Source organism: Lytechinus pictus, chromosome 12, assembly GCF_037042905.1.
Source record: "Lytechinus pictus isolate F3 Inbred chromosome 12, Lp3.0, whole genome shotgun sequence".
Classification (NCBI taxonomy): domain Eukaryota; kingdom Metazoa; phylum Echinodermata; class Echinoidea; order Temnopleuroida; family Toxopneustidae; genus Lytechinus; species Lytechinus pictus.
Window position 1 is genome coordinate 618,586 of NC_087256.1, and position 72,089 is coordinate 690,674.

The 72,089-nt window shown below is 35.4% G+C and overlaps 3 protein-coding genes and 1 long non-coding RNA gene across 5 annotated transcripts in view; all 4 read left to right on the forward strand.

Moving 5' to 3' along the window:
- The first annotated feature begins 2,154 nt into the window (after positions 1-2,154).
- LOC129273135 (EF-hand calcium-binding domain-containing protein 9-like) lies at positions 2,155-5,046 on the forward strand. Its single transcript, XM_064107788.1, has 3 exons — positions 2,155-2,299; positions 2,644-2,820; positions 3,534-5,046. The coding sequence occupies exons 1-3, from the start codon at positions 2,180-2,182 to the stop codon at positions 3,723-3,725; spliced, it is 489 nt and encodes a 162-aa protein (XP_063963858.1). The 5' UTR covers positions 2,155-2,179; the 3' UTR covers positions 3,726-5,046.
- A 1,679-nt stretch (positions 5,047-6,725) lies between these two features.
- LOC129273137 (metal transporter CNNM2-like) lies at positions 6,726-40,673 on the forward strand. The gene is made up of 6 exons (XM_064108057.1): positions 6,726-8,865; positions 13,237-13,380; positions 20,085-20,219; positions 31,860-32,120; positions 32,766-32,890; positions 34,499-40,673. The coding sequence occupies exons 1-6, from the start codon at positions 7,521-7,523 to the stop codon at positions 34,715-34,717; spliced, it is 2,229 nt and encodes a 742-aa protein (XP_063964127.1). The 5' UTR covers positions 6,726-7,520; the 3' UTR covers positions 34,718-40,673.
- A 6,871-nt stretch (positions 40,674-47,544) lies between these two features.
- On the forward strand, positions 47,545-54,390 carry LOC135156139 (uncharacterized). The gene is made up of 2 exons (XR_010295277.1): positions 47,545-48,180; positions 49,714-54,390. It is a non-coding gene; the product is annotated as an uncharacterized LOC135156139 (long non-coding RNA).
- A 12,605-nt stretch (positions 54,391-66,995) lies between these two features.
- Positions 66,996-72,089, forward strand: part of LOC129273311 (uncharacterized) — a 12,653-nt gene continuing 7,559 nt past the window's right edge. Inside the window, exons 1-2 of one of the 2 annotated variants that reach the window (XM_054910327.2) lie at positions 66,996-67,459; positions 71,917-71,979. In XM_054910327.2, coding sequence (XP_054766302.2) covers positions 67,432-67,459; positions 71,917-71,979 — 91 coding nt within the window. In that variant the 5' untranslated portion in view covers positions 66,996-67,431. The remainder of the gene's footprint in view (positions 67,460-71,916; positions 71,980-72,089) is intronic. The other variant, XM_054910328.2, reaches the window with a different exon arrangement.

The window sequence follows — 72,089 nt, forward strand, 5'->3', positions numbered from 1 at the left end:
GTCGAATCATTGAACCAAGTCTGTTGATATAATAGTGGACATAAATTTGTACACAGTACTTTTTCTTTGATAATTGTGTTCATATATTATGGTCTTCTTTGGAGAAGTAAAATTTATAAAAATATTTACATTTGAATAAGAATATATATATTATATATAAATATGATATGTTTGGACATAATAAGGTGATACTTTTATGATGTTTCTTCCAACATTGACATTACATTGTCGTTTCTCAGTCAGTACAATCCTGTTGAAATATGATATTTTGATTTTATATAAAAATAACAAATTAGCCTTAAATTCAAAGCTTTGTCAGAGTTTTCTGTTGTATATTGAAAGAGCCGTCTTCTTCTTCTCCCTCCTCCTTTTACTCCTTTTCCTCTTCCTCCTTAATCTTCTTCTTCTTTTCCTTCTTCTCCTCCTTCTTCTTTTTCTCCTCCTCCTGGATGGATGACATTCATTACTCCAGTGTTAGAGTCCTCCCAAAGTTCGTTATTCCAAAACAGGCGAATTGCATAGGCCCATACGCATGTTTGTTTTTTTTTTTTTGGGGGGGGGGTACAAGTCTAAAAGTGAATGTCTGAACATAATTTTATGTGGTATGTTGCAGGTTCATTAATTTAAAAGAAATTGGGATTTGTTAATCCAATCATTCGTAAGTAGATCTTAAAATGGAATGAGGTTCGTTAATCGGAAGATAAGATAGTCTAAAATGATGGTTCCTTAAAAAAATTAATGAACTATAAAAAAAAAAAAAAAGAGACCCATGGACAGGACTGACTTTTTGATTGCTTTTTGTCTCTTTTCCCCGGCCCCCTTTTTATTGTTAAACTACTTGAGAATCATAGGGCGACCGGGGCGCCTTCTCTCAGGTGCGCCGCCCCAACATCATGAACATGGGGCGCGCTAGATTACCGTGTTCACACTTGATCGGTTTTTGCATCGGCTTTTTCATAGCGTGTAAACGCGATTAACTTGCATCGGCTCGCGGTTCAGAACCGGCAATTTTGCACCACCAAAGTAGTAGGTTCAAAACCGCGAGCCGATGCAGAATCGGCTTTTTTACTATGTGTAAACAGAAAGCCGATTCTGCATTTCATTTACTCTACCATTGTGACGTAATTGTAAGCGCACGGATCTAGCGTTGTCTTTATTATGACGTATATTGTTGGTGTGCGTATCATTTTAGGTGTTTGCATCGGCGCGGCTCGCGGTTCTGAACCGCGAACTGTAACAGCGTGTGAACGCAATGCAAGATAAACCAAAAGCCGATTCTGCATCGGCTTTTGGTTCTGAACCAAAAGCCGATCAAGTGTAAACACGGTAAAAATCGCTTACCTTTTCAAAGCGTAATAATGCGCGATGTTAATTTGCGCTAATTAGGATGCGCGGGCTATGACAATCAAAACATCAAACTGTGACTTATTCACGATACTGAAAATTGTCTTTCGAGCTTTCTAAATTCATCCTGATCTTGTTTTCATGTGGCAATAATGAGGATTAAACCATGTATTTTGCAACATCTCCATCTGGACAGAACCTACAGCATGCTGACAGGGAAAAATGTCCGCACACTGATGGAATATTTCGATCTGATTGACGTTCATGAAGAAGGATCAATAAATGGTAGGAATGGGGGTCCTTCATCTGGACATCTTTACAGTCATGAACACTAACCATGACATGCAATATGAATTTAATTTGAATGATACGAAATTCTAATTTTGGTCAGAATAGGTCTGTCGGAAATAAGTATACCCAGTTGTTGTGTGTCCGGACGATCAATTTTAGAAAGTCATTTGGAAAAATTTACCAGCGAAGTTTCATCAATTTTTAGAACAAAATGTTAGGAAATATTATAGAGAACAAAATAGAAGATGATTAGGGGCCTACAACGATTGAAATCGTATTTTTAGTGTAATCCAAAGAAAAAAAAGAAGGCTTCAAAAATATAAAGTGTCCAGACACCCGACCCCCCATCCTCATAAATCAATTTTCAACCCTTTTCCTTTCCTTTAGGGTCCTAGGTCCTACTTTTTTTTCCTTGGTCGTGAAACTATTGGGGGATCTATGCCCCCCCCCCTCCATCTGTACCGGTACCCCGGTGCATATATTAATTGCTTTAATATTTCTTCTTGTGATTACAGATATCCAGTTTTGTTTGGTTCTTGGAGCCATGACAGATTTGAAAAGGAATCAGATCTACAGTGTCTTTGATATGCTTGATATTGATGGCTCTGGACAAATTGATTTTGACGAATTTTACCTTCTGACTTGCATTCTCATCTCCTTAAAGGTAATACCTGTGAAATGCGTTATTGCGCTTTGTAGCAGAGTAAACAAATTACAAAACGGGATAATTCATTACTTTGTCGAATAATTTTGAATTGTGAGAATTTATAAACATGAAAAATTGTAAGAATATTGAATTTTAAGGAATTTCATCAAACAAAACCACATGTTTAGCCTTTTTTGAGTAATCGAAACGTTCATGTACGGTGACTTATTTCAGTTTCTCAAATAAGACCACTTTCTAGTCAGATTTTTCTCTCGCTATTCTACCCAATAATATGTTGTATATTTTCACTCACAAATTATAAAGTTTTTTTCTTCTTTCAATGTTTGTCAATTTTTTAACAGGACAAAGATGAGAAACAGTTTATTTACCGTCATTCCCGAACCGTCTTCGAACTCCTGGACGAAGATGGATCACAAAGCATTTCAGCTCAAGAGTTCTCTGCCTTTGGGTTCCTCTTCAATTTCTATGGTGATGCCGTCAAACAGATCTTCACCGACTTTGACATATCTGGCGATCAGGTTCATATCATATTTTGAGGATTTCTAGCTTTAGTAAACAATTAAAACAAATCATTGCTTACCTGATAATGATTAGTTTTAGGTATTTCTGGAATGGGGGGGGGGTGGAGGGCTGGGCTATCAGAAGGCTTTTATGGTCTTCGTGTACTTTTTGAAGTATAGGTAATGTTTTTTGTCATGTGCAGTAGTAAACTCATGATGATTATTGTAGATGATATATGGCAATAATTACTGAATGATTAATCTCCGCTTAATTCTCCCACTTTCCTCCGTTTTCTTTTTCTTAGTAATTTTTTGTATCTGTTACTAATTATCACTTTTTTGTTTTGGATGTTGCCGTACTTTTCTCCTTCCTTCTCTACCCATTTTGCTCTTTTTTTTTAAACATCTTACACTGTATGCCCCCTTAGAGGCTTAGTGCCCCTCATAAAATTTTGAAATTAGGTAGGGGCCTATATATATGTGTCACATGAAATTATTTTGGCCGGTAATATTCCTATGAAATTCAAATTGGTAATATCAAAAGGCCGTTGCACTATGGAAACTTCGCCATCCAATGGTAACTACCATGGCAACAATGCCCAACGTCCAATCATAATTGACAGTTTCATGGAACTTTCAAAAGTTGCCATAACTCATTAAATGACGATATATTATGATTTCCTTTTTTTTTCCATTGACTGTATAGTTTTATTTGCTCATTTTTACACCAGGAACTCGACTACAAAGAGTTTAAGATGTTTGCTATGGCCTGCATTGATCGACAGAACGAGATTGATCGTCAAAAACGGGAAGAGCAGGAACGTCAAAAGAGGAGACGAGAAGCAAAGGCTTTAAAACGTCTGGCTCTAGGGGGCGGAACCTGGGCGTATATCCGAACATCTTGTACATGTAATATCTTGTGACTCGACCAAGTTCATGAGCAAGTTATTTAAAGATAGGAGACGCAAACATTGAATAGACCGAATGAGAGCTCCAACGTTATGACTGAGGGAAACCGAACATCGGAAGAAGATTCTATAATGAAGGGTCAAGTCCACCACATGAAAAAACAATGATTTTAAATAATATTAATAAGAAAAAATAAAGAAGCAAATGATTTTTTTTTCAAAATTGGATGCAAAATCAGAAAGATATGACATTTAAAAGTTTCGCTTGTTCTTCAAAAAACAGTTTTGTGCACAAATATGCAAATGAGAGAGTCGATGATGTCACTCACTTGTTCTTTTGTTTTTTATTGTTTTAATTACACGATATTTCAATTTTTACGGATTTGACAATAAGGACCATCTTGATTGAAACACAATCATATATTAAATAATAAAAAGAAAAGAAACAGTGAGTTAATGTCAATGACGATCTCACTTGCATATCACTGAGTTGTGCATAAATAACTTTTTTGTGAAAAGCAAGCGAAGCTTTACAATGTCATAATTTTTATATTTTGCATCCAATATTGATGAAATTTTCAGTGTTCAGCTTAATTTATTTGTTTTCTTTTCGATTAATAATTTTTGTTGGGGTGAACTTTTCCATTTGTATAATTTCCGTGCATAAATTATGATTAAGATTAATAACAACAAAATCGGGATAAACATATAATCTTCCACAAAATTTAATGACAAACATGACCATGAACTCTCGATCTTCTCCTGCCCCTTCTTGTATAACTAGTATTTTGAGTATCCCGTCCCTACTCTGGTATAGTTCATAATTTGCTCAGGTGGGCTGTAACCTGGAAAAACATTGTGGCTTAGGGGGAGGCGGTGCCCCGCTACCCCTTGGAATTTAGAATTCTGTACAGTGGTCTATAAAGGAAATGATTCTTTCGCCCAACCATGTGATAAAAAATCACAAGGAATGGCCTAGCATGCGGAGAAAGATTATGTTTTTTATAATGAATGTGAATGAAATGCGAGAATACCTTAAGTTCTACACATTCACTTAAATTTCGATTAAGATGGGGCACTGAAGTGACAATGGCAACATACTGAGTGAAGTTGAGATACATAATGATAGACAGAAAATGATGAAATTATATAGGAATGATTGTTTCATCGGACATTTTTTATGTGGGTGGGTGCAAAAATACAGTCTGTCATCTTTTATATCGAACGAGGCGGCGTCATGATTCTTTTCATATCCATTATAAGCCTTCAATAGATAACACAGTTTAAGATATTAATCATTGAACAAATACATTAAAACATTGCCTCGACTTCTTTAGGTGGTTGCAAATGGAGACTGTTTAGTCATTTATATTGAAAAAAGGAAAATAATCGGTCCTAATTATAAGGCCGAAGTGGAAAAGATAGTGATATTTAAACACATAAATGATTATGGGAATGGATATATGGATGGATGGATAGATGGATAGATGGATGAATATATGGATGGATATATATGGATGGATATATGGATGGATGGATGAATGAATATATGGATGGATGGATATATGGATGGATGGATGGATGAATGAATGGATGGATATATGGATGGATGGATAATGATGATGATGATATGATGATGATGATGATTATAATAATGATGATGGTGATGATGATGATGATCATGATGATGATGATCATGATCATGATCGTCATCATGATCATCATGATCATCATGATCATCATGATGATCATGATGATGGTGATGATCATGATGATGATGATCATGATGATAATGACGATGATAATAATGATGGTGGTAATGATGATGATCATCATCATCATGATCATGATGATCATGATAGTGATCATGGTGATGATGATGATGATGGTGGTGATGATGATCATCGATCATCATGATGATGATGATCATGATGGTGATGATGATGATGATCGTGATGGTGATGATGATGATGATGGTAATAATGGCGATGTAAATTCTGCTTCTGATGATGTTAGAAAAAGCAAAACGAGCATTTCAATTCAATTCAGGGTTTATCAAAAACATGAGTCGCAACCAAATGGCTGAATTGGTCATGTATACAAAGTAAAAACAATTAAAAGACTCATTACATTTTTCAAACATTAAAAAGCAGTAACCTTTGAGAAATATGTGTATAGGCAAGAATACTTAGGCAATGAAAATTTATATACATGTACATAAGATAATGAGGAGAAGGTAAATTAAGAATAATAAAAAAAAATAAGTAAGCTGTAAAAGATCAATAAAAATATATGGATATTAAATAAAAGAGTTGATTTCCTCATTCATGAAAAAACTTGATATTGCAAGTAGGATGGTATTGCTTTCAAATGAGCAATGGGTTTATTGATTGGGCATGTCTTTATTCAGGAGATCTATGAAATATGGTATGGGGCTATTGCGAAATATATTTGTCTTACATTTTTATTGCTGATATCTAGGAGTATGTCGGAGATTGATTGTTAAGTTTTTTGGAGGAGGTAACCAGGTACTGAATGTTGGATGTTTAGTTAAAGACATTGCGAAATCCAGGCTGAATTTTTCCCTTCTGTATTCCAGAGTAGGAATTTCATCGTCATTATCGAATATGATGGTGATGACGGTGATCATATTCTGTTAATGATGACTTTAATGATGATCTCGATAGTAATGATGACGAGAAACTTATTAATCTTAATGATTGAAATCAAGATTATCATGACGGGATGACGTTGCATCAACATTGGTGACAACATAAATCAAAGTAAAATACAAATGGATACGGGTCACTATTTTCTGCTTATTCCTAAGATTGAGCTTAAGAATCGAAAATTATAATCTACCTATATTTTATTATTTTAATGATGATGATGACGGCGACAATGATGATTATGTTTTTGATAATGATGACGATGATAATGCGGTGATGATGCTGGGGATGATATTCCAATAATGACGATAATGACGATGCCATCATACCGAATCTGATGATGATCGAAATGTAAAATATCCACACGCCCTCACCGGCCAATAACAGTAAACGTCAACAAACAGTGACACGATCAGTGGAAAAGTCTTGGTGAAAACACTAGTTTTTATGTCCAAGTTGATCCAGTTTTCAAACTATAGAGTTACAAGGAGTACTTCTAATAGGTTGAATATTATTATGATCCATTTCCTATTTATCAGAGAAACCGCAGCTTATAGGTGAAGGAGATTCGTTTCTTGTAAGGACGTTCACGTAATCCTGCGGTTTGGTAAGATCGCCTTCCCCGATAGGGCCCCGCCTTCCTTTTGCCGTCTTTACGTACGTGGAATGAACGTAAATGATGACTTGTTCGTGAGCTCACTGTCTGACACAGCACATCACTGCCACTGCCTGTGTGACACTCGTGGCATGAGATTGGAAGTAGATATGTGTGCGACTTGTGAGGATTGATTGGGAAAATTTGACATGGACATTGATTTTGATTGTAAGTTAGAGTGACACTGAATTTCGTCAATGACAATGCCAATTTCAGCTTCTCCATTATAAAATATATTGGCATTATTCGATTCAATTGTGATTTTGTGATCATCGTTGTCTTCGACTTGGCCGGACGTGGGTGTGGATGTGGGATCATTTATTTAGACATTCAGCAGCAAAATAGAGAATATCACATTCAAATCAAGGATACTTAAAAAATAGAAGAAGACTGCATACTAATTCGTCACAACAATTAACAGTTAGACCGATACGTATTACCGCTAATGATTTACTAAACAATATTGTTTAGAAAGGAATTAACAAAATGGCTTTTCATTTCAGGACGTTTCAATATTTTGCTATAGTGTTTATTATTATGATTAGCAATTCTGTAGTCCGTTGTCTTGGTGAAATTTCATCATTGAATGCGTTGGTTAGAGGGAGTGGTGTAATCGTAGGGGAGGGAGGAAGGATTGAAATTATACAGGGCACACCTGGATCTGTGATACTAGTTGGAAGCCATTTCGATGACCATACCATGGTATGGCTAACTAGAGAAGAAGCTGTCAGGGGAACGGTCTGTGATGAATCTTTCCAGCGTGAAGACACTGTTCCTGTTGATGAAGTGAGTGGTGGTAGTAATACTACTGGTGCTACAAGCTTGTTGCATACAGGAAGCATAGATATTACATTGGATGGAGTGGATACTGTTTACTACATATGCCTTCAGCAGTCTGATGGGAAATGGTTACATCAAGGTACGGATCAGTGGTTGACGATTGTAACAACAGCTGCCCCGAAGCGATTGCTACCACTATGGCTCCAGATTATTATCATTGTGATCCTGCTTACTTTATCTGGGTTGTTCAGTGGTCTCAACCTTGGTCTGATGGCACTTGATCCTGTGGAACTTCAGATTCTACAAAATGCTGGTTCAAGAAAAGAGAAGAAATATGCAAAGCTTATCACTCCAATCCGGAAGATGGGCAATTATCTCTTATGTTCATTGCTTCTTGGTAATGTCCTTGTCAACACCACTCTTACTGTTCTGCTTGATGATCTTTCATCAGGGATCTGGGCAGTCCTGGGTGCAACAGCAGGCATTGTTATATTTGGTGAGATTATTCCTCAAGCGATTTGTTCCCGTCATGGCTTAGCTGTTGGCGCAAACACAATCTACCTAACTCGCTTCTTCATGGTATTAACTTTCATCGTTTCATATCCGATCAGTAAAATCCTAGACCTGATCTTAGGAAAGGAGATTGGTGCTGTATATGATCGAGTTCGCTTATTAGAACTGCTACGAGTGACAGATGAATACAATGATCTTGCGAAAGAAGAAGTGAACATCATTTCCGGCGCTTTAGAGCTCAGAAAGAAATGTGTCAAGGATGTGATGACTCCACTTAATGACTGCTTTATGCTGGATGAAGAAGCCATATTAGACTTCAATACTGTGACAGCCATTATGCATAAAGGCTTCACTAGGATACCTGTCTATAGTGGAACAAGGGATAACATCATCGCCATTCTGTTTGTCAAAGACCTAGCCTTTGTAGATCCTGATGACTGCACACCTCTCAAAACTGTGATCAAGTTCTACCAGCATCCTATCAACTTTGTTTTTGAAGACACAACTCTGGATCTCATGCTCCAAGAATTCAAGAAAGGTTGGTATAGAATGATTGAGATTTTTTTAGGCAACTTACCCAAGTCTTTGCTATAAAATAAAGTTTTAGCAGGAATCTCGCTATGAAGTCTCCATGCGTCATTTCAGAGCTGAAATCCCACATCCCCCATTGTTTAAATGGGAAGATGAGACAATTGGTGATAAGAGGACGCATGTGGGATTCCTGTGTGAAGACGTGGCTCTAAGTTTTGGTAAGGTGCATTGAAAAGGGGACCATTGTCTCTAGGCATACAGTGTTTATCATTAATCATGCACTACAGTGTATGTTTAACTCTAGGATTATGCTTGACTTAATCTGTTGGAAACAGAAATGTCAAGTGTTTGTAAATCAAATGAGATACTGTACATTTTAACCTCATTTGCAGTTCACTTGCTCAAGATGTAGCTAAATTCCTTTTTGTTTGAAGACAGGGAATCCTCAGTAATCATTTCTATGTTAAGGGGAATAGTATAGAAACCAGAATGGTAAAAGTGTGAAAGAATTCGGAGTGTCCCGATATAAAAAAGATATACTTTACCTTTCATTTTTTAGAGCTACACTCCTTTTAAAAACTACAATTTATTTTTTTTTACAGCATTTTACTGAACCAGTTGTGATATTTTATTCCTACATGTACATGTATATATGACAAAGCAGACATTTTCTATTTTAAAGAAAGATATTACTGTTTTAATAATGGGATCACTAGAAAATCAAATTGGTAATTTGAAGAGTGCATGTACATGTAGGCCTACATGTAGACTGACAAAGACAGATGGTCAGACAACAGGTACAGGTCAGACCAGTAGTTGACCAGTTTTACCTTTTAATAGTCCAACCTCAAATTTAAATCAAATTAATACTACCCCATTCCAAATGAAATGCAATATGATGGTTTACTGGTCATGTCGGGTTAGCAAAGTTGGCCAAACTATAAGAAATTAACTGACTGGGCAGATATTTACTTGTCTGACCTGTGTCGATATTGAGCACTCGGTAAGGACTTCGTTGTACAGACAGTGGTTGTTGCATTGTAGTTTGGAATTAGTTGTATTGTAAATTACTAAATCCCAAAGCAAATTGTAAAGTGCTTACAGAACTATGAATGTAGTACTGATAATAACCATAGGTGGATCCATGGGGAGGGGCCCGGGCCCCCCCCCCCTATTGGCGGAGCAAAAAAAAAAGGGGGGAAAGAAAGAAAAAGAAGGGAAAAGAGAGGAGAAAAAAGAAGGGGAAACATAAGAGGAGGAAGGCGAGGGAATAAAATAAGATGAGGGGAAGACTTGGAAAATAATTTTTAAAATCTTTCATGCCACTGTACAGTATAAAATTTTCGCTCGCGCTTCGCGCTCGCATTGCCTTATAGGTGATTTAAATATCTTGCTCAATATGGAGCTTGAATATAAAATTTTGTAGTCAATATACAAAACATATTTCAGCTCGGATATTCGAACTTTCATTATTTTGTTTCATTTACAGATTGATTTTTAAAAAGTGATCTGTAATAATTTATGTTTTATCTTCTGAATATTAACATTTTCTGCTCGCGCTGTGCGCTCGCAAAATTTGATTTGTCAGGTACCTATTATTTTCCTGTATTCCTATTCCATAAAGTTTTCAAATATCCCTATTCAGGTCAAATTGTCAACGTAATAGCTAGCGCTGCACGCTCGTATTTTGATTGGTGATTTGATATGTATATCTCAATATTAATTCTGTAACAAACTACTAAAAATCCCCATTTCATGACAGTTTATTAAAAATTTCGGCTCGCGATTTGCGCTTGCATTGATTGTTGAAAATGTATTAACTCATGCATCTTATTTTATTATAATTACAAAAGTGCTTGAAATGTCCAGTTTTTCAGGCCATCATAAATTAACAGATTTCGCGCTCTCATTAGGCTTATTAAATCAATAAACAAGATATTAATTTAATGAAGAAAATTACCCCCTTTTTCTGATTGGAATATCTAAAAGTTTTATCTCCCACTTAGGAAGAGAAATAGGAAGATACTGTAGTAAACAAATATATCAGGCTTTGAGAAAGTATAGTGGAATTATTTATCCGAGGCTGGTCTGGCAATTACTATTTTTCCCGAGGAAATATAGCAGTTTTGCCAGTCCAACCGAGGATTAATAATTCCCACTATGCTTTCGAATGAAACGCCTGATATATTTGTTTTATATCCTACTTTTAATAATTTATAACCAAAATCTATGCGCTGAGCTTGCAAATTCCGGTTACTTGCGTTAAATTACCTACTTTTCTCCGAGCCACGCACCGCGCTCAGCGGAACGCAGATTAGTGCCTGCGCCGACGCATCGCTGGACTTGCCTGGGAGAGAGAGCGCGCTATACGCTAGCCAGTGCGCCCGAGAGTTTAGCTAGATATCCAGATTGGAATAACAAATATTTTAAGCTCTAGCTTCGCGCTCGCTTTATTGATTTTCATGATGAAAAAAAAGGTAAATAATGCCCAGATTCTAGGTCAAAATCTGAAACACGCGCACACATGTTTATTCAGATACGCAGCTTGTTCTCTATATATCCAGTTTCAGATCAGAATATCAAAATTTTTCTGCTCACCTTTTGCGCTCGCATTATTGATGTAGGAAGATACTAAGTTATACCCAATTTTTTTCATGATTTACAAAACATGAAGAGAGTGTCCTGTTTTTAGGTTTGAAATCTCATTTTTTCCGCTCGCGCTTCACGCTCGCATCAATTATTTGGTTAATATACTGTTCATTATTACAAAAAGTGCATAGAGCATTAATTTTTTAGGCAAAAAGAAATCTCAGCTCGCGCTTCGTGCTCGCATTATTTAATCATTGAAATATGTATCGTCTTAATGGCTAACTGCATCGACAAGGCCAGAACGCATTTTTAAAAATTTCTGCTCGCGCTTCGTGCTCGCAGTAATTATCTAGTTACATACGCATCTTCTTCAGGTTTACAAACATTGCCCAGAACGTTCAACAGAATTTTCAGGACAAAATATATGAAATTTCAAAATTTTTTAGCTCGCACTTAGCGCTCACACTATTTTAATAGGGCTTAAATTATTACACATTTTATGTTGTTATAAGAATAAAGCTACATGTAAGAAATTACTGTTTGGACATGGGCGTTTTGCCTCCCCCCCCAAAAAAAAAAAAAAAAAAAAAGAAGAAGAAAATATTTCACGATCACGAAAAAAAAAGAGAAAAGGAAACGGAAAAGGGTGAAATATAATATTATTTTCCAAATATTATGTTAAAATCTATCACGAACTTGGATTTTTGTAATAAAAATGTCAAAATTTTTGCTCGCTCGCTCGTAACTTATTAATTTTACGTGATATGCCATTTCGAGCCCCCTCAAATTTTTTGGCTCATTACGTCACTGGGACAACCCCTTCAAAGAAACAAAAAAAAATCGGGCCCCCCCTATTGGCGGAGGCTGGATCCGCCCCTGATAACAGTCATGATGTAATGCTTGATGAATTATAGAATATTATTGTACATGTATGATGAATTGTAATGTACAAAAGCAGGGAGGGTCCTGAGGGATAGGATTTATAATCTTATTTTAGAACTATGTACAATAACATACTTGTGTATGTCTTACTGTACATGTCCATTTTATAGGCTTTTGACTTTGTGACATCACTACGAAGTTTCCAGAGCTTTGATTTCTGAGCCAAGTTGTGACGCAAGAGAAGAATGCATAAAAGAAACCATAATGTTGTCTTCCTAATAAGATTAGAGTGGGAACAAAGAGATTTCAAAATGGCTGTCTGTGAAGAAAATGACATGTCACAGATGATGTGATCTTGTGTCAGTTGACTTCACTAGGAAGTTGACAAGTCAAGAAAAAAAGGAAACCTGTGTACATGTAGGCCAGGGAGACATGGAAACTGGTCTAATAATAGACAGACCTGTTTGATTTTTAAAACACTTGTTTTATTGCCATGGTTTCTGATTAATTTATTGTTGCAGGCTTGACTATATTTTTTATGAAATAACGTTTGAAATGTACATTAAATGAACCTCAATATTAATGTGAGGAAAATCAATGGTTCCAAGTTTAGATGGTGTGATTTTAATATCAAGGCTTTGATTGAATCTGACTTAAATATCTTGAAATTATTTTGAAAAAATATAGAGTTATGAAGATGTTGATTATTCATAAGTCAGATCTCAGAAAACATAGCTCTATGTACATGTACACAAAAGAGTACCGTAAGTGCATTTATTGAAATAAATTTGAATTTTTGACTTTTTTCAATGTTGAATATGTAGTCACAATGGATATTTGTTTGGTATTTCTCGTCTGTAGCTGTATATTTTTTCCTTGATCTTTGATGATTCTATCCTACCTGTAGGTCAAGCCCACATGGCGATTGTAAACCAGGTGAACAGTGAAGGAGAAGGAGACCCATTCTATGAAGTGTTGGGATTGGTTACTTTGGAAGATGTCATAGAAGAAATTATCCAATCAGAGATTGTGGATGAGACAGATATTTATTGTGAGTATTATGTTCAATTCATTTATTTGTCCGTCTTGTTGGCACATCTTAAATGTCCTGAAGGTACTTTATGTTTCACTGTCCAGGGGCCAGAGCACCTTTTCTTGAAACTTTTCACCTATGATGTCATTATTTACTGTTTTGTTTCCATGGTAATATAGCCTAGTGATTCCCAGCCTTTTAATGCCAATTGGTTTTAACTAAAACTGTCAGAGCTCATCAGCTTTTTACATACACGTAGGCCCTACATGTAGTGCTGGCAACTTTATGAAACAGCTACAATACATGTTGTAGTGTCCTACATGTATGAGCTACAAAATATGTGCATGAAATCAGTTCAATGTGTTTTCTCCTAATAAACTGGAAATTTCCTCTCTAAGTTTGTTTATAAGCTTTTCTGCAGTTTGCATTTTCATCAAATACATGTACATGTATGGTACATGTATACATGTATCATACAGGTTTTTATGCTAAGAATATTAATACTTTGTATGCAAAGCCGAAGAGAAAAAAATCCTCTCCTCATCATTCAGTTGATTGTCATTTTTATAGAAACCACTTTTCTGTTAATAAGGAATTGAATATCTAGGAACTTCATAAAAATGTTTAATACACTTGCAAATTACCATTTTTGCAGTTAGCTCACCTACATGTACATCATAACACGTGTACATCATTTTTCTTTTCATATCACTTTTGCAAATCTGCACATAAAAGGAATACAACATACGCCCAGGACACTTCCCTTTAACGAGAAAATGCAGGGTAATAAAATTCAATACAGAAATGATTAAGAGAGAGAAAACAAAAAAAATTGAAAAAAAATATTGCATGGCAAAAATTGGCAGAATGTAATGAATATCATTGCTCTTGAAATTGTGAAAATCAACCAATTACAAAAGACTATTCAACATAGCGAGATCCATCTCTACTTGTAGAGCTCTACATGTATACATGTAATATTTGTTATAAAAGCGAAAACCAAATAAAATGCAATAAACATGAAGAGCAACATGTACATTCCCCCCCTTCCCCCCTGCCAAGTTCCAACCCCTCTCAAATTGTTGGAGATGATACATGCAGGCACATGTGAAATTGAATTAGGCCTCAAAACATTGGCATCGTCCGGGGAAAAGTGACAATTAGTATTCACTGATTTACATTGATGAAATTAACTGCCTGTTCAGAATCCATACACATTTACGTCATAGAGGTCATAATTCATACATGTACGCACACTTTTTTAAAGGAAATTAAGGCCACAGATCTGTATGCATGTATGTGCAGATAAATGTCATACACATTAATGTGTCTACATGTCATGTACTAGTAGTACATACAGTTACAATCACATGTGATGCAGAGTCAGGCCTGCAATTTTTACCCATGGTTAGTACATGTCTGCATGTGTTTTCCAGCTAGTTTGGGCTATTTTCTACAATTTGGGGACTAAATTGGCCTCATATTTTTCTCGCTGACCATTATACAATGTAGTGCTCATTATTAAAGGGAAAATCACCCTGACAAAGTTGGTTTTAAGCAGAAGAATAAAAGAAAAATATATGTCAAGGATGATGGATAATGTATGAATTTTTGAAGTTTTTATTTTGTGTCGTCACACACAAGCAGATTTTCTATTGTGATATATATTTTTATACATGGAATTTCCAAATATATAATTAAAAAATAAAGTAGAGATTATTGTATTTTTGAGGTGAATAGATCAACAGGCACATCATTTCATACCGCCTTCTAATGAGGAAAATATTATCATGTCTTATTAGAAACATGCAATTTGGGGAATTTGATATTACATGTACATCAATGTGACGTCATGTTGAAAATTTTAAAAATTCATACTCATGTAACTCTCTTTATTAAATAGATGGATTTTCATCAAACTTTCACCAATATTTTTTTCTAGTTTTATTCAAACCAACTTGGTCAGGATAAACTTCCCCTTAAAGCTTTTCAGACTTTTATTTCTAATCCTAATACATGTATGACCATTTTATCCTGCATGATTTTAGAATCCTAAGTTACAACATCTACATACTAGTAGTGTAAAAGCTCTGAAGTTCTGACACAGGGTTCATTCAGATCAGGGAAATTCTGGAAAGTCAGGGAATTTATCCATTTCTTCCGGAAGTCAAGGGATTTTTTTTCTTCAAGATATTCTTTAAATTTAAAATAGTTTTTGAATCATCCACCCTTGGTCATTACCATCATTGGAAAGTCAAGGGATTTTTTTTTCAAGATATATTTTAAATTTAAACTAGCATTTGAATCATCCGCTCTTGGTCATTCAGTGCCTGTAGTTGCCATGGAAATCACACCACATACATGTAGTGAAATACATGTATACCAGCTGATGACCCAAAAAGAGATTACATTGCCTGTCAGAATCCTTATGACACCATTCTCACTACCGTCCTAAAAATAGTTTACTGGAAACTAGTTTAATGTGTAATGAGAACGGTTCACAAAACCACCTCACAATGTAGTTTCGAAGATCGCTTTGCCTCGTTGAACTGGTTTTAGCGTAAGTGAGGACACAACCGTTCTTCGGGAAGCGATTTTTGCACATTTCAAGCGCGCTACTCCACACACTGTACGGTATGTGGATTGTGGAATGCTTACGCTGCGGTTTCAAATTTTGTGCGAAACATGTCCCCCGCTGAGAGTGTTCACATAGTAACAAGACCGATTTATGTGAAGTAGTTTTGAAAACTACTTTCGGGTGATCAAATCGGAACACTAGCAAAATGATATTCCAAACTAGTTTCCTGAATCGATTTCCAGTATTACATGTACTGTAACTAGTTTTCATCACAAAAAGAAAATGATAGGAGGCCTTTATACTACATGTATCTGTTTGCCTAGTCTAATTCCAGGCAGCCTAATACTTTTATACTTTAACCCAACTCCTGATATGAACATGTACATGTAGTGGAGGGATGGAACAGATAAATTTAGATCCAAGGTTTTTATTCTCTTCAAACAATGGATTTGACTTTTTTATAGAAGAATAGTATTTTCTTGCCAAGTGTATATTGAAATTGAAGGAGACACCGATAGAAAAAAAAACTGAAGGAAACATGAGTTGATATTTTCTTGACCTGTAATTATGACAGTATTGAAATTGTTTTCTTTAATACATGTACACCATGGACCCCACTATAAAATGCAATGTTTTTAAAATGCAATGTGGATTTTTCTTGTCAATATAAACTACATTTACAGTGCATGTATCCTTATTTGACACCCTTTCTCACTAATGAGGTCAATAAATATTTCATTTCCTTCAATCCTTTTTCCTACATAGGACAGTGAATCACTTCCATACTTGTTTTGTTTCATTAAGATGGCTGCAATCTCTGGATTACCTTCAAGAGGTTCGGAAGGGGGGGTTTTCATGGAAAAGTTTCTTCAGTGATTTTCTCTTGGCCAATTAGATACAAGGATTTATTGCTGGTAAAAATCACAGCCAGAGCTTTCATGAAATGCTCCCCTGTTTGATCTTGAATCTTTTTATGGAATACATGTAGCAATATGACGTTGATCTTTTTGGCCTTTAAAACATGGAGCAAGATACATGTATATTGTAAAATTCCATGTTCACACTGCACTCAATGATATTAAAAAAATTGGTAAATATTCAGTGGAAAATTAACAATACTTGTTACTTGCCTGATCTGTAAAATACAAGCCACTTTAAAGGTATTCTTCCCACTAGAAAGCCAACAGAAAAGAAATATTATTGAATTAATATCGTTATTGAATCAGATATTTGAAAGTTTTTTAAATATCACAAACCTGTGGAACACCAAGTGCAAACTATGAGAGTTCATTTTGTCACATTTTTATTTTTGTTGGTCTACTTGAGTTTAAAGTTGAATCATTCAAACCATGCTTACATTATACAACAGGCGTATATATTAGGAAAAAGAAACATTATTTTGCCCAAAATAGTAGGGGAAGGCGGGGTAAGTTGTGACACTTTTTACATTTTGCATGTTAGAATTGATATGACTAGTAATATTGTAGAGATAAGTACCTTGCCTTTAAATTTTATTCTTGGGAAATATTTTTCACCTATATAAAACTTTCTATCCCCTCACTGAAAATCGTTGTGACCTTTGAAAAAACTGATGTCAAATGGCTCAACTTGCCCCATCTGTGGGGTAAGTTGTGCCACCGTCTGGGGTAAATTGAGCCACAAAAACTATGTGCAAAATGTATGCGGGAGAACCAGGATGTCAATTTTTCATTTAAAGTATATTCACTTGCTAATTCTCTATAAATACCAACATCTTCTAAAAGTAAAAGAACTGTCATGTGAATTTGCTCCTTTCTGCCTGCATATCAATGGCTTTTTATGTTTTTTAATTTTTTTATTATATATTAATATAAGAGTTACCATGGCTCAACTTGCCCCATGTTGGTTGGCTTAAATTAGCCCCGTCCGAACTTTTTGTGATATTTTCACATCCACACATTTCTTATGCATCCATCATGTAAAAGACTATGACAAGAGCGAGAATCCATACCTGGACTAACAATATTGTTCTTATTTCTAAAATATATTTAAAGACGTTTGTGGGTAAAAAGCACTTATCTATTTCACACCCTTTTTTACTTTTTTGGCTGAAATTTGTATTTTTCCCTCTAAAAAAACTACATTTTGTTTCAAAGTTGAAAACAATGTGGTGGGGTTGAGGGTTATGCAATGGGTCATCAATAAATGACACCACCACAATGTCTGACTCATTCATTATTAGCCTGGGGGTGGTGGCTCAACTTGCCCCTATGCTCAACTTACCCCGCCTTCCCCTACTCTTTAAAGGACAAGTCTACCCCATTAAAGAGTGGACTTGAATAAAAAGAGAAAAATCCAACAAGCACAACACTGAATATTTCATCAAAATCAGATATAAAATAAGAAAGTTATGATATTTTAGAGCTTTGATTAATTTCACAAAATAGTTATATGCACATCCCGGTCGGTATGCAAATGAGGGAACTGATGACATCACTCGCTCACTATTTCTTTTGTATTTTATTATATGAAATATTATAATTTTCTCTTCATTGTCCTGTGAAACAAAGTTTTATTTCGCCCTGGACATGTGGAATTGCCATTGTTTAACATTTTATGGTTCAGTCAAGATGATCTTTATTGTCAAATCTGTAAAAATTGACAATATTGTAGATAATTGAAACAATTAAAAAAAACAAAAAAAATAGTGAGTGAAGGACATCATCAATTCTCTTATTTGCATGTGACTAAATTGTGCATATACATGTAACTATTTAGTGAAAAATAAGCAAAACTTTAAAATGTCTTCACTTTCTTATTTCACATCTGATTTTGATGAAATTTTCAGCATTATGCTTTTCTGATTTTTCTCTATTGATTCAAATCAACATTTTTCTGTGGTGGACTTGACCTTTAACTTTTATGTAGGCCTACATGTACAAGAGGGGAACAAGAATAAATTTGTCATGAAGATAAAACAGGAATTCAGTATAACAAATGTATTTAGGGCAGGAGATTTTACCCCTGTAGTGTTTTTAAGATATATGTTAGATTTTAAAAGCTAAAACCATTTTCACTTTTCCCTGCTATATGAATGTGTAGTGATAGGGATATTGGAGAAATAAAGAGGTGATTGGGTTGGATTAGAGACAATGTCAAGTTCAGGATTTGTGGTAGGATTGGTGAGGGGTGTGGTTCAAGGTTACATTTTATGAAGAGATTTCCTAATATGAAACTTGCCTTTGAAGAACTTTAGATTTTTATTTTAGCTCATATTTGATAGTTATGTTTTATGTTTTCTCTCCCTTTTTTTGATTTTGCTTTCAAAATTTTAAGCAAATATTTTTCTAATCGTAAGTTCACCTTCAATAGCAAGTACCCACATGTGTTGTCATACATGTATTTGACTGAAAGTAGATGTTGTAGGCGTACATTGGGCTTGCAATCCCAATCACCTCTAGCTTCGGCTTTGTGAATAGTAGAGTTAGTATCAGATTTGGAATTTGTGTTGGACTTCCCTCCGCAGATTTTATCATATTTTTACCAAAGGTGTTATTTTTCCTGTTTAAATGACTTTTTCTCCCCCCCCCCCTCCCTCTTTAATAGATTCATGTCAATAATCCAATAGTTTTGGTTAAAATGTACAAAACATGAATATATATAGTCACTGTATCAGCTCCAGGCACAAAAAAATCAATTGAAAGTGGTACCAGGCATGTATTTGATTTTAAAAAGAGGTAAAGTGAAAATCTAGAAAAACTATTAGATACATGTATTCACTCATTACCATTTAATTGGACAAAAAATTCAATTCAATTCAATTCAATTTTATCTCTGTACCATAAACCAAACTGAAAGATGTTCTTTCAGAGAGGTATTACATGTATATGTGTCTAGAAAATACTTCATCAACATTTGTCATCTAACAAGTTATCAGATCTGACAACTTTCCTGGGCTTTAATTGGCTGAGAATCACAGCTGTATGCCTCTACTAATATGGTACCTAATTGTCAGATAAAATAGAATATTTCAGACAGAATTCTCTACTATTTGATGCCAATTTACAATGTTTGTCGTAAATACACACCCTTCGCTTTATTACAATGATTCTTTTAGATATAATATGAATATTTTTCTTTTTGTGTCTTTTTTCTGAATGTGCAGTGGATAACAAGACAAAGCAGATAGTTGGTCATACTAACAAACGTGACTACTCCATCTTTGCTCAACAAGGGGAGGATGCTCGGCCTAAGATAACTCCTCAGCTATCTCTTGCTACATTCCAGTTCCTCTCTACATGTAAGTTCTCATCAGACCTATCATTTCCCAGGTTGCTTTTCAAGGGAGACACACATAGTCGCATCAGAGTCTCATAAACACAATAAAAACATGTGTTTCTTGATTTGTCTTAAAGACAAAAATACATGTAGGCATACAGTGTAGGATGGTAATGTACCCCTGTGCTACAGGTATTGCAAAAAGACTTGCAATTGATGCCTTGTTATCGGTTGCAAATTTTAATTGTAGGGGAGACCGGGGTTAGTTGGAACACGGGGTAAGTTGAAACATTGTAATTTTCTTTAATGTCTTTAAATAAATTTCTGCAATACTGCCCTCAATTTATTGTCATTATCAACAGCCATCCACCATATTACAGACAACACATTAGTCCACCTCCTGGACTGTTGTTATTTTGTACGATACGACTACCAAACACATAACACACTACATCCCCATAACACGCATACACACACCCCTGAATAGTCACACGAAACAACATTCGGGGAAAGTGAATCAGTGGGTTAGGTGAATCACTGGGGGTAAGTGAATCAGTGGAGGGCGTGTGTGTGTTGGTTATGTGTGCGCGTGGGGGTATCGGTACGGTCCGATAGGGTTTGCCCCTTAGGATTGCCCAATCAATAAAAACCGTCCAGGACGTGGACTAACAACACATGTGCAACAAGCCTGGTGAAGTTAGAAAGGAATTTTTGTTTTTTGACCTTTTGAGTAATTTTTTTCTCTTTCAGAAATGTTTTATTATTTCAGAGAAGTTTATAGATCAAGTTGGCCAGTTTGGGGGTATGATAGACACTTGTACCAAGCTACAAAACGAGGTTATTAATATGCCATGGTGAAGTCCCTTTTTTGTGCTGTAAGCTTATAAACGTCAAATGGGCCTCCGGGGTTAGCTGGTACAAAATTGAAGGGGCTAGTTGGAACATGTTCCAACTTACCCCAAACATAATTATGAATAAAAATATATAAAGTATTTCACACTCTTCTGAACATGTATTGTATACCATGCTTGTTTTGTTTATCAGTTAGGTCTGAGTGTGCATTTAAGGCCTATTGTAGGCCCCTAATGCAATATTAACCCATTTCAAACTGGGGGGTCAATTTGAGCCCCCCCCCCCCCCTCGAGAAATTTGGTCACTTCGCCGTCGCGCGAAATTTTTTGACTACACTGCTCGCTGAATTTTTACTTTCAAGTCTTGCGCATCATTTGAGACCAAATTTGCGATGCCTGTGTGCGCAGTTTCGATATTACGCGACATTTTGTATGTGCATGTAGGACCCAAAATAGCTCAAAAACGTGATTCCATGTACAAGGTCAATGCAAATTGTGTTTTTCAACCAAAAGTCATAAATGTATGATTATTTTTTACTTTTGTTGGTTCAAATAGATTTATTTTATGCTATTTATGATCGCAAAAGAGTCCCGACAAAGTTCATCAGAAAAAACAAAGGTTTGAAAAAACAAAGAAATACAAATAAAAAAATACATTTTTTTTATAAGAAATTATATTTTTTGCAATTTTTTGTGGATATTTCATATAAATGTGAAAATTGATACTCTCACCAAACATTAGCATACTAATAGCTTAATAAATAGAGTTAAAGGCAAAAACATATAAAAAAAAAAAATTTAGGGAAAATTTCATATGCTTATTTGCATAATTAATTAATGAACAAAATATAAACAATGAAATTGCTGATAGTACACTTAATTGCATATAAAATCAAACGCACCCAAATATGCGGAATTCTATTACACAGTCTGCTTGCATGAGTGGCTGTATAATAGAAAACATGAAGTTCAATAAATCCACACTTAAAAATATTTTGAACTTGAAAAAATAAAGCAAATAGGCTAAAACCATGTAATGTTACAGTTTTAAGTAGTTTTAGTATAATTCGTAATTGACCATGCAGTGTTCCAACTTACCCCGTATTGGGGTAAGTTGGAACGTTTGCGATGGTCTTAATCAAGGTGGATTTTTTCAGTTGCCATAATAGAGTTAAAAATTTTATGGGGTACATTTGAAGCCCTTAGATATATGCTTCAAGCTGATATATTGATTGTTTCTCGAATAAAATCTATTTGGATTTTACAGCCATTTTTGTCAAAAATGTTCCAACTAACCCCAGTCTCCCCTAAAGCAGGGTGCTACATAACTTTTTTGAAGCACTTGCCCAGTCGGGCAAGTAAATTTTCAAATAGTTTGAAAATACTTGCCCGAATATAGATTTCACTTGCCCGAAAAAAATCCTTCAAAACAAAGTTTTATTGCTTCAAAACAAGTTATAGCCTTATAGTTTTACATACCATACCATTGACGGCTTTAAAAAAATACATTTTTCAACATGACTACTGATGTACCTTGCAGTTGTATTTCTTTTTTTTTAATGATTTTTATCTTGAATATCATGACAAAATAAATGGTAACTATGCTCTTTGATTAATTTCCTAATCTCAAATATTTTCCATATATTTTGGAGGGGACTAGGACACACAATAAAAAAAGGGAAAATCACTGAAAATAACCAGAGAAAAAAAATGAAGAGAGGGGGAGAGAATGAAAGAAAAAAAAGTAAGAAGACAGAAAGGACGAAGAAATAAAGGAAGGAAGAAAGAAAAAATAGGAAAAAAAAGAAATAAAGAGAGAGAGAGAATGGCTGCGGGGAAGAGAAAGATGGAAAGAAAGAAAGGAAGAAAGAAGGGAAAGGAGGATGGAAAGATAAAAGAAAAAAAGAAAAAAATAGGGAAAAAAATGAGAGGAAAGAAAGAAGGAAGATAGGAAGAAAGAGAAAGTATAAGGATAGATGGAAGGAAGGAAAAAAAAGAAAAAAAGAAAAGAAAGATACAACGAAAGACAGAAAGAAATGAAGGAAGGCAGAAAGAAAAAATAAGGAAGAAAAGGAAGGATGGATGGAAAAAAAAGAAAAATCAAAAGAACAAAAGACAAAAAAAAGGAAAAATGGAAAAAGGAAAGAACGAAAGACAGAAATAAAGAAAAACAGAAGGAAAGGAAGGAAAAAGAAAGAATGATAGACAAAAAGAAAGGAAGGAATGAAGGAAAGAAATAAAGAAAGAAAAGAAAGAATGAAAGGGATGAAGAAAGTAAGGAAGAAAAAGACAGGAAGAAAAGGTAAATAATGGATGGATGGACGGAAGGAAGGAAGACAGTAAGAAAGAATGAAAGGAAGGGGAAAAAGAAGGAAGGATTAAAGAAAGAGGTAAACAAAGGTTGGATGGAAGGAAAAAAGAAAAAAAGAAAGAAAAAAAAGAATGACAGCTATAGTAACAGAAAAAATGAACAAAAGAAGGAAGGAAATTTAAAGAAATAAAGAGAGATTCAAAAGAAGGAAAGATAGGCAGAAAGAAAGAAAATAGAGAGGAAGAAAGCTCAAACTATCCAGTCATAAATAAAGAAGAAAATTTATCAATTTCCTTGGCTAAAAAAAATAGTTACGAAAGAAACCACGTTTATCAACATACACACAAATGCATATGTGGGACTGTCAAACAATGTATTTCAGTGTGTGCGATACAGACGATCATTCGAAACCCGATCTTTTTTAAACATAACAGAAGTAAAAATTTCTCCTTTTACTGCTTACAAATGACAGAGCTACCCCAATTTTTCGGAAATATGAACATTACAAGAATTTTCATTGGTGAGAAATGTGAATTTTGACAGTTCTGTGGGAGATTCTTCCATAGCAAACTTCGTTCGTGCAACACTGTACACCGTAGAAACTTTACTAAATGCATCGGCTGCGTGGACTAGGCGCTAGGTATGCTAGACTGCCATTGATTCTGTGTGTGTGTGTACGTCTCTGAGCTGTGTGTTTATTGCAGAAAATGGCGCAAATTTTGCAATTCGAATTATAAACTTTTTTGAAAAAAGAAATTAATGATATTGCTTTTTTTTGTCTCTTTTTCTTTTCTATATTTTGATGGTGAAAAATGGGGAATCTCTCTTAAATATAATTTCCATAGGAGAATTTTGCTTGCCCGATTCGGGCAAGCAGTTTTTGTCTTTGCTTCGAAACACTTGCCCGACTCTAACTTTTACTTGCCCCGGGCAATCGGGCAAGCGCTTATGTCGCACCCTGCCTAAAGTTTCAATTGATAAATGGATTTCATGTAAAAGTACCGCAATTTTGTTTATATTGCAATTTTAAAAGTATATCAAGAAAAGTAATTAATTACAAATTCACAGTTAATTGCAGGACTTTTAATCAATTGAAGAAAAAAAAATCAATTGCAAATTAGGAGTTGATTGTACATATGCCTTCTACTTGCAGCTTCAAACATATTGCAAATGGAATGATAGATGTTTAGAGCTCCTTGGAGTAGCATAGACATCAGTTTGCATGAAGAGAGGGGGGGGATAACTGTTATAGTACATGAGATCAGTAATGAACACATGAAAACCGCATGACCAGGGACAGCTTCTTAAAGAGAAGAAGGATGTTCAAATTAATATTCATTATAAACAACACACCGAACAGCAGAGAATCTCTCTGTATAAAACCTGTTGGTCTCTCTCAAGGATGATGGAATTAAAAATAATGATGTGTCACTACGTAGGATGAATTAGTCATTGTTATTCAGGAGATATTAAAGTGTAACTCAATAGAATTCTGGCTGAATAACAATGGAGGCTGAGTGATTATACATGGGAGAGAGTGCTTCGGGAATATTGTTAAACATGAAAATAAAAGCAAGCTCTCATTATTTTTTCCCCAGGGAAGTCTCTTCATGCAAATAGCTGGGGATTGTGAGTTTGCATATATATCCAGGGAGATAGATACAGTACATACAGCAAATATATTACGACCTTATTACGTACACATAGGCATATATATACATGTGTATATGTATTATTTGATTTTGAGTCGGTTTATAGTTTTGCTTTGCAATATTGTAGTATGTTTGTTCAGTCTTTTTTATGAAAGATCAATATATTGAAGGTCGATATTGTTACATTATGATAAACAACATACATTTTACAATCATATGTATTTCAAAATTTATTAGTGTTGTATACAATTTCACATTTTAGAGTTTAGTCAGGGGTCAGATCAGTGACTTATGATAAAAGGGGAGGGGGCATGTGCCCAGGATGCACCAAAATGGTGAAAGTGAAGAACAAATTTTTTACTAGTACTGAGAATCTGTCAAATAAACAAAGATGTTTAATACAGGAATTAAAAGCTGGAAGTATAATTTCAATGCACTTAGCATGCACTTGGCATACATGTACATGTACAGACAGTAGATTGTGTGTACACATACACGTATATCAATAAAATGAAAAGAAAAGCACAAGGGGAATTTGATAAAGCTACTTTTAACTCTTTTGATTTATTTGATAATTCGTAATATTTTGTGAGATTCAAGATTCACGGTGACTTTATTGGTCCATGTTTAATGCAGGAATTACATAGAACATCACAAATTATGCTTCCAATGGCTTTGAAATAATACAAATAAGAAAAAACTAAACAAAAGAAAATCAGTGAACACAAGAACAATACCTAACATTCAAATACTGGTTTACATGTAGGAATGGAAGTTAGCACATTGATCAGTCAATGACGATTTACTTGGTTTTTTTTAGTTTTCTTTACATATTATGTGGTGTTGTGAAAAAAGGGGATGATATAATTTGACATTTGACAATGTGATGTAGCTCTGCAAAACATACATACTATACAAGTATGCCATGCACTGTACATGATGGTGTTATACCTATAATACACATATGTTTGACATGAGTATGTCATTATTCCAGAAATAATGAACAGCCAAACAATCAAACAATGGTCTCTGACACAGAACATGTGCAGCACATGTACTGTATTCACGTTACTATTCCTCATTACATGTGTACATGTATGTGCATGGCTTGTAATTTGGAAGTAGGATGATACGTACACAGTCAGTGTATCAAATATTAACCATACATTCAGGAATGCGGACCGTATTAAGCCATGAAACGTGAGCATTTTCAGTGAAATTCAATGATGATGATGATCATCATCATTATCATCATCGTGATCATCATCCGACATCATACTACATATGATCTTAGCCAAAAGGCAGAGAAGCAATCATCATCATCATCATGACTGTTGTGGTTGTCTTCACCCATCAAATTTTAAACATATAGTTCAAAGGCAGATTCATCAATAATTGTCATTGGAAAAGTTGAAAGATCTTTTCTTCATTTTCATTGGTTTAGAAGCATACAATGTAGATGTCTGAGAGACTATTAACTGTAGTATTAACCCGGGGGGGCCACTTCCATTGACGAGTGGATACCATGCGCGACCAAGGAGTCTCAAAAAGCACCCTAAACACGTATTTTCCATATTCTGAAAATGCACCCCATAACAAGTATTGGCGTCTGAAACCCTACCCTTAACAAGTATTGGAAACAAAACGACACTCTTGGCAAGTATTCCCTGAAATGAACCCCTAAACAAGTACAGCGATATTTTATTGTTAAAACGGTCCGTCGGTCGTCGGTTTTATCTTTACAATTTACACACCATGGCATTTGGTTTAGTACGGCCCCAGCTTCCACACCTCGCGCAAATCGGACTCTAAACACGTAGTGTTGGGGCAAAAAGGACGTCCTTTATAAAACATTTTAATTTTGTTTTATCATCCCCGCAAAGTTGACCCTAAACACGTAGCTTTCCTAGCGAAATAGATACCCTTTTTTCATTATTTTTGTGTTTTTGACACCCTTATCACGTTACGTACGTAACGTGCCCTATTTTGAAAAAGACATCCTTTTTACGTGTTTTTTTGGTCGCGCATGGTATCCACTCGTCAATGTAAGTGGCCCCCCCGGGAGTATTAAAGTAACTGTCAGGGGTAAACTATCTGACTAATCCATTCATGAGAAGCTCCTCTGAATATTTACTATTTTCACCATCAGCACTTTGATCAGGAACTTTGATTGAAGTCCATTCATTTTTTAATATTTTTCATTATTTGCGTGACTTACATGTAATAGATTGTGGTGCACCTGTTCATAAAGTGTGAGAATGATTAAATCAAGCACTAAGTGATCCCTGGCTAGTCATGCCTTGCTACTGCTCAGAAAGCTTTAATAGTAGCTTAAATTGCAGGAAAAAACACGATGAGTCTCATCCCAGGGTCTAATCATGTGACATCAGATAGCCTCGGAGAGAGAGGGAGGGAGAGAGAAAAACGAGGAGAGAGGTGGGGAGAGATATTGGCTGGATCATTGCTTTCAGACCCACTCAAACACCAATAATACATGGAATTCTCTTATTGGGAAATCTGCCTCAATCAAAAATTATAGGGATTTTGGTTCTCTGTACTTTTCGAAAATATGAGAACTTTTGCATATATCTCCAACTTTGGTTGCCCAACTGCTCTCTAGGTGGAGTGGTTTATTTTCATTTGGTCCCAATGCCAATTCGTCAAATTGCCAACTCGTCTACTATCATTTGGTCTACTATCAGTTTGTCCAATATCCACATAGTCTAATTGCCATTTCATCCACTCACCATTATGTCTCATAACCAGTTGGTCCAATAGCCGTCTATTTACCATATCGTCTAATTAGACTTTATAGTGTTAATTGGGCAAAATGAATGAAAATAAATTGAATATTAGACCAACTGGTTATGAGTTGAAATGGGTCACAAACGAGCTGGTGATTAGACGAGGTGATGATTGGACCAAATGGTTGTTAGACGAAATGTTGAGTGGACGAATTGGCAATTTACCATGATGATGTAGCTTGCTACATACATGTATATATTCAACTGATTTTTGAATCGTACACCTTGTCAGTTCGTCAGACCATATTGCTCATGCTTACACAACTTTAAAACTTCTCCTGAAATTGTCTGGTTTTCATGTAGGTGGATATGAATAAATATCAGGTATTTTGAGGCCTGAACAAGTTCTTGTATTATTACATGTATCAGGGCAGGGTTGGTGTGTTTTAAATGGTGCATTTTAAAACATGTTTTAAATTAACATCGTATAGATTTGTGTGTTGTAAATTTGCATGGATTTTATTTCAGATGAATCCGGGGGGGGGGGGGGCACTTCCATTGACGAGTGGATACCATGCGCGACCATGGGGTCCCGAAAAGCACCCTAAACTAGTATTTTCCATATTCTGAAAATGCACCCCTTAACAAGTATTGGCGTGTGAAACCCTACCCAACAAGTATTGGAAACAAAACGATATCCTTGGCAAGTATTCCCTGAATTGAACCCCTAAACAAGTAGATTGTTATATGTCACAGACGTCGGTTTACGTACATCATTGGGTTTAGTACGGCCCCACCTTCCACACCTCGCGCAAATCGGACTCTAAACACGTAGTGATGCTGGATGACTGTTGGGGCCAAAAGTACATCGTTCATATAACATTTTAATCTTTTTACCCTCGCAAGTTTGACCCTAAACACGTAGCTTTCCTAGCGAAATAGATACCCTTTTTCCATTTTTTGTGTGTTTTTGGCACCCTTATTACGTTACGTACATAACGTGCCCTATCTTAAAAAAGACATCCTTTTAAACATTTTTTGGGTCGCGCATGGTATCCACTCGTCAATGTACATGTAAGTGCCCCCACCCCCCCGGAGATGAATGTTTTTGTTTCTTAAGTTGTGTATTATCAACTAAAACTCTTTCTCAACACCTCTTTTTCTCTTCTTTCTCTCTTCCCCTTTATTCTCCCCTTCTCTATCTCTTTCCTCCCTATTCAATCCATATTCTCCTTTTAACATACATATCTGATGGAAGAAGATAAAGAAAAGTTTTTTAAACAGCATCAGATAATCAGCTACATGGAGCAAACCTTAACCCTTTAGAACAATCCAAGGGGATTTCTATGATAAATCCATTAAACATGACAGGGCCAGGCCATATTATTCAAGACTATTATTGGGATGCATGCAATTGGTATGCGGTTATGATATTATGCAACAACTTTATAACAACTTTTCGTTACATTTGATTGGAAAATCGTTGCCAATAATTTCCATTAGAAAGCAAAAAAAAGAAAAAAAATGTACATGAGAAATTTAAGAAAAAAGAACATTAAACATTTTTTACTATGCAGTGGAGCGTTGTGGCCCAGTGGATTAGTCTTCGGACTTTGAAACAGAGGGTCGTGGGTTCGAATCCCAGCCATGGCGTAATTTCCTTCGGCAAGAAACTGATCCACAATGTGCTGCACTCAACCCAGGTGAGGTAAATGGGTACCGGTAGGAAGTAATTCCTTAAAAAGCTGTGTGCGCTATGAACGCCTAGCTTAGCCGGGTAATATAGGAGCGCCTTGAGCACCTAACAAGGTGGATATGTGCGCAATATAAATACCCTATATTATTATTATTTGATCAGAATTCATCAATCAAAAATTTAACATTTAGGTAGTTCAAAGGCTTTAATCATAGCTTTAAAACCAAATTTGTATCTCAATAATCTCATGCACTAAAATTGGCATAATTGATTTAAATAAATAAAGTATATTGATTTAATGAAATTAAGGTTTGAAACCCCATAGATTATGTCATTTTCTACCACTACCAAATTCCCCCCCAAAAAAAAAAATTGACAAGACTAAAAAGAAAAACATGGGAGGCTGGGACTACATGTTCATGTATGAGGAATAAACTTTAAAATGTCAACTTACTTTAGTGTTTCTGTGTTTTTTTTAAAGCATTCAATTTCCATGATTGAGTAATTTATGGGAAATATGACCTTTTCTGTTGGAAATTCAGTAAAATAATTTGTAGTCACCACAAATAATTACTCAAAACATCAATAGCTTAAATCATATTGTATAGTTTAATTGATTTACAGAACATTGCATCATTAGTTGGGGGGAAAACGTTTTAAAACGATTTACATGTAAATCATTTTAAAACAATTTAAAAAAATTGTTGTTTTTTATAAAAAAAAATGTTTTCTATTCAACCCTGGTTTTGGGTGACTCAGCGGGTCTGAAAGCACCTAGGGAGTACAGTAGCTAACGAGAGAGGTTCGTCATCAACAGCAGCTAGTCTGGAGGTCTAGTTATTGGCTCTATAAATAGCCCTCTCTTGACGATGGTAGACCATGCAATCATCTACTGTTTACTGAGTGGGGAATGGACACCAAGCAAAAGAATAGATTTCATACTTGTGCACTTTCTCAGTAGGCTGTGAACAGAAAGATTTATTCATACAGATAGCTTCTGCTAAATCACCAAAGAGTTGTGCATGTCCCTTTCTCCAAATTCTTTCACTAAAACAATTTTTATTTTACGAATACTAAAAATAATTTGTATTGCATGATACCCCCCTTCTCTCTCTCTTTCTCTTTCTATACCATTTTTACACCTCAATTCTCTTTGTGCTGTTTAATCAATCGTATCAATCCCACTTTGATCATCTGTTGGATACAGGGGCTGCGGAACTGGGAGGGGGGCTGGGGCTTCAGCCCCCCCCCCCCATTTTTTTTTTACTTTGTCAGCCCCAGCACTGTCATAACCATTCTGCGGCCCCAGGGATATGGATTGCATACAGTTCTTGTGCTTATTGTATATTTTTCATTGTTTTTATTTAAACAAGTACCAAGCATATTTTGTCCCTTATTATTCCTTAAATTGACACAGTAATACATTTCATTCTACATGTAAAGAGAACATGAATGTATATTGCATCAATAATCACTTTGTTATCATATATGCTACAATTCTGTTCCATGAGCTTTGGGGGGGGGGGGGGGTTACAAAGTTTTGAGTCTGACTCAAAGTCATGCTAAATGCCAACGTGCAAATAACATTTAACTCGCAAACTCATTAAGATAGAGCATGTCCCCTGAGTGTGTGATGACCTATGCGATGATACATTCTATATACCACATCCATCTGGGAATTGGGATGTCTGATTTTTAGTCATATTGAAATACCTCATCCCTCCCCCATTCAGTTTTGAAAACAATCTCATCACCCCCCCCCCTCCCATTCTTCTATCGCTCATGCTTCTCATTCTCTCTATAGATCTTCTTTCTTTCTTTCTCTCTCTCTCTCTCTCTCCATCTTTCTTTCTTCCTTCTGTTGAGGGAGTGAAACTCATTTCATTGAATGTGTGAAGATGAGATGTTTCATTATCAGCTAGTGCGTATACACCTGATCAAACATCTCCTCCCCCTCTCTCTCTCACTTTCTCTCTCGCTCGCTCTGATGCTTTTATCAATGTTTTCATCCTCAGTCTCATTATATACACTTGATCCTGTATATATTGTACATGTGCACTTCATGCATCAGTAATAATTTATTGGGTGATATGATGACAAATTATTGAACCTGAAATCCAAATAAGAGGTAAAATCACAAACAAATTTTATATACATAAACATATAATCTAGTAAAAGATCACAACTTGTGATCTTCGCTGTGTAGGTGAACAGTGTACATTGATACAATTTTATAATAGATATAACCCTACTAGCCTGTTCTGTAGTTATTCTCCCATGCATGCCATTCTTATAATTTTCATCTTCCTAATTTATGTCTTTCAAAGCCCTCTCTCAGTGATATGCATTTACTTGTATCTTTCCCCATAAAATCAATATAACAATCAGTTTCCATGTTCTCTTTGTAGCTGTGGATCCATTCAAGGTAGAGAAGATCTCTGAGACAATCCTCCACCGTCTTCTTGATCAAGACATCATCTTTGAGGTCCAACTACCTGAGAAGAAGATTCCAGTCTTCCTCTTCCAACATGGCAAGCAAGCTGATTATTTCATCATGATCCTTCAAGGTCGTGTAGAGGTCACCATCGGTAAAGAGAACATTCTCTTTGAGCAGGGGCCGTTCTCATTCTATGGACAGCACGCCCTCATTGCCACAAATCAACAAGTTGGTGAGGATTGAATTCTTTGTATACACAGGGACAGATCCAGCATTTACCAGAATACAAAGGGGGGGAAGAGAAATATTTTCTGACATAGAAAAAATATTTGAGAAAAATTGGGTGGGGCACATACCCCTTTTGCTCCCCCCCCCCTTTATCCAGGAAGTATATACTGTACTCTATGTACATGTATTCTCTCCATTCTGAATCCAAATGCATGTACCCATGGATACATACTCCAGTATATTTGTGTCATATGACAGCACTCTGTTTATGTCAAATATAAAACTGTCTTTTTATTTTGGTCATATTTGCATTGATTACATGTCTGTACATTGTATATTCACAAATATGCCATGGAAGTACTGCATATACATGGATAGCTTGAATCTTCAGAATTACAACAAAATAATGGGAGTAGATGTTGTTCAAACCCTGGAAATATTTCTTTTATTATTAGTTTGCTTTATTACATGAGTGAAATAATAAGTGTACATTTACATTTATATCTTTAATTAAACAAAACAATATGCAAAGTAAAAAATTTGATTCACAGAACTTATACTTCTTACATATAAGTCTATAAAAGAGAAGGGAACGTTTTTCAGTTTTGACAAGATGTAATAAAATGATTGTTATCTTTTTTGTATTCAGATAATAAGAACAGTGGTAGCCGTGCTAGTGTGAGGAGTATCGGTAGCTCTAACAACCCATCTCCACCATCTGCTTACACCCCAGACTTCACAGTTCGTATCCTATCCAACGTCCAGTATATGAAGGTATGTACAGCAGTAGGTTCCTTGCATGCATGTCTTGGTGTTCATGCTCAACGATCATACAAGTTGATTATTATGGCAAGTTAAAAGCCAGAAAACAGTTAAGAAGTCACCTGTTCTGCAAGGTCTCGAAGTCTAGATTTAAGCCAGATCTCTAGCATTCTCCTTTTTTACCTTTTTTTTTAAATTTGACTATGTACATTTGGCGAAGGTTTAATTAACATCAGCTTCAGGGTAATTCATGTTAGGATTGTATGACACGTCAGAGAGGTTTAATTCAACACACCTTTTAGAGGGGAAGTTCACACTAACAAAAAGTTTATTGTAAAAATAGCAGAAAAATGATAAAAAAATATTGCCGCAGGTTCGAGAAAAATCCATCTAAGAATAAAAAAGTTATTATAATTCTAATTATTGATTTGTGACTTCATATGCAAGCAGCTTTCCTGCATATCGTATGGTAAAAAAAAATGATTCTCCGAAAATTTAGTTACAATATTCAAGCAGCTCTTGCTGACTTTATCACACACATTTAACATAATAGTTAATACAAAACTTACATTAACAATGAATTTGGTGAACAGCTGTAGAGAAAAGTCACTCATTATAATGTGAATTGACATGTAATTGTAATAGTCTGCTATGAGGCCTAATAAGTCACTTTACCCAATACTGGGCCCTGTTGCTCAAAAAACTATGTTTGATATTTGAGATTGTGTTTGATTGAAATTATTTTAGAAACAGGCCCTCGATTAATTTGATATTTTGGAAACTACATTGTGTTTGTACATGAAACTAAATGTTAAATGTATAACTCAGCAAGAACTGTACTAATATTGTAAATTTTGAAATGAGTGCCATTTCCAAAAGCTTGAATTGTCCATTATCATAATAGGTACTGTACATGTAGGTATATGTACATGTATATGGAGACAAATTGTAATATACAATACACACCGTACATACATTCATAACTGCTATAGAGATGAAAATAGCTCAATTGAAGCCTTATTAATATGTTGCCAATAAAAGTTAGTCATTATTAATCTTGGACCAGAATCCTTTGAACTGACATTTTCTTGTAAACAGAGTTCAACTAATATGTGGCTATAAAAACTAGATCTTATGTGCTGAGCAACCCACAAATTTATTTGGAAGTTCTTATATATGGTACCGGTATGCTCACATAGTCACGTGAAGTGAAGTGCATCAGCCGCAGTCGACAGTCGGAGAATCTTTACTTTGGAAAATCAATTCTGTAATACCTTAGATGTTGGCATTTAAAGTGCCTCTCGATGACTTGTCGTGAAGAATTCCAGACACATTTAACGGCGCTGTACAGCATCTGTAATCCATGTGCAGATAATTATAATCCAAGGTGTTATTTTATCTACCTATTTATGAAAACTAGAAGAAAGATTGAATGTGTAAATTGTGGGAAAAGAAGCCTATCTTATAGCAGGAATTTTTAATAATTAGAGGTTTTTATAAATGTTTCATGGAAATCTTTAGGGTTACTAGAGTAAAAAAAAGGATTAACTTACATATAATTTTCATTGAGCATTATTCTTTTTACAGGAGTTAATTTGCACTTTTCTTGTAATTGTTTAGGTTACTCGAGTGCAATACAATGCTGCACGGGCTGCTACTAAGATGGAGAGAGAAAGTCATGGAGATACGGCCGTACAGCAATCTAAAGAGGTCTTTGAGAACGAGTGGCAAAAAGCCGTTAATCAAGAGAAATTTGACCAAAGCGTTGAAGATCCCAGCAAAGACAACAATGTCAAGAGTTTTCAAGTTGGTAACAAAACAAAAGATGAGAGTTTGTGACAGGAAGAGAAATGAGCAATACCATGGTCTTTGATGTACTCAACTCTTCTATGCTCATTGGTCCCATCGTATCAAGAAATGATTCTATTCCTTCTTTGCTATGGAAAGCAAAAAAAGCCATTATTTTTGTCTAGAATCTGCAAAATCTCTTGGTCAACAGTAACACACCTCCTGGCCATTCTAAATTTGGACAAAAAGAATCTGTATTCTGACTTCTTCAAGCTCTCGTTTGGGTAGTAGTTTTTTTCCTTACCCCCAGGTAATGCTAGATCTTTCCTACCTTGTAGCAAAATCCTCCACGTTATTCAGTTTTTAAGTTTGGGAGATATAGATAAAGGCTACTTCTGATTGGTCAGAATGATGATGCATGCATAAGTAATCTGACCATTTAGAATGAGCCTTTCATGAGTGTACATCATCTCTCAAGAGCAGACACACAGGATCTAGATTTCCAACTTTGGTATTGCTACCTTTCCATAGTAAAAATAAATTAATGTGATCACAGTCTTACTATCAGAAAAGGAACAATGGAGCTCAGAGGCTCAGCAAAAATGGATGTTATTGTGTTTGTTGATCCAGTCAAGTTTTTCATCATTCTGCTGAAACAATGATTAATTCGGTTTCTAAAATTTATGGATTTATAATCCACTTTTCATACATTTGTAATCATTTTCACCATGTTGTAGACTATGAGGGTTAGAATTGTACATTGTAGATTATAATACAGACCCAAATGCTCAAACCCTACACCGAGTATGAAAATATACTTGTATATACATTTACACTTTTCCCCGAAAAAAAAAATTAGTGAGGAGCATAAGGAATTTAACTGATGAAGGCTATATAGTTTTACTAATTTTTTTAACCACAGATTATGGGGGTATAACTGCATGTATGTTACACTATTTAATTCACTTCACTCGCCTCTTTTGGAACAGACAATTATGTTCGAATTACTTTTGATTGTCTACAAAACACTGAATAAACAGGCTCCAGATAATTTAAATAATTGTTTGACAATATACACCAACTAGAGCACTTAGGTCAGCTAGTGACCCTCTTTGTCTCACATATTCATTCACTCATACATTAGCCGATGATTGAACTTTTACTGTGTCAGCTTCAAAATACTGGAATGATTTGCCTCTAATAAAGACAGTCTCAATCAGTAGGATTTTGAAAAAGGCATTAAAAACCCATCTCTTTCGTAGTTTGTAGTTTCATAATTTATGTATTGTATAATTTATTTTAAGTATTTTCATTATAAGCGCTTTGGGCCTTATGGGAAAAACGCTGTATAAGTAGTAAGTATTATTATCTAATTAATAAGTCATTAATCAAATTATCAACATGAAGTGTATTAAAAAAAACAATTGTTTTGTGAATAAATCCTCATTTATACTACCAAGTTATGCTTCTTTGCCAAAAGCATATTGCATTGCAAGATAAGTCCAGAATGAATTCATTCACTCCTGTAACCATGCTACACTGTACACTTAGTAGATCTATATCTGTTTTCCATGTAAACATCTTTCTCCTATTCTTTATTGCATGACTTAGGTACAAGTATGTAAGGCATTGAGAGAAATACATGTAGATTGACTGTACAGATTGGAAGATACAACTCTTATTTGGGATTAAGTTTTGGAGATGCTTGTAGAGTGTGTCTGAGTTCCAGTCTGGAGTAAAAATGTTAGTTTAATGATATCATTAGGCTGCTTGAGATAATCAAAATGAAGTGCCACTTGTATTGGTCATAATGGATTAACTATTGCTCTTTGCCCTTTACATTATGGTCTGCATCAAATTGCTGCTGGAAACAGAAAGAAAGCTACCATTTGATGCAGGATCTATTTAAGATCCTTTTTCCTATTATTTATTTGGCGATTTGGGATATCAAGAAAAGGCAGTATTCAAGGTACATGTATATAGAATACAAAAAAAATGAATACAATGCTAATTTATACCTTGCATATCCAACTAGAAATCTTGGGTAAGGAATAGGTCAACTAATGGTCATGGGCCTGTCCACCTGTCGAGTGTCCTCCCATTATGAAGGTATAATAATAAAATGTGACTTATAATGCACCAAATCCACTCTGTAGAAGGTGGATTTAAAGAGCTAAGAATCAAATAAAAAGGTTCTTAGAAGAGAAGACTCAGCAGAGATACAACTTTTAATGACTCTAGGAAGGCTGTTCCACAATAATAAGACATGCATGAGTATTATTAGTTATATGTAATCAAGGAGTACTGTTATTGTCACATCAGGATTTAATTGATTCTTTAATTAAATCCACCCAACAGCTGATGATATTAAAGGGAAACTAGTGCAAATATGATCAGTCACGTTCCAAAGTGAATTATTATTGTAGATGTATTTTGTTTTCTTAATTATGGTTAAAAAAACATTAAGTTTAATTTTGCATGTCAATCACTTTGGCAAGAATTCTTAAAGGTGGTTTTGAATCTGTATTCTGAAATCCTGGTTTATGCAGATTTTAGAATTGATTATGCTTACTTTGTTGAGAAATATGGTCAGATGGTAATGGATTCTTATGTCATGAAAAACATTCATGCTTGGTTTCAACATTAATGAGCCCACTGATAGATGCTTATTTCTTGAATTGGAGCATTTAAATTTATCAATCCACTTTGTAGTTTTAACTGATGGACATAAATTGTGTGCTCAATATTTCAAAACGAAAGTCCCATTAATCCTGAAGCCTTAGTAACAAGAGTGAATTTAGTAAGTGTGCATTCATTACTGGATGCCTTCTTAATATATGCACCAATTTAAGAATAATCAATGAATGAAATCTGTATAAATCATAGTTAAACAATGGATTGAAAATCGTCTTTATGAATTCAGGCATTTTGGCATTATTGATGTCATGTTTACTCTGTGTCATATGCTACCAATGAAAATCTGCACAATACGCTAGAAATATTATTAAAAGTCAAATCCACCCTAACAAAAATTTGATTTGAATAAAAAGAGAAAAGAATTCTAACAAGAATAACACTGAAAATTTCATCAAAATCGGATGTAAAATAAGAAAGTTATGACATTTTTAAGTTTTGCTTAATTCCACAAAACAGTTTATAAATGCACATCCCGGTCAGTATGCAAATGATGGGATTGATGATGTCATCCACTAACTCTTTCTTTTGTTTTTATTATATGAAATATAAATTTTATTTTTTTTCTCCTAATTATCCTGTGAAACAAAATTTATCCCTCCCTGTACATGTAGAATTACCATTTGCATGTCACCAAGTTGTGCATATAACTGTTTTTGAAAAATAAGCGAAACTTTGAAATGCCATAACTTATTTTACATCCGATTTTGATGAAATTTTCAGTGTTATGCTTATTTGATTATTCTCTATTAATTCAAATCAACATTTTTTTGTAATGGACTTGACCTTTGAAAATATCTATTGTCTGATTTTTAATGAAATTTTCAATATGTTGAATGTTTGATCTTGCTCAATTTATTTAAATGTTTCTTATTTTCAACCTGAAGTACCCCTATAAGACTGGAGCACTTACCTTTAGAACAAATAACATCTGTGCCCAGTAATATGAAGCTTAGTGTGTGATCCATAGGGCTGATTGATTTTCATTTGATTTCATTCATCATAATGGTTAGTGCGTGATCAATAGGGCTCATTGATTTGATTTCATTGATCAAAATGGTTAATGCGTGATCAATAGGGCTGATTGATTTCATTTGATTTCATTCATCATAATGGTTAGTGCGTGATCCATAGGGCTGATTGATTTCATTTGATTTCATTGATCAAAATGGTTAATGCGTGATCCGTAGGGCTGATTGATTTCATTTGATTTCATTGATCAAAATGGTTAATGCGTGATCAATAGGGCTGATTGATTTCATTTGATTTCATTCATCATAATGGTTAGTGCGTGATCCATAGGGCTGATTGATTTCATTTGATTTCATTCATCATAATGGTTAATGCATGATCCATAGGGCTGATTGATTTCATTTGATTTCATTCATCATAATGGTTAATGCGTGATCCATAGGGCTGATTGATTTCATTTGATTTCATTCATCATAATGGTTAATGCGTGATCCATAGGGCTGATTGATTTCATTTGATTTCATTCATCATAATGGTTAATGCGTGATCCATACGGCTGATTGATTTCATTCATCATAATGTTCAGTCAATACAATCAATCACTAAACTTTTTTACAGGGCTTGTGTCTTTGGGTTCCCCAGAATGCATGTCAATCAATGATATGATACTATGATTGAGATAATAATTGGTGCTAGCTTTAATTTGGAAAAATGCATGATGTTATTTTTTTTATTCTGTTGAATAAAATTTTGTTTGGAATCAGGTAAACAAGATATCTGATTCAAAGTAAAAGACTATTATATTATTTATGTAATTCTTACCAAATTGTATGAGCTTGTCAAAGTGATACACAACATAGATTGACTGTAGATTGATTATTTAGTTCGTATCCACAATATTTGAATTGAAAGGAATTCCACCATTATTACATTGTAAGTTGGTTCAAATATAAGCAGGAAAAGGAGAGAAACATATCGATGAGAGAAGATAGAATGATAGAGTGATATTGTTTTTAAGTTTTACCATTGTGATGTCATATGTAAGCTTCTCTTCTGCATGTTGTGCCCTATCAATTTTATTAATTAGCCTTTAAAGATCAAGTGAAAACTCATTCAAAATTCCTGAGAAAATTCTTTAATTAACTTTTGTTTAAACATAGTGATTTATGAAATAGGAAAAGCTGATATAATGTAATCAATTTTTATCACATCTGCTGTAAGTTGTGATGTTCACACCATCCTTTTCATAAACATTTTCAGAGCATTGTGTTTTTGCCAAAAAATATGTAAAGTCACACTTTTCTAAAACTTGGGGGGAGCTTACCACTATTCATATTGTATTCTATTAACTGCAGAAAGCTATACAACCCACCCCCTTTACCATATTAGAGCTTTCTTAATGGAGTTTAACCTCTTTAATTTTGGTATATTTGTATTGGCAATTGATTCAACTTGACATGATATATATGCAGTAGTAATTGTACAGTGCTTGCATTATTCTGTACATACTGAATAAGGTTTATCCTGGATATAGGCTCTTGATAATGTGTATATCCTGTCCATGACATCACTTCAATGGGATCAGGAACCACTGGGGGGGGGGGGCTTAATGAATAGAGAGGATAGAGGCATGTGAAGGGTAATGATTAAAGAATTCTTGTGTCAAAATTGTTTTTTTTTGTTCAGCAAATATTGAATCACATAACAGACATATGTCTCTCTATTCCTTGTTATCGTTAAAATTGATTTTCCTTCAAAAGTTTGGTTCTTTTAAGGGGTTGAAATCATCAGATTTTCTAATTCAATTCGGCAATACTTTTATACATTTTTTAGTTCATTGTTATTTTATATTAATATTACACTAACTCTAAAAAGTGTGCATGTGTTGTAAATACTCTTAATATTCAACATTAGTGAAATGGAATATAGTGTTGTTCCTTAATGTACCCAAACAAATCCTTTAAAGTTCTGATATAAACAATCTTTTAAGATTCCTAAAAATAATACTACAATCATAACTCATATTGAGTGATTTGCAAACTTCAGTCGAGCATTAGCATATTTAGAGTTCAAAATTAACTTTTTAAGGTTTATACATGATTACAAGAACGTTAGATTATAGACATTCATATTGCATTGGATGTTGTGCACAATTTAAAGTCAACATGTTTCTAAGTTTGATTTATGTGATCCAGGCACATTCAAAGTTCAAATGTGATGATAAATAAAATATATGCACATAGTTTTATATTAGAAGGACATTGATGCACACACATCAACCTATTTTACTGTGCGCTTGTTAATGAAGATATTCAATAAAGCTTATTGGCCTCCAATGCAATTCTTTGTTGCTTTTATTCATATTCATTGGGTCTATATTCTTATCCTATTATTTGGAAAAAATGTTGATTTTCATTGAAAATATTTATGAAATAGATTTGTTTTTTGTTGCATGGATGCAAACTTTGGAACTCAAAATATAAATCAATGGCTGAAACATTATTTGAGATTATTTTGATCCAGCAACCAGGATTAAAAGGAGATTAAAAGGAGATTGAAAGGAGATTGAAACCCATGAAACCAGATGAATTCATATAAAAAGAAAAATCAAAGAATAAGATCAATGAAAGTTTGAGGAAGATTGAATGAATATTAAGATCATCCCATTTAGTGATTTCACCAAGATCTTTGATGTTAGATGAAAGTGAAGCCAGAGGCACATTCTATAAAGAGTTATCATAATGGCAACTACCATGGTTACAGGGCTAAGCAGCCTATCATAATCAATGTTTCTATGGTAGGTACAGTAATGACAAAATGACCATACACAGAGTTGTAAGTCTGTATGAAACGGGTCTTGTTTATCATTGGTTGTGTAGCAACACTAGTATATACAACGTGGGGAATTAAAGTTCTACTTGTAGTTATGTACAGAAGCTTTTGCTATATTGAGTTCACCATCAATGACTCATCAGATGATTAAAGCAAGGTCTGGATACATTCCAAAAAAAGATATTTAAGAGTAATGACGGCATCCCTCTATTCAGTGGTTTAATGGATATTTAAAGATATCCTTTCTCCCTTCCTACCCCCACCGCCCTTCGCACACGTGCCTTCCTTCTCTTTTCATGACAAACTCTTCTATTTTTTGTGCTAAAAATCTTCACCCCTTCCGAGCCCACCCGTCATGTTTAATTTAAGGAAATATATTTGGTTCCCTGACATTTGCTCCGATTAAAAATCTGCATGTTAAACCAAACATAAAACCTAACCCCCAAAACTGAATAAACCATGATCCTTATCTTTATATTATTCTGAACCAAAACTCTATTACAACCCCAACTCTAACCCTATGCCCTATTTTTGATGTGGTCTAAAACTGTATTGATTCCCCTGGCTTTTCCACTATTCTCGTCTGAAATGAAGTCATTGTTGCGACTGAAAAAAAATGACATGCAAAAAGATACATTTAGAAATCTTATAGATTTTATGGCTCTAAAATGAGGGGGGGGGTGATGATGTGCTCCTTCCTGGAACCGGGCCATGGAATCGACTTCTTTTCCATAACACTGAGTATATTGTTAGATCATCTAGGAGCGAGGGCCTGTTGTAATGAAGAATTTATCGATAGCAATCATTAATACCTTGGTCACATTTGCTCTACGGCGGCTGTACGGCGGCCGTAGATACCTGAATTCGAGAGATTTCTGCGGCGGCCGCAGAAAATCTGCGGTGGCCGCAGGGTCGACGTACGGCGGATTCCTACTTTTTACAGGCCGTAGGGGTGGCCGTAGAATTTTAACTCGGAGTTATAACATTTTTTTCTTTTCTACGCTCGCCGTAGAAATTAGACTAGCCGTAGGCATGGCATAGAACGGTCTACGGCGGCCGTACGTCGAGCGTACGGTGGCCGTGCGGCTGCCCTCGTGTTTTTCTTCCCTCCTTTCCCCTTCTCCTTTTGTGTTATCTGCTCGGGAGCCACCAGGCGCGTATTTAGAATTTTGCACTTCGGGGGCCCGACCTATAATTTTGGCCCATATGCATGTGTACTTTTCAGAAAAAAATGGCGACCCCTCCTCGTCAGGCAAACAGGTGCCTTAAATGCATGTTGAATTATCTTATTTCATAATCACATGAAAAAGGGCAACTGCAGACCACTTTTTTAATGATGACTTGATAAAAAGTAATTTCCATCCATGAATATGATGTAATACCACTTTTTTTAAAGAAGAAATGTGACCAGGAAGCACATATATTGCCCTTTCACCAGCGGCTAACTTGGGTAAAATTATTATCATTATCATTATTATTAGTATTATCATGGGGAGTTAAATGCTGATTTTTGTTGTTTCCTATGGTGCAGTTCTAGACTAACGCGTTTATTAACATCTTAACTTTATTCATACAAACAAGTTAACATGGTAAAGGGAGATTTATTTCATAAGTCCAAATAAATAATGCGAACGCGATTTTTGATAGCTTGTGTATAGACCTGGAAATAGAATATTCTGAGAAGTTTTGTAAGGATGAGCAGGATGGGCATCTCTATATCTGTCAGGGCGAGCTGAAAATTGTCTATATTCCAAAATGACCCAAAGTTTGGACATTCTAAGCATTATTGGTAATCATGAACAGGATGGGCACTTAAAAATTATTCGAGCGCGAAGCGCGAGCTGAACCTTTTTTATATTCCGTTCCAAAACTAGACATTCTACACAATTTAGGTAATCATTAACATGATGTCCAGCTAACTAATCATTCGATGCGAGCGCGAAGCGCGAATCACCCCAAAGGTCGATTTGCCCCCCCCCCCTTCCTAGGTCGAACATTACTGATCGTATAATATTCAGATCAGTGTCAAACATTAATTTGGCGACCCCCCCCCCCCCCCACTTTTATTACTCCCCCTTTCCCCTTTTCTCTTCTCTCCTTTTCTCTTCTTCTTGTTTCCTTCTCTCTTTCTTTTCTCCCTTTTCTCTTTCTCTTCTTTCCCCCTCCTTTTTTATCTCCCTTTTCTTTCCCTTTCTTTCCTCCCTCTTTTTGGTGCCCCCTTTTCGCCTACCCGGGGGCCCGGGCCCTGAACCCCCCTCCCACGCAGAATAAGCGCATGGGCATGGTGCGACACTTTGAAAACTTTCTGAAATGAAATGTCTAATGTAAAATATCATGATGAGTGTGACAAGCAAATCATGGTATACTCACTGTATAGTCCCCCTGCGGCCGCCGTGAGGGCGCCTTGCGGCCACCTCGCGTCTGCCGTAGTATTTGTCAAAAACCTACGGCCAGCGCAGGGTCGCCCTAGGGCGACCGTACGTCATGATTTCAAGGACATACGTCAGCCGCAGATTTTTTTCTCCATAAATTAAAAAATACGCCGTGCGGCGACCGTAACATATGTGACCGCTAGAGTAAGAGGCTGTTCACACCGCAAGGGGGGACCGTGGGCGAACCGTGGATCGCGCTATCGTAGCGCGATCCACGGTCCGCCCATTGGCATTCGCCGGATTCACACCGCAGTGAGATAGCGCGGTCTATCGTAGCACCCCCTTTTTTGAGAGGTCCTGTTGCCATGACGCATTACTTACTATATTTCTATTTTCACGATGTTCCGACGCGTTTTACTCCATAAAATTAGGAGTGTTGAGTTGTACCGATTCAGATTCAGATCGCACCAAAATAGAATGAGTATAAAATTCCCCGCGTGTAGATGACTTCCGGCGTGCTATCGTAGCTCGGGTTCACACCGGCAGAGATAGCGCGATCTAGCGCGCGCTAGACCGCGCTATCTCTCGTGGACCACCCCCAAGAGGTGCTCCAGTGGCACGCCGTTTTGGCTCGCCGTGGCTCGCTGTTGGGCGGACCGAAACGACGTTGTACCTTCCACACCGCAGAGATAGCGCGATCTAGCGCGCGCTAGATCGCGCTATCTCTGCCGGTCTGAACAGGCTCTTTGTGGCCGTGGAAATTCTGAGGCGACCGTAGAATTGCTACTCGCCGTAGAAATTTTAGAATCTACGGCGGCCGTAGCAAATGTGACCAAGGTATAACAGACCAAGCAAATAAAAGACATTAAAATTTACTCAGGGAAGTTGACCATCATGTCGCCAAAGATGGCAGCAATCTGGTTTATAGCCTAACAGAGATTTATTATCATGTCTCGACCACAATTATTATTCGATACACTGTAAAATTCCAAAGATTTAAAATAAAACCAGATAGGCTAAGAATAGGGACCAGATAAGATTTAGATTTAAACCTTGTTGATTTATATGCTAAAAGATTGGAGTTCAAATATTTTTGACATTTAAAAGTAACTTAATTTCTAAGATAAATGAATAACTCCAATATTCGATTGGTCACTGGCGGTCGATTTTTAAATCCTCGGATTTTAGAGTGTAGTATCTTTGTGGAGAATTCAATTGATGCCATTTTTTTACTTTCATGCTTGCAAGGGGTCATTTTAAGGTTTTGAAAATGGCAAAGAAAGAAAAAAAAAGAGGTAGAAGAGGAATAATTGGGAAGAAAGAAGAGTATGAAGAAGAAATGTCTGGGTCGCGTGCCTGTAATTGATTTGTTTAAATATACCTTTCACCTCCAGAGCATCTTGCCCCCCCCCCCCCCCTCTTTCATATCAAAATACTACTGCCGTCCTTCTCTTTCTAGATCAACTTTTCATTCAGGTTATCAACAGAAACTTTAGGGGGACACGACCCCCGCCCGTCTCCCCCCCCCCCCACCCGCTTCCGCCGTCTATGTTACAATCGCCAATGACCCTCTCCCCCTGCAATTTATCTTATGTACCAATCAATCTATAATAGATCATGACATGTTAACACCAAAGTGTGATGATTTCTTCAGACTATATAGCCCAACCAATTAATGAAATCAATTATAGCACTAAACATGTTAAACTGGAATTTCAATTAGTAAGTCCATGATCCACGGTCAACCCAAAAGCCTTTATGTGATTTTCTCTCCGATTCTTCTCAAAAGCTATTGGTCAGCCAATCACGCAGTATGTCATCTTTTATTCCTGTAGACATCGATACAACCTTCTTTTGAATCCATCTATCATTCTATTATATTTTGGCTTGACCAATCCATCATCACTCTTGCAAGGATTGATCTGCTGCCATCTTCGTCAAAACTCAGAACAATTCTCGCTGAGATTGAGAGTAATTCAATTTCATTGTTGTTCTATGGGGGCGATGGGAGGTCGTACAAAATAAAATATACTAGTTTTGCTTCAAATTTGGTGAGCTTTTTTCAGACAGTGAACATAATCATACGGTGACAGAAAATGCATTGAAGAGCAAACAATAGTCTTTAGAATCATATAGATCGATCAAACGAATATACCGCCCTTATCAAATTCAGTTACCTGGTGTGTTTAATTTTGGTCATGAAAAAAAAAAATCAAATTTAGAAAATGGAAATATGTCTAACAAAATAAGTGTTTGAGAGGTCTTACACCTCTCTGAAATAGTAAAGATGGCTAATATGCATATGATAACTCAAATTCAAATATGAGAATCACAAACCGATTCGACCATGGATCATGAACCTAGAAATTATTAATCCATGATCGGGTGCTGATAATAATGGATTAACATGGATTCTCAGAAACGACAAAAGTAGAATATATTATAAAAGTGTATAAGAAAGCTCCCGCTTCCTGGGGGACACATCAGGCCCGTGCCCCCCCCCCCCCTCCTTGAGAGCCATTTAGTCATTAATGTGAATATTATGTCGTTCATACACAAGTGTGCCCCCTCCTTTTTTTTTTTTAGAGAGAGAGAGAGATTCACAGAAAATATGGTTAATGGGAGTATGTTGTTTATATACACAAGTGAGGATGTCAAATTAAGGAAAATTCTGGATCCGCCCTTGCCGTGAACCACTTATGTTGGTTGCTATGTTTCCTCCAATTATTTTAAGACTTAAAGGGGAATCCAACCCAAATAAAAACTTGTTTTTATAAGGAAAAGAAAAATCAAACAAGTTGATAGGTGAAAGTTTGAACAATATTGGACAAACAACAAAAAAGTTATGAATTTTTAAAAGTTGTATATATTGGTAATCACTATACCCATGGAGACTTCAAATTGGCCACATATGGGATGTCATAGTGATGTAAGGCAAGGACTACTCTTCCATGTACTCCAATACATATTATGGCTAAAATGTCATTTTTCCCAAAAGTTTTATTTCAAATTATATTTTTGTTTCATGAGGACATAAAACAAAATACTACGTGGGTTATATTTAGATTACTGCCCCAGGGGATTGGGTACTTAGGAGAAAACCACAAATCCCTGATAATAAAGTACATGGCCTATGGGAAAGTAGTCCAGATTGGACCTTGTTGTTTGGAAGTGCCTTTTCCCAAAGCTAACGGCACATGTCTCCCTATCTCTAATCAGCGCCAATCCACTCATCTTCCCTCCCCATGTTCAACAGGGAAGATGAGTGGATTGGCGCTGATTAGAGATAGGGAGACATGTCATCTTCCCTCCCCATGTTCAACAGGGAAGATGAGTGGATTGGCGCTGATTAGAGATAGGGAGACATGTGCCCGCTATGTTAGCTTTGGGAAAAGGCACTTCCAAACAACAAGGTCCAATCTGGACCACTGAACTAGAAATACGTATTTCTAGTTCAGTGATCTGGACTAATGGGAAAGTTGTCCTTGCCCCTTGTCATAATTTACTTACCCAGTTGCCAATTTGAAATCTACATAGTATTAGTGATCTCAATTTTAAAGCAGCCATAACTTTCTTATTGCTTGTCTAATTTCTTTCAAACTTTCACCATTCTGTTTAATTTATTTTTCTCCTTCCAAACCCAACATTTTGTGGCCAAGGCTGGATTCCCCTTTAAGGATTAATTAACGGAGTACAAGTCCTCGTCACCTCTGATACACTCCGCCACTGAATATGTGAACCATTATTCTGTGCACATGAACGGAGATCAGTGGACTATGCAAGCAATCAAAGCGGTCTGAATGAGCAGCCTACGATAACTAGTGATCGATGGGAATTTCCCAACACCACGTTCAATATGTGCTGGTCTAAGTCTGAATACACACTTCAAAGTTTGAATCAGGGTCTGTGCGTGCAGACTAAAATCAACCGTCTTTAGAACAGCACATAGGTGTGTTTGCCATCGAATTCTATTCACCTCAGATGAGAGTACAATGGTTGAAAGCATTTACATAATAGCAGGGATCAGATCAGGGCACAATGACCCGAGACAAGTGGTAATGGGGGAACAGAATGAGACATCTTCAAACCTCAATACAGAATACGGAAAAACCGCGATCTTCTAAGCGACTGAAACTAAAGTCCACTATATTATGAAATGCCGATTAATTACTCTTCATATTTGTTGGCAAACTTCTGATAGTCTTGGTTATTATTTGAGTTGATACCTCGAAGAGATACTGATCGGGACAGTCTTTTCGGCACCCTGTCCCATTTTTTGTTGTTCTTGAAATGCATATTGGCGGATCTCACACGCCCCCATGTCATGAATCAGGCAGTCAGCTGTGTACATGTATGTGCTTGCAAACACACCGAGACAATACCAACATACCGTTTGCGAACTGAAGCGGTATCTTATTTGTGAATGTATTCAATACGGTGATATATAACTTCATGAAGAACAACATTATGTCGATATCAAGATAAAGACCGAAACAATATCCATGAGAGCATTGATGGAATGGAGTTTTTTTTTTTTAAATGAAGGACTGGTTTAACTAAAGGAGGAGTTCACGTTTCTTCCTTCGTGTGTCGGTAGATAATATTATACTATGGATGAACCCATGGAAAGCGTCGAAAGAGGAGGTAATTAATCTTATACATTTTACATTACACTTAGATTTTTGAGGAGGGTGTCAAGACTGGTACTATATGGACAATATTGCCATGTACACGAATTGAATTTTGAAAGAACGATAAAAATCAAACACTGCGGTGTCAATGGCGTGCTGACGGTCAATTTTTTAAGTGTCGTGAGTAGACCACACCCTCACGTGTTAACACAACACCTTGTAGCCCTTGTAGTCATAGTAGTTTGAACGAAATACCAGATTGTGTTAATTAGACTTTGTTATAATTAACACCGTGATATCATATCCATCTCCAATGTACGTAATATTATGGTCCTCTGTATACACCCAAATTGTGTAGTTTAAACACCATAAATTTACAGTGTACTTCATGAATAATGTTCGAAGTATATAGTTTGGGATGGGGAGACATAGAATTATCCATTGACAGTTTTTTGCTCAAGGCGTGTACATGTGTATAACGTTTTCGATTCGATATGCCATTTGTTAATTCGTTTTTCTTTTCTAATTTACTATGTTTATAAGACTAGTGTACATTTCTCACATAGGCTAGCATCTTCGCATTGACATTAACTTGTATTAATTGCATTTGTTAATCATTTTTAGGTAATTAAAATATATACATTTTCTTTTAAATTTACATCAATTTATGTCTGTTTTCAATCTATTTATTTTAATTTGTCATTAAAATCAGATATTTTTAGGTATACAAATGTGTACAGTATTATATAAGTATACTATAACCTCGCGATAGTAAGTGGCAGCAGCTATTTTATTGCATTCTTTTTTGCATAAAGCTTGTTGATTTTTCATTAACTTTTTAACTTAATAAATACATTCTGGAAATGGATTTTACCAGATGATAATGATCGTGACTATATACCATTAATAATAATGGTTATAATGCCAATGGTACTTGTAATAACAATAATGACAATAGTACTTATAACAAGAGCAACAAAATACAATTGGGAATAACAATAGTGACAACGAAACTATAGTAGCTCTCTCATGTCTCCCATTGCCCTTATTCTCCATCATCATGATTATTGACTGGGCATGGTGGCTCAGTGGTAGAGCGTCCGCCTTAATCTTGTTAATGAACTGGAGGTCGTGGGTTCGATCCTCGGCCGAGTCATACCGAAGTCTTATAAAAATGGGACCTTCTGCATTCTTGCTAGGCGCTCAGCACTTAGATTGGAGAAGGGTAATAGTAACATGTTAAGCAGGGCCCGCTGGTAGAACAGTAATTCCTACCTGAAGTGGCTACCCCGGGTAAATAAAACGATATTATTATTTTTTATTATCATTATTGTTATTATAATTATTATAATTATTATTATCATTATCCTCATTATTATTATTATAATTATTATTATTATTATTTTTATTATTATTATTATTATTATCATTATTATTATCATTGTTATTATTGTTGTTGTTGTTGTTATTACGTCAATAAACATAAGATATAAAATATCGTTATATAATTTCTAAATGTCCTTCATTCTTTTTTATTCCTCTACAGCTGTGATCTCAATAAGCATAGCAGGAGGAATCGTCGTCTTCGTTATCGGGGCCGTCGTCATCTATATTCTCAGAGAACTCTATTGCAATGAGCATTATGCCAACATGACGTCATCGGTAAGAAGATCTCGACCTCGTAATGATACTCGACCTCCTAAAAAGGTGGCGACCATCGACCTCCAACCATCTTCATCGAAGGATAAAATAGTACCTGGTTCCAGGAAAATAGCTCTACCGGATTCTAATATTTAGAATCATTATCGGTGACCGCTGTTTCCAATGATGACTGGATAATAAGGTCTGTTGTGTTATATCAAGGATGACATTGTAGGAGCATGGAGCTATAGGAGGCAGGCGCCGATGGCCCTTATTATTTACATTATGGAACAAGTAGAGGAAAGGAGAAAGTGTGTATATTGTGTAACTGTGAGGCTTGCAATACCCCTATTTTTATCTCAAATGCAATCGAATTGTTTGGGTCAGTCTTGCTCATACCACCCTACTTGTGCGAATGAAGGTTTTTGAGAACACAGTGTTTGATAATGCTTATTCCGGGATGCAACTGTTCTGGTGACGAAAGCTGATTTCGTTCAGTATTTCTTAACTTTATCACGATGTTGTTTCTTTATTTACCATGTTTTCTTATTTTATTCATCTAGGCCTATTTACTCGGAATTATAGCAATAATGGTGAAAGTTAAATGTAGATTAGAAAAGAAACAACTCAAAGCTCCGAGGATCTGTCATTTTAATGATTTTAACACTAAGACGAGCATGCGATAATAATGACATGATATTGCAGATTTGCAAGAAATATTTTAAGAACAATTCAAATTTTTAATTTTTTCATAAATTTTGACTAGCCAGCGAAACAAAATAACAGGAATTAAATAATATGAGGGTAATAAATCTTAAATTCATACAGGATGGATATTAGAAAGCTCATCTCAGTCTTGCAGTCTTTTAGCGGGCCAGAAGACTGAGTGTTGTTACATTACGAGTTGAAGCATCTAATCTTTCCAGTTTATACTGGCAGTCTGATTTTAGACCATTCATTAAAGAGGCTTCTTGATCTTGTTGGTGATATAAAACCTGGTGGTTAAGTCGCTGCCCGGAAAGCAGTAGATGGCAGGTTCGAATCCCACTGGTTCCAATTTTTTCTGACTTATGATTTTCATTAAAGATCGAGCGTGCGATCTTAAACACATAGGAGTAATGCCGAAAATTTGTTTACAAATTATGATTTCCTCCTATTACAGCCTCATTTACGATATAAAACCTGTTTTGAAGATCACCTTCTACAGTCATATTCGAGAAAATATTTTGAGGGGCATAATGTGACGTATGGGGAAAATTGAGAAGTTCATAGTGGCATGTTTCATTTTTTTCTACAGACCATATCATATTTCAACTTTCCCCTTTCCTATTCTTCTTTTAATCACTTTTTTAAAGTTTCCACGACCGAGAAGAAAAAGGTGATAGAATGGAATACCCCTCCCTCAGTCGGGATGAAGTGAAGTACCATTCCCACAATCATGACACCCATGCTGCATGTCAACATTGGTGGTAAAAAATATTCGAAACAAGACAAGAGGGTGAAATATTTGAACGCTTGATGGTGCATGCACAAGCACGTAAACATCAAATTGATCAAATATTTTTTTAATATATATTTGATGGAGGTCCGGATAAATATACAGTGCGTCCCAGAAAAAACGAAACCGAGATTAAGCGATGATTTATCATAACTTAATCACAAATATAATAGACAAATGACCTACCAATGTAAAGCTTAGAATCTCCTCTTTCATCTGATATTACTTAGATTATTCCCCATTCACGCATGAGTGAGCAAAAACAATTTGAAGAAAGGATTCCAAAAACTCATTTGGCGGGGGGTATCTGAATTTCAAAAAGAAAATCACATGCCTAAAAAGTTCAATATCTGCTCCTTTATTTGATACCTTTATCACAAAAGATGGTCAAGAGTTAAAAAAGTTATGTTCCCTCGAAACAATGCTTGTATTTCCATAATTTCATTAAATAAACGTGTTTTCACCGGTTTCCCACAGAAGCTATCGCATGGTTAACAAAAAACTTAATGCATGGCTGATCGTCAACAAAACGGAGTGTCAAGTGTGTTTGAACGCTAGCCTGTAGAACCTCTTCATTTTATGAAATTATTGAAATTCAAGCCTTATTTCAAATAACCAGAACCTTGTTATTTCTTAACCATTTTCTGTAATTGAGGTATCAAATTAAAGAGCAGATATTGAACTTTTTAAAAATGTGGTTTTCTTTTTGAAATCCAGATACAGCCCGCCAAATGACTTTTTGGTATACCCGCTTCAAATTGTTTTTGCTCACTCATGCATGAATGATAAATAATCTTAGTACTTTCAGATGAAAGAAGAGATTCTAAGCTTTACAATGGTAGGTCATTTGTCTATTATATTTGTGATTAAGTTATGGTAAATCATCGATAAATCTCGGTTTCGTTTTTTGTGGGACGCTCTGTATATAGAATAACTAGTATAGCATACAAGGGGAGCAAGTATCCCACCGCTCGGCGCAGAGTAGTAGGTCCATGAATATGCATGCTCCATTGGTTTAGACCTACCCAGTTAATCCCGCCCCTCAAAATTAACACTCAAACCATCTGATTTTTCTTATCCTTTGAAAGTTTTAGCCCTGTAAATATGCGCAACTGTCTGACTGTGGTTTCAGTGGCAAAGCGGTAAAGATTTGAGTATATATACCTCTAATCATTTTAAGGCCAAGAAACTGTATTTGTATTTGTCAGTGGGCATTTATTTTATTATACTAGAGATCAATTCTCGGAGTAAACCTAATTCAAATTCGACTTTTCTAAGTATACTCAGTCCCTATAACTTCGCTCATATCGTCGTGTTATTTACATGTACATGTATATATAATTGTACTGTATGATTTTACACGCCGTATTGTAGTGATAGACTTCTAAATTTTAGATAATATTTAGACTCTCCCAAGAGATATATTTAAATATCTGACTAGTCTTTACATTCCAGACCTAGTCGCATATTACTGCTACCTTTATCAGACGTAGACGTGTAATAGCGGAAGTTTATTTTATTAGGCCTACTTGTGGATGTTTATGTCACAAGTATCAGTTATAACATTCGAGGGACATGTCGTCTAACCCTTAATGATACCGTTTAAATACTACTTAAAATATAAACACATCTCGCTAACGCAACTCTCAGTTTTAATATATAAGTAATGTGTTAACTGTGAAGTAAACAATTCATGTTACTCCTTTTATTGTTTTTATTTTTGTCAGTAATATCGAATTATCTTTGTAGTCATTGGGACATGAAAGTGATAAATTTTAACTGCACATGCATAAAAGAATATGTATATTTATGAAACAAAATTTAAATGAAAGAGTTATGTAGATTTAGTGTTTTCAAGTTGATTGAAATATGATAATGAAGTTGGATATCCTCAAATGTCTTTCTCAACTTTTGCAATATATCATGTCATGTCATTCCATAATCATGTGTGTCACTCAAAAGGTTTTACATGTTCAAGTTATTGCTAAAATTTTATTGAGGAACTCTTGTTTATATAACCTAGTATTCGTCTTTTGTAAAAAAAAAAATGTGAAAAGAAGAATGAGAGAGGGGAGGGGAGCACGTGGTATGGTATTATTAATTTATTTTTCTCTTCTCGTATTCAGACCAACTTCAATACTAGTATGTTTTTTAATGATAGTTTTTTTTTCATATCCTTGGAATTTTGTTTTTGTCTCCAGATTTTGTGTGTTTATGTGTCTTTCATATCATAATTGAGTTGTCAGTTAAATGACATGTGTTGCAGGCTACAAATATTATGACAGCATGTATGTCCATAAATAGATTGCATAATCATGATAATGAAATGTATTACTTCACCATGTTGTATAAACTTAAGAGGTGTTTGAATAAGATTTGATTGAAATTAGACATGATGCAATTTATGACTATACATGACCACATTTGTTTCTGCGTTCACTGTCCTTAACATAAAATGCAGATTTATGAACTATATTTTCCTTAATGATTATTTGTTTGTGATTTATATTTTACTCAAGACAACGATTTCAGACAGACATGTGGGGAATGGCAACTAGTGTCTTCAACTGACTGATGGCAAACCACTTTAAACACTATTGGCTGACCTATCCCCATCACTGCAGCGCCACGGCCCCGTTAGATCAATTTACGATTAAAAACTCATCTTATTGGTTTGCAATGGAAAAGGGGAAAATGGAAAATGAAATGCGAAATAGATTACCCCCTTATGGGCATGTAGATTTGATGGTCATTTTTTTATATATAGGTCCATGTTTTGAAGGTCCCGTATCTACATGTATTATGATATAGGCATACTTTTACCGCCCCCCGCCCCCCCCCTCCTCCCCCTGTCTATCTGTCTCTCTCTTTCTCTAAAGTAGCTAAATTTAAATAAAACACATGAAGGCTGTTTTAAATATCATTATCCACTGAAAGTTGAAATAAATCATGAATCATTGTGCTTTCAATTTTTATTCAAGTTTTTTTTCGATATAATTGAATATAGTGTATGCATCCTTTATTTCATTATACATTTTTACGACTATCGCAACAAATAAACATTTATATTTTGTCAACATTTTACACCTTTTCTATTTGTCTGTATTGTTTTCAGTTTCAGGTTTGTGATCCCAAGATATTTTTCTTTATACTTTCAACGAGAATGAAATGTCCCCTCCAACCACACACCCTTACACACCTGCACGCACCCAGACATAGACAATGGTAAATAAAGATGAAATATTCGGAGAGTCTGTGTTTATTTACCTACTGTGTATTTTGAAAAGACCTGATATTTTCGAAGGTCTATCCAGACAGACAAGGAGAGTTCGGATCGGAGTTAAAGAAGGGTGGAGCAATGAATAAAAAATCAAAACACATATCAGGTAGATCAAAGATTATGCAAGCTATATATATTCATTCTAAAATGGGGTTCGGGGTGATATATAGTCCTAGGCATTGTGGTCCCATGAACTTTCCCCCCCCCACACACACACACACACACCCTCACACACGTAACACAAGGGCCCGCATTCTGAAGTCGGGTTTAACTTGAACTCGGGTTTAAAGTTGTGGTTTAAGTATGGATAGCCAATTGTTACATAAATCACTAACAGTAGAGATATCACATTTCAGCTCATTTGGCTCTCAAACCATTCGTAATTATCTAGGAAGTATAAATAGATGATTGTCTTCACCATCCATGAATCAGGAAAGAGCACAGTAAACATAAGAAACATACAATAAAAATTTTGACACTTTTGGCTTCCCATAATTTTAGCACAGAGTTAGACCACGGTTTAAGTTAAACCTGACTTCAGAATACGGGCCAAAGACTTGTTTTCTTCCAGTTAGTGCTTCTTGTTGGTTCTCTTTGTAAAATCGATACCACTTGTCTCAATGCTTCTTGGTGATTTGTTTTAAGTAAATTTTGGAGCACCCCCCCCCCCCTTAGACCTACATAGAGTGCGCTTTATGAGAAGCAGAACACGCAGCAATGAGTCATGAACAAAACATTGCCCTTTTTAAAACAGTTTCCATAGTAATACATTCATAACGATATAACACTTTTTATTTTGACTGGAAGGAACACAATTGATATTGAATTGACCGTCGTGTTGATGTAACCTGTAGTGTCATTTTATTACGAGCTTCCATATTTGTCAAATCTATAAAACTTGAAATAATATATAATTTAATAAAAAATATACTAATAATTTTTTATGACAAGGGACGTGGAACGGTTTTGAAAGTGGGGGCTGACCATGCAAAAAATCACAATCAGATGGTCATTTTTTCGTTTTTGTACATGGTATTGGAAATAGTGGAGGGGCTTAAGCTCGCCCCCACCCTGGTTCAACAAGTAATAATTTTGTTTATCTTGCATCATACTTTAATGTCAATTTCTTTGTTCTGCTTGATCAATTTTCTATATCAAAACAACTTTTTGTTGGGATGAACTCTCATGTTCGGTGAATCATGATATTTCCCAACCATGCAGCTCGGTACGTGACACGACATTTGCTCCTGCGACATTTAGTCCTGTGACATTTGCTCTTGTCTGACTATCTCAGAGGACATAGGGTTAGGATTGTAATCGATGTTTTGTTTCAGAATAATGTAAAAATTACGATTAGGGTTTATTTAGATTCCGAGGTTAGGTTTTATGTTTGTTTTAACATGCAGATTATACATCGGAGCAATTGTCGCCGGATTAAATGTCATGGAACAGCTGAGTGTATCCTCGGATGAAAAAAAAAATGACAAAGACTTGTCAATGACGCGACGTCGAAGGAGAAATCCTGACAAAGAATGGGCAATATGAGTAGGCCTATAAAAGCAAGAGAAGTAAGGACATTTTAACAATACCCTTTTCATTATCACGGGAAGATGTGCCTTCGTCTGCATATGTTTACATACAGCGACTGATATTATAAGAATGGAAGCAAAAATTTCATTAAATTTTAGAAAAGAGTAATGTATCGAAATTTGGTTTTGAAGATGAATAATGATGAAAACTCAATGTTTAAGTCAAATTTGTTTCTCTTTCATTTTCACGATGTCTCACCCAATGTACATCATATTGTTTCTCATTTTTTATACATCATTGAGGATTTAGTGCAGCATAATAAACTAATTTGAAAAGAAAAAACAAACATACTCGAGAAATTCATTTCGAATGACAGAGGTTGATTTTTTATAGGTTTCCCTTTTTCCATTGTCGGTCATTTTAATAAAACTGTGATCAGTTTTCACTAGAACTTATCGTTAGCCGCAAGTTTGTATTCAAATATATCTAAATATAATACATCACCACGTTAATGAATTACAATAATTATAAGTAAAGCCTTGAGTTCAATAAAACCCTTGAAAACACAGTGTTTATGAAACAAAACGGATTATAAAATGCTTCCGAATAATCCCAATATATCCTCATAAGCTTAAAGTTCGATAAGATGTATATCACAGGGGCCGCGGAACGGTTTTCAAAGTGGGGGGCTGAGCCAAAAGTGGGGGGGGCTGACCATGCTAAAAATCACAATCATATGGTCCTTTTTACGTTTTTGTACACGGTTTTGGAAAAAAGTGGGGGGCTGAAGCCCCCCCCCCCCCCCCCCCAGCCCCCCGGTTCCGCGGCCCCTGTATCATGTTTAATATGGATATTTTTTGTAGGCTAACTAATTGCACGTTACCCAGATAGGCGTAGAAAATTGCTACCTTTCGCATGTACAGAGAATACTTACACTGAGAAGAATATTTGAGTAGATTTACAAGGATGGATGCTGTATTTTCACTCTAAAATAATACGGTAGGCTGTTCTCACTACGGAGCCTTTAAAGTGCCATCGACTTGACGACATAATAACCTTATTATGTCGATATGGCAAGATACGTTATCTCGCCAAGTCGACTTATAAAAAGTTATATGTCAACATGGCGAGATACGGTATCTTGCCAAGTTGACTTATAAAACGTTATATGTCAACATAGTCGACTTATAAAATATTATATGTCGACATGGCAAGATATGAAGTGTCCGTGGCCCGGCGAGAGTCCAAATATTATTATGTATCTCGTCAAGTCGATGGCACTTTAAACATTCCGTATCTCACATAGGTGGATAAAATGAGCTTATTTTGTCCACCTCTAGCATGTCTAGGCTATATTCCCCGTTACATTGTATTTGACTATGGGACTGCATATTCAGTTTATGGAAGAGTTAACAAAGATACCAAGTCTATGGGATTGTTATGCTGAATAAACTATTCTTCCAAAGGAATGTTTCATTAAAAAAAACAGACACACCCCACTTCTCCGATCAAAAATAATAAGATGGGAAGTGGTAGGAAGGCTACATGGCACAAATGAATAAACCACGAAACGAACAAAAAAAGACAGTAAAACAAACAAAATAACTCATGAAAGTATATGCATGTCATTCAGCCTAGCTTTGACATGACTGACTCTACGAATATCATGTGGAATGCATGCATAAATGTATATGCAAGTTTTCACTTATCCTATTCGTTAAGTCCACAGGCTCACTACAGTCATTTTGTTATCTGAACAAATGCGTTTGTAATAAAGAAAATATGTGACCAAAATGTCCAGAGAAAATGATGGTTATATTTACTTGTACGTCTTGCTATTTATTGTCATATTACGTCTCGTGCTAAAATGTTTACAGGATGACTTTTCTTCAATAGACATAATTATGTTTTTTTTTTCTTCTAATGCCATCGAATGGAGAATGCAACGAGAAATAATTTTCAAAACATATGAATTGAACCATACAGACTAAAATTTTCATTGTTGACAAACTTACTCAACTTAATGCAGGCGATGTCAAAGACATAATATTACAAAACTTGGTTTTCAAACCAAATTCAATTTCTCGTTATATAAATATATTAAATAATGAATAATTGCCACTACGTTTCAAGTAAATATTATAATCACAAACACGTAAAAGACAGGGGCAACACTATAGGGTAAGTTTAATTGATAGAAGTCCAAGTAGACGCCCCTCCACCCCTCTCTCCTCTCCCCCTCTCCCTCCCCTCTCCTCCCATCTTCTCTCTCCCTTTATCTTTTGCTCTCTCATTTCTTATTCATATATTTTACTTATCTCATTTTTCTCTTTTCCCTAAGTTATTTCACCTACTTTGAAATCCTGTGCTCAGGATCGCACTGTGTTTTGTTTTGGTCTGAGATAACTTGAATTTGTTTTTATCATGATAAAACTATTGGGGTTGTTCAGATCACAATATAATAAAGAAATCAGTCTACCGTGTCATGAATGCCCAGACTCGGGTTATAATCATTCTGTAGGAAACTTTGTAAGTATAATATGTTGACGATTTCTGGATAACTGTATCAATATAGGTTGACGATTTATGGACAACTGTGTCAGATAGTACTTATTAGTAAACTATGTTGACGATTTCTGGACAACTGTGTTAGATAGTATTTATAAGTATAATAGGGCGACGATTCCGGACAACTGTGTCATATAGTACTTATAAGTATAGTAAGGTGACGATTTCTGAACAACTGTGTCAGATAGTACTTGTAATTATGATCATAAAGGGACCAAGACAATCATGTGAAATTAAGGGTGTACTAGAAATCAGTAACACAGCTATAGGCAGAGTCAGTGTAGCATCTTTCGCATGAATTCAAATTGATGAAAATTTAATGTGGAAGGAGCATATTCAAAAAGGCCATGCGTGTAATAACATTTTCCCCATTTCGAACAAGCTCCAGACCACTATTTATACGTTTACATGTGTGAGATGTGCATAAGTTGTTTGAGCATTCAGTTTCAACACTTTTATACGACCTTCAAAAGGGACATTTACCACACTCATTAATGGATTACTTTAATTCAATGAACCATTATGTACTGATCAAGAGGGAGAGAGCATTTAATGCTAAGATTACCTACATGTAATACGACACATGGTACTTTGTCAATTTCTTTCACTGGCCATTATGGAATAATTTACCTATAAATATAAGGTAAGAAACAACAAAATCATCGTTTCGCAGAAATCTAAGGATTAAACTCTTGAGTTGTGATTGATCATTAACATTAAATGATATCATATTAAATCCTGTTTATTTGTTTTTCTTAAGTTAATTATTGTGAACCCATAGCCTTTTACTTTTCGATTCAGAATACAGTTAAAGAATCTTGGAGAACCTATATAGCACTCGTGCTAACTTTTTGTTGTCCGTTAAAAAACAAATTTTTTTTCTTTGCTTTTTTGCACTGTTAATAATACAATTTACTTCAATATCTTACCAATATTGATATTTGTTAATTTCAATTGCATGACAACTTTTTTGTTTCCAATGTTTAAGAAATCAACCAAATTATACATACAATACATATAGTACAGTTGATATAAGGATTGTATACAATGTACTTTGTTAATAATATTTGAATATGCTGGGTATGTGTGTTTATATTTTGACAATGTCATGAATTATGTGTAAATTTGTATTATGTTATTGTTGTTAATAAATTCACATTCAAATTCAAAAGTACTTGTAAGTATAATAGGGTGACGAATTCCACTGAAGACAACTGTTAGATAGTATTCATACGTATAATAGGATGACGGTATCTGGAAGACTCGTCACGTTTAGTTCCATGAATATTAAGTGCTACACTCTTTTAAAGGGGAATCAAACCCAAATAAAAGCTTGTTTTTATAAGGAAAAGAAAAATCAGAGAAGTTTATAGAAAGTTTGATATTGGACAAACAACAAGAAAGTTATGAATTTTTAAAAGTTGTAAATATTGGTGATCACTATACCCATGGAGACTTCAAATTGGCCGCATATGGGATGTCATAGTGATGTAAGGCAAGGACTTCTTTTCCATGTACTCCAATACATATTATGGCTAAAATGTTGTTTTTCCCAAAAGTTTTATTTCAAATTATATTTTTCTTTCATGAGAACATAAAGCAATATACTACCTGGGTTATATTTAGATTACCGCCCCAGGGGTTTGGGTACTTAGGAGAAAACCACAAATCCCTGATAACAAAGTACATGCATGGCCTATGGGAAATTTGTCCTTGCCCTTGTCATAATTATGGGAAAGTTGTCCTTGCCCTTGTCATAATTTACTTACCCAGTTGCCAATTTGAAATCTACATAGTACTAGCATGGACCTATTCGTAATAGGTCCATGGTACTAGTGATCTCAATTCTAAAGCAGCTATAATTTTCTTATTACTGGTCCGATTTCTTTCCCCTTTAAGTGTTGGGCAACATACTGTCCACGCATCAATTGGTTAAGACTTTATCCAATTCTGCTTAGTTTAAATCAATAATGTGTGCTTTGGTTGAGAACTACACAGTATTTGTTGAAAACTACCCAGAGTATGTTGCCCAGCATTTAAGAGTTTAAGGGGATTCATTTCTAACTTCTAGTCAACTATCATACCAGATCGATTCAAGCTAAACTTTAGTGTTTAGTTTGTTTAATAAAAACACAACCGAAGGGAAACATGCTCAAATATTATTTGAAATAGACCTATAGTAATATAATATTATATTGAGAAAATTACTCTGTTTTAGCCGAATGTGGATGATATATGTGACCAAATATTAATTGCAACCAGCAGATCGTTTCTACGAGTCGTTTATTTAGTTTGTTTTCCGAGTGCAACCTACGTGGCAATTCATTATCTTTTATCTGTATCAGCATTGAATGAATTCACACCTCCGTTCAAGAATGGTTTTATCCCGGTTTTATGAAGCTATCAAAACGTACCTAGATGACTCAGAGTTGTGAGAGAATTCGTCGTCAGGTGTGGAATATAATATACAAACCGTTTTAATGCGTGTCTTTTAAATGTGTTAAGAAAGGGTATATTTGGAGATACTTTTTGTCACTGTAGGCATGCAGTCAATGGGTCAGATGCATACAAAGTAGCAACTGCTTTTTCTAGGCTTTTGCTTGATATGCATAAAAATGAGCGAGCAAATGCTTTTGCTAGTAATTTTAAGCAATTGCTAACTGACTGCCAGCATATCCTTGACGATAAAGCTATAAAAAAGCGTATGCATAAAGCGAACATTTCGCTTGTGTGTTTAAGCAGTTGCTTGGTTTTTTTTTCAAGCTCCGTCAGAGCAGCTTGAGCGTTTGGTTGATCAGGGCGTTCGCGATTTTTAATCATGTTTATGCACCTGAGAGAGAGAACCCCAAGGTGTACCGTAGCCTACATGTACATGTTTTCTTCTTAATAATAAGAGCAAACCAAATGTCAAATATATAAATTTATCAAAAAGAAACAAGTCAGTTTGACACCACGTCTGAGGAAAAGATTTTATAGGTAAGAAGCGGTAATTTGCACTGCCACACCTTTGCGTTCGAGCACTAGCGTACCTACGGGCCACAACCCATACAAAAGACATATACCTGCCCCTTTTTTGCCCCCCTGACGAGCTTGAAGACCTTTATTGCCCCCCCCCCCCCCTGACGAGCTTTAAGACCTTTATTGCCCCCCTTGATGAGCTTGAAGACTATCTTTTGAATCTGAAGCGGTTCACCAATATTTTTGTCCGACAAGTTGTCAGATCTGACATCTTTCCTAGATTTTGATTGGCGGAGGCACTGTTATAGTAACTGTCGGATAAAACATGATTTGTCGGATGAAACATCCGAAAAGTCCTTTCATGAAACATGTGAAACGCTCCCCTGACTTCACTACACTGCAAAAACTCCGGTGTTGATTTAACACCAGCTCGGAATCTATGTATGTCCACACCAGAGAAGTGTTAAACAACACCGGTTTTGGTATTACATGTAGTCTAACACCAGATAGGTGTTTATACAACACCAATTAGTATTAAAACAGCATCGGTTTGATTCCAAACTGGTGCCGTTTCAATACTTCTCTGGTGTGGACATATTTGGGCTGCGTTTATCCGACCTCAAGCCAGAATCGTGATTTGAATCATGATTGGAATCATGATTCAAATCACAAACATGAATCACAATTACTACAGAATCAGGGTTTAGACGACCTTCGTTCCAACGCTGTTTCTCCTCGGATTCGGACCGATCCAGTGCGCATCACAGTGCGCAGTTTGACCCAGGAAGTATAGGTCAACGTTGGACACTTAATTGGAGGTCGGCGACGTACATGTGATGTGACAACGTGGGGCGCGCGCCTTGGCAAGAACCGGAAATAGCTCGACACAATGACGTCATATAATCATGATTCAAATCACGATATCGTTTATCCGAACATTTTCGTACGTGATTCTGCAGAAACGTCTTTCCAAACGCCCTTTTTTTCGTAGTTCATGTTTGTGATTCTAATCATGATTATATTCAATTTCGACTAAACGCAATCGTGATTCTGCAGAATCGTGATTTGAATCATGATTGGAATCATGATTATAGGGTAAAAAAGTGGCGGATAAACGCACCCATAGATTCCGGGCTGGTGTTAAATCAACACCGCAGTTTTAGCAGTGTAGAGCCTGTAAAAAGCTGAGCTCATCACTCCTTAGAATAAAATTTTGTGAAGATTAATGCATAAATAATGAGTTCAAAATAGAATTTATCAGCGTTTACTGACTTCTGTAATATAATAGCTGTTTTTCTCGCATGAAATTGGGCGATAAAATGATAATCGTTATGGAATCGTTACTAAAGCTTGAGGTTTAATGGCTGGGAAAGGGGGGACTCAATGCAGCACAAAATATTGTCACTGTTTCCCATGAAAAACTACCCCAAAGACTGCCAAAAAATAGATGGAAGGAAACATGTTTTCTCGTATATACACGTAATTAAAATTTCATTCTATTCCAATAATATTAATCAATTGCAATTAGAAAGAATTATATTTCATTCTCTTTCTCACATTACCAAGGACGCACCCCTTGATAGGATTAACTGTTACTATTTAATTTTCTAATGATCGCCGATATTTTTTTTTTAATATCTGGTGTTTTTGTACTTAAAGTGCTTTTGTATTGTTCTTTTTTTTTCTTCGAATTTATTACTGACAGGTTTTGTGTTCTTATTAATATTGTTATTAATGTTATCTTTCACTATGTTCCTCCAGCTTCAAAGGTTTTTTATAACCTTTGTGGAAAGCCACGCAAGTAATTTTGTATCCACATGTATTTCGATCTTTCTTTGTATTAGTGCTGCTCTGGTGATATTGTAATTCGCGAAATGAAGATTGCATTGAATTATAATATTTTCCTCTAAAAGGCGATCCATGGGGGCAATCAACGATACATGCAGTGGACCCCATGCAGGAGTGGACTATATCTGTATCTGTCCGTATCTGGGGGTGCTGCATGTGTTATTTTTCATAGGCAACACCTCCTGGAAATCTAGTGGTAAGTTGATGAATGACAGAAATGTAATGAAAATGAACGACGTTTTGTAGACCCCCGCCCCATTAAGAATTTTCCGACACAGTACTTAAAATAGTGTTTAAATTCACCCTTTTTCAGATCGGAATATTAAATATTTTCTGCTCGCGCTTCGCGCTCACATTATTGATTTTTATTTAAAAAAAAAAAAAGTATTCACAACGCCCAGATACTAAAGGGCTAACTTTAAACACGCGCACGCATGTTTATTCAGATACGCAGCTTGTTTTGGGGCTACTCCGGGCTGAAAATATTTATATCAAATACAATTTTATGAAAATCTGATAACAAATAGTTAAAGGGGAATCCAGCCTTGGCCATAAAATGTTGTGTTGAGAAGGAGAAAATAAATTAAACAGAATGGTGAAAGTTTGAAAGAAATCGGACAAGCAATAAGAAAGTTATAGCTGCTTTAAAATTGAGATCACTAATACTATGTAGATTTCAAATTGGCAACTGGGTAAGTAAATTATGACAAGGGCAAGGACAACTTTCCCATAGGCCATGTACTTTATTATCAGGGGTTTGTGGTTTTCTCCTAAGTACCAATTCCCCCGGGGCAGTAATCTAAATATAACCCAGGTAGTATATTGTCTTATGTCCTCATGAAAGAAAAATATAATTTGAAATAAAACTTTTGGGAAAAATGACATTTTAGCCATAATATGTATTGGAGTACATGGAAGAGTAGTCCTTGCCTTACATCACTATGACATCCCATATGCGGCCAATTTGAAGTCTCCATGGTTATAGTGATTACCAATATTTACAACTTTTAAAAATTCATAACTTTCTTGTTGTTTGTCCAATATTTTTCAAACTTTCTCTTATCAACTTGTCTGATTTTGCTTTTCCTTATAAAAACAAGTTTTCATTTGGGTTGGATTCCCCTTTAAGTTATTTAATTCTAAAGTTTGGCAATAGTTTATGAAAATTGTGATATGCATGTCGTCATGAATATTAAATAGGTGGGTTGACATGTGCGGAGATCTCTCCCCAAAGGTAGGGGGACCAGGGCCTGCATGGAAAATTTGACAAGCAAAAAATAAGAAAAAAAAGTTTTTCACCCAAAATGTAAGGTCATTTAGTCCAAAAGCTATTATTTCGATTGTGAAGTGATGTATTTTTCTCCATGAAAGACCAAAAATAGTAGGGGGACATTTGATATTGTGTCCCCCTACTATTTTTGGTAGGGGGGACACGTCCCCCTGTCCCCTCTGGGATTTCCGCCCTTGCGGGTTGAAGATTATACATCCCCACTATCCTGTTTCTTGTGTTATTACATGGAATCAAAATTATTTCATTTTTTCATCTAATAGACTAAATCAGTTGTCAATTCAACTGTTTTTTGGTTCTTGAAGGGAAAATATGAAATAAACCTAATTTTATATAATAAAATACAAAAGAACAATTGGGGATATGACATCATCAGTTTGCTCACTGAATATTAATGAAGACATGCTTAAAACTGTTTCACCGGAATAATGCTAATCTTTAAAATGCAATAACTTTGGTATTCCTTGTCGGATTTCTCTTTATCTGTTCAAACCATATTACATTCAGTGTGGAGTTTTAGATCAGAATATCAAAAATTTTCTGCTCGCGCTTTGCGCTCACATTATTAAAGGGGAATCCAGCCTTGGCCTTAAAAAGTTGTGTTGGGAAGGAGAAAAATAAATTAAACAGAATGGTGAAAGTTTGAAAGAAATCGGACAAGCAATAAGAAAGTTATAGCTGTTTTTAAATTGAGATCACTAATACTATGTAGATTTTGAATTGGCAACTGGGGAAGTAAATTATGACAAGGGCAAGGACAACTTTCCCATAGGCCATGTACTTTATTATCAGGGATTTGTGGTTTTCTCCTAAGTACCCATTCCCTTTGGGCAGTAATCTAAATATAACCCAGGTAGTATATTGTTTTATGTCCTCATGAAAGAAAAATATAATTTGAATTTAAACTTTCAGGAAAAATGACATTTTAGCCATAATATGTATTGGAGTACATGACAGAGTAGTCCTTGCCTTACATCACTATGACATCCCATATGCGGCCAATTTGAAGTCTCCATGGGTATAGTGATTACCAATATTTACACCTTTTAAAAATTCATAACTTTTTTGTTGTTTGTCCAATATTGTTCAAACTTTCACCTATCAACTTGTCCGATTTTTCTTTTCCTTATAAAAACAAGTTTTCATTTGGGTTGGATTCCCCTTTAATGTAAGAATATGTCCAATTACCCATCATTTTCTTGATTTTCAAAACATGAATAGAATGTCCCAATTATAGGTCTGGAATCTCAAGCTCGCATCAATTGTATAGTTATATACCTACCCTGTTCATGATTAGAAAAGTGCTTAAGATGTCCTGATTTTAGGTCTGAAATCTCATTTTTAAATCCGCTCGCGCTTCGCGCTCGCATCAATTGTATAGTTATACACCTATCCTGTTCTTGATTAGAAAAGTGCTTAAGATGTCCCGTTTTTAGGTCCGAAATCTCATTCTTATTTCCGCTCGCGCTTCGTGCTCGCATCAATTGTATAGTTATATACCTATCCTCTTCATTATTAGAAAAGTGCTTAGAATGTCTCGTTTTTTGGTCTGAAATCTCAATTTTGTTTCCGCTCGCATCTTATCCTGTTCATGATTGCAAAAAGTGCTTAGAATGTCCAGTATTTAGGGCGGAATGTCAATTTTTTCAGCTAGCGCTTCGCGCTCGCATTATTTGATTGTTGATATATGAATCGTCTTAATGGGTATACTGCAAACATTCCTTATAACACTTCCCTTTCGATCAGACCAGAGCGTATATAAAAAATATCTGCTCGCACTGATCACGTTCGCAGTTATTATTATTTTGTTACATACGCATCTTGTTCAGGACCACAAACATTGCTCAAAATGTTCAATTTTTCAGGACAAAATACATGAATTTCCCCCAAAAAAATAGCTCGCGCTTCGCGCTCGACTTATCTCATTATATATCTATGTTCTTTTATAAGAAGAAAGCTAAGAAGTGACTGTCATATATATGTATATATATATATATATATGTGTGTGTGTGTGTGTGGTGCCCTTAGAGGTGTGTGTGTGTGTGTGTAATTATGGAAAATTCAATTGTGTCCCCTCCCCCCACCTTTGAGGAGAGATTTCAGCACCCCCACTGAAAAAAATCGTTCCCAGGTCCCTGCTGTACTCCTTTGTATTCAAACTCTTTCATCCACAATAATCACAGATTGAATAGGCGGATTACAAAAGAATACGGACATGTGGATGCAGATAGATACGAACGGTCAACACTAACAAACAAAAATCATCCGATGGAATGGAATGATTTCATAACTATAAACTTCTTAACTAAAGTTCTCTGTCGACCGCCACACAAAATCACCTCTCCCTTGCATTCCTGTGTCTTTTGAAAACCTCACGCTCTACTGCACATGCCATTACCACCTAAACCTTTTGTTCGCTAAAAAGCTTTCCTTTTGATCGAGTTTACCCCCGTAAGGGTCACATTATTCAGATCAGTGGTAGCCACGCATGCTAAAAGAAACGTTTTCGCCTTCATGAAGAAAGCACCGTAGTGTGCAGTGTTTGAAAAGTAAAATATTCTTCCATAATGGCGGCTACTATCAGGTCTTGTTAAATGCAGAATAGGAATTGTGGAATCTTTCAAGTGACGGCCATTAGAGGTGAGGAGCGGAGATGGCGTCAAATACCAATTCTTCACCTGGTGAGTGTTGTATAGGCATATATTATTACTAGTATGATAAAATAGTAGACACTTTCATCCAGGCATATCGACTTGTTACTTAATAATCTACTTTCAAAATGTCAAAGGTAAGTTATGATGCATGTATACATTTTGCTACATAATTCAGAGACAAACAGGTTTATGTTAAATGTTGTTTTCTGTTTGATATTATACATGTATGTTATTTTTAACTGTATAGTTTTATCTGCATGACCCTGATGCCTGCGGAAGTATAGTCTGCTTGCTGAGGTAGACCTCATGCTTAAATAAAATAAAATAAAATGAAGTGTCTCTATAATGCAAACCTCCTGCAATGTAACAACCTTCCAGTTGAGTAGGTCAATGATTATCATCCAGTAAAGATTGCAATATAACACTATTACACTATGTTAATGAAAAAAAAAACGGGCGTATTGGTATGACCCGAAATACTGAGGGGTAATTCTGATACAATCACATTTTCTTTTATACAAAATTCGAGAAAGAAATCTCACATTTTTTTAGATTCAGGTGTTGATTTGAAATAATATAGGCCTAAGATTTATCACAATCAAAATCCTATTGTGTCACACTTCTCTATATACACCTTATAATCACAAGAATGCTTATGAAAGTCGTTTAAATGACACCAAGTAATGATCGCCAAAAAGTTTCCTGTATTTAATTTCTACTTTGGTTATACATAATGCATCTTGTTTTTAAATCATTCATTTTCAAGCATTATGTTCACATCTTTGTAAACGATTCTCGCACTTTACATGGGTATTTATGGAAAAAAACGTGTAGCCTATTCGTCCAAGCATTTATCCATGGTCCAAGTGTTTTTAAAAAAATATGGCACTTTCATGATTGTTAGAACTTAAATAATAAACGGTCTTAATGTCGGAATTGCTAAAAGCAGACAACCACTAGCGTACCTAAGGGGGGGGGGCAGGGGGCAGACTGCCCCCCTGACGAGTCACAACTGATCCATTGGACGTGCTCCTTATGAGAAGCAACATCAATAATTTGTAATGTATAAAAGCAATGAAAACAGACGTGTGCCCCCTCTTTTGAACCTGAAGACTTTTTTTTTTTTTTTTTTTGCTTGTCAATTTATTTTTTTGGTAAGAAATCCTTTATTTGTGGTTGAAGACCTTTTTTTTCAAAAAAATTTGCCCCCCTTCTGGAAAATCCTAGGTACGCCCGTGCAGACAACTCAATTACTGTTACTGTCACCTGACTGTATACTACTCCACCCCCCATCCCCTTTCACAAAGTATATCCATCTCTTCTTAATTTCAGCATTTTCAAGCACTTGAGTATTCTGCTACTACTTCTTCTGCTACGTACTGAGTTTCCATAATAACTATCTACTTTGTTTGACATTGGTCTAGACATCCAGCCTATCGTGTTGTTGAATTCGTTCTAAATCAATAAAAACGATTTGGACACAGAATCACCACGCCTTATCAATATTGTTATTTCCTTGTAAGGCAGTTTGTTTGTTTGTTTGTTTGTTTGAGGGAATTGGGTGAATTTTGACATAAAGTTCACTGTTAGCTAGTAATTGTTTGTTATTGTTGGTGTCCCTATTCTTTATGTGTTTCATTAGTCATGTAAACAGACATTATTGCTTACCATCTTACAAACAAAATTGTGCGCATTGGAACCTTACTGTCCCCTATTTGGAATCGTCGAGAAATCATTTAAACTTTAGCTGGTTGAGCTGACTTCTTTTTAGTCTGTGATACCATTTTTTCTTCCTCAAGACTTTTTTCTTAATTTCATGCACTATTAAATATACTTGTAATTTTACAGAGATAAATCGTAAATTTACAGGATGTTTACCTTTTAAAACAGACGACACAATGATTTAACAAACCAAACGTAATAAAGCAGTGATATGTAACATAGAATTACAAGTTAAATGTAAAACAAAGTAAAATATAATATTCTTTGTTAAAATACCAACCGTAACTATCGTGTTTTTACGTTGATTGCAGTGCATCCATTGTATAAATAGGTTCGTATTTGTAAATTAACGGCGATTTTCATGTTAAATTAATGTTAAAATTGTGTTTTTTTCAGTTATCTAGTTTTTTTTTAGCATTTTTACAGCCCATCGTACATGTAATTAAACAGTTCATGCTGTTTGTGAGTCCCAGCTGCCAATAATAATTACTGTTTTTTACAGTTTTATTTTTAACTGTATAGAAACCATTTATTAAAGAGATATATAGGCCTATATTTTTTTCTTCCAGAGATAGTGCATCGACCTACCTTTCAATCTCTCCATTTTGTTCCAGTTTGAGCATTGAATTACAAAAATATTAAGTTTTGCTTTGCCATAATTTGTTGGTTTTCCGTGTTGTTTTTTTGTCTGTGTTAGTTTTCTGCTCCTCTTTTGTTCTTCGTCGTTGTTTTTCGTTTTTTGTTATTTATATTCTTGAGTATCATGGTGCTATTTCAAGCCCTTGTGGAATATTTTGGCTCTTGAATGAGCTACCTAAGCTGCGTCCAAGCGTGGAAATGGTTCGATCGATGGGTGTTACAAGCGACTAAATCCGATTGCACACCACTTTCCTATATCATTAACAATATTCAACGTTACCCATTAACCCTGATCTCATTTATGATAATTACAACCGTATAGTTCGTCTACTTCGTTGGTCTAAATATCACTCAGTCGATTCGATATTTTTTTTACTGATTTCCAGTAAGGCTAACGACCATTTCGAGTAATATCCATTTTGTTATAAATTAAAATTTCATGTTCATCGGCTTTTGAAAATTAAAATGACAAGCCAAACTCTGGGTTTAGGTATAAATCTTTTGAATCAGAGTAATCTTTTTTTACTTAAATTTAGAATTCATTTAGGCTATCTTTTTTGTATATCAGGAGACACTCAGATGGGGCACCAAAGGACTAGATAATTTATTTAAAGAAAAAATAATAGAATTAGATGGAAATTTCTCACGCTAATTCTAGTTGTTTTATTTTCTTATATAGTCATTTGAGACTAGAATATCTTCGTTTTGACGAAATCATACAGGCGACACTTTTGTTGGCCTGTACAAAAAACCCCACAAAAATGTTTGGATTATCATTGGGGCTCATTGATGTTTCTTATGCTCGTCGACGTGTAATCATATCGAGCCAAGAAAGTCCCAAATCATCCATTTCAATTCCAATTATTTGGTATTACGTAACAATAGTTTGCAAACAAATCACCGTGAACGACTTAGCACTTGTACACTCTTTAACGTTCGTAGGAGATCTGTATCTATAAGGATGAGAAATGTGGATAAAACAGGATAAAATCCAAGATAGATTTAGGAGAACACACCCGATTATTATTGTCAAGCCTATTCAGAAAATACCAGTCGGCTTTCCATAATACCACTCTGTGCCTGGAGCTATATGAAAATCTTCCAATTTCATTCATTAAAAATAGTAGACCCTAATTCTAGCGACTCCTCACAATGTACATTACAAATAGATAATCTTATAAAGGCAGGGAGGGGGTCGCGAGGGTATACTTGGTTTTCTCTGCACAATAAGTAAACTTAAATATTTGAGAATATTAAAGCGTTGTTAGGATTATAAATTGAGATAACTATGATTAGGATTAGAAATTGAGATAACTAAGAAACGGTCAGAAATAGAGCGGCCCTATGTATTTTTATAGCAGGGACAAGCAGGTCGTCGGATAAGATGGCCAAAGTTGACATTTTTTCTTTATTGAATAACTGGGGTAACATCGCATGACCCAGAATTGAGAATTCTCTCTTTTTGTATATACTTTTGGTCTTTCTTTTTAATCCACTTTCTTCCTCTTTTCGTTATAAGGGTGGTTGCGCGCCCCACACCCGTGTAGCAACGCGGCTGTTTGAGAATGTTAAAATTATTTTGCAAATTCATCAGCTTATTTTTGTTTGAAATACAAAATTATGTTTATATTTGTTGTGTCAATCACATTGTCCTTATTCTTGTGAAGTCGAATTAGATTATCCATACCTTCTCTCATTTCAAACATAATTATATTTATCTTTTATCTATGTCCAATTCCTCGTTCGAAACCATTCCTGCTCTGTTTAGATATAAAATAGTGATGCTAGTGATGAAGACGAGTCAAATGAAGATTTAATTTATTTGTGTTTGTCTTTATTTCCCCTAATAATGTAACTCTATTTAAGAACATGTACTAACTTCATTTATCTGCTAAATATTATATCATCTATCTTCAGATGAGTTAGGCTCCTACAGTATTAGATATGTCCAATCATTTCAATGTCCAATCATTTCAACCTCGCAAAGTGAAATTTCACACAAAACGAAATGATCGTTGAATATTTTTATTCTGTTCCACTTTTGGCTTCCTCGAATAAACATAACTCAAATCATGCATTTTAATGGCTATCAGACTTTATTTTCTTGTTTTATCTTGATACAGCAGGAGCAACGCCTCTGTCAACAGAGAGTGATGGACAAGAGAGTGAACAAACCGTTATGACGGGTGAGATAACAATCTAGGAGCCTGGACTCAGGTTCGGGGCATGGAAGATGAGGGCGAGAAAAAAACACTGACTGACTGGACATAGTAGTATATTCAACATGTTCAATGAT

Bases quoted from the DNA above. Each gene is read 5' to 3' on its own strand.
- LOC129273135 (XM_064107788.1), top strand. From the start codon at position 2,180: ATGACAGATTTGAAAAGGAATCAGATCTACAGTGTCTTTGATATGCTT. The intron at 2,300-2,643 runs GTAATACCTGTG...ATTTTTTAACAG, and splicing joins GCATTCTCATCTCCTTAAAG to GACAAAGATGAGAAACAGTT. The intron at 2,821-3,533 runs GTTCATATCATA...TTTTTACACCAG, and splicing joins TTGACATATCTGGCGATCAG to GAACTCGACTACAAAGAGTT.
- LOC129273137 (XM_064108057.1), top strand. From the start codon at position 7,521: ATGGCTTTTCATTTCAGGACGTTTCAATATTTTGCTATAGTGTTTATT. The intron at 8,866-13,236 runs GTTGGTATAGAA...TCCTACCTGTAG, and splicing joins GCTCCAAGAATTCAAGAAAG to GTCAAGCCCACATGGCGATT. The intron at 20,220-31,859 runs GTAAGTTCTCAT...TTCTCTTTGTAG, and splicing joins ATTCCAGTTCCTCTCTACAT to CTGTGGATCCATTCAAGGTA.